This window comes from Peromyscus eremicus, chromosome 23 (assembly GCF_949786415.1).
Source record: "Peromyscus eremicus chromosome 23, PerEre_H2_v1, whole genome shotgun sequence".
Lineage (NCBI taxonomy): Eukaryota > Metazoa > Chordata > Mammalia > Rodentia > Cricetidae > Peromyscus > Peromyscus eremicus.
This window is the reverse complement of record NC_081438.1, coordinates 33,405,374-33,473,407: the sequence shown is the minus strand read 5'-3', so window position 1 is coordinate 33,473,407 and position 68,034 is coordinate 33,405,374. Positions and strand designations below refer to the sequence as shown.

Below are 68,034 nucleotides of genomic sequence, written 5' to 3'. Positions count from 1 at the left end.
GCCTCGAGAGGGCCTGGAACCTATTCCAACGGGCCCTGACTGTCTCTGCCCCAGGGTTTTTATAGAGACACCAAGGGGTGGAGCAAAAGACCTCCTCCCCCAGCACAGCCAAGTGCAGACCATCCCAGACACCTGCACTCAGGCCTGTGGTCTAATTATCCTCTATGCGGACCTGCTGGGTAAAGCCACAAGGAACCTGAGAATGGGCTCCCACAGGTCCCCCTTTCTTAATATATAAAAAAATAACTTAATGGCTTACAGCAATTTCCATAGCTGTTACACCTCCCAATATGGGAGTAGAGGATGATAAAGATGGCATTTCTCTTTTGAATTAGGTCCAAGTTGACTACAGCAGTCTTAGCTGCCTCAAGCCCTTTCTAAACCAAAAACTCTTAAGGCGACTACAAAGAATCCCTTAGCTTCATCATTACCATTAACAGGTTAACATAAATATTGCTATACATAGTCACAATTCTCTCAATCTTATAACTCAAAGCAAACTCTTAACAGAACCATTTGAATTAGCATATATGGTGCTATATATAGTTAACAATTTTCTCCGTCTTACAACTTTAACTCAATCATTTGAATTTTCTTGCTAACAGAACATAGGGAAAAACTTCAATGTATTCACATCAAACTTAAATATTTCCTTAACTCCATAAAACCAGGGTGCATTAATATCAATAGGTTTCTGCAAACATAATTCAATCTCATAACTCCTCCTTTCCTTTACAATTTTTTAAACAAAATCTCAAACCTAGTTAGAGGAACCCAAACTTATACAATTCCTACAAACCCATATTGAAAAGCAACATTTTCAATCTAACTATTAACACTTTGAAAACTTTTAGCAAAACATCCAAAAGCAGTTTCTTAATAATACTCTTTACATACTTTAAAAGTAGTCTCTTAGTATACTCCATTTGCATTTCTTACTAACAAAACATGACATTAATCCACTCAAACAACTTTTGAAATTAGACTAAGGAATATTAACTCTCCCCCTTTTCTTTATATTTAAGCAAAATCTCAAGCCTAATTAGAAAACCCAAACTTTTCCATTTAAACAGTTCCATTTGTAACACAAAACCAGTTCTGTAAGTAATTCCATTTTTACATAAACAGTTCCATAAAACAAGTCATGAATCACCAGTTAATAAAGCATACATGCATACACAAAACTGCATCTTGATTCCAGGTAGAAATAATTTTCTTCATTTAAACAGTTCCATTTTTAACCCAATTCCAGCAAACAGTTCTAGGTCATTACTATGAATAAACTCAAAATTGTCCCATTTCAATGAAATCTCTACTGTTCATTTCATTTCTTAAGTCCCAAAATTCAAATGATAAATACTGGTACGAGCCTTCCAAATATGAAGAAATCCATAACCAAAATCTTTTTGTAGTTTTATCTCATTTTAAGTTCAAAAAGTTCAAACAAGAAATAAATTCTGGTATTAGGCTTTCACTTCAAAATATGAAGAGACGTTTTTCAACCAAAACTTTTTGCAGTTAACAATTTTTGTTCAAACAAGCACCTCTGAACTTATTCTCAAGCCAGGGACCTTTTTAGGTACAGTAGTATTCTAAACTGCACCGTTTTTGATGTTAGCTCAGGTTTTTCTGTGTTGCGTTGATTTTCCACAGATCTCAGCTGCAGATGCCTTGTTGTGCTGGTTCTGGCATCTGCCATTCTTAGCTTCTTAGCGGCTTCTGGAACTTTTGAAAACCGCTCAGACTGCCTGCTTTGCAGTCTGCTAGGACACTAAGTTCTGTATCTCAGGTTTTTTCACCATATACCTTAAAAATAGACTCACTCTTAACATTTTTTGCCTTGCAAAGCATTTAGACTCACATTCAACATTTACATTGTACAAACTCACATATAAGGTATTAACATCTACTTATTTATACTCCTTAAGGAAACTATAGAACGACTTTAGCAAATATATTTCTTATTACTTCTTATGTATTTCTTATGTTCATTTCATCTTATTTCTTATTTAAACTTACATTTACAACTAGCATCTTTATTTCTTACAAGCTTATTACTACATGTCTTAAGACTACCTTAGATACTTCTTGCAAGCTTATATATATTCTTAAAGGAACTCTATAGATCTATTCTACAAACTTATATAGGGCTACCATTAGCATATATTTAACTTAGCAAACACCTAAAAATTTCTTAACACAGATCTAACAAGAGAATTTTTATAAACTTACATATCTTATTTTCATCTTTTTCTATTTTTTACTCTTAATTATTATCACTATCTCTATTAGAAAGATTCTCTTAACTAGACAGGAAGTACATACATCATTTCTAAAGTTTAGAGTTTATAGTCAGCTTTGTTATAAAGCACTGGGATTTAGTGAGTGTTGTTGTTATAGAATTGTGATAGTTGTTGCTAGGGGACTGTAACCTTCCCAGGATGACGCCACACTCCAAAGTTGCCAGTTCTCTCAGCCGTTCCGGACCGGCAGAGATGCACTGTCAGCGGTAGACAGTTTTTAACTAGAGGCTGTTTCTTCACCCAAATTCATAATAGTTCCCCTAAGTGCTTCAATTCAGACAAACATTTCTATTACAGCAGTACTTTTGGTTTGTTCTACTGAAAAACTTCACGCTGAGTGTGAAATTACCGTATTTAGCTGCTGTAAAGCTCTTTGCCAAACACTGCACAACTATTAGGTGATATAAAGTATTTTTCTAAAGGAGCTAGTAAAACCAAAAGCGGCACAGCTCCAAACTCTTTCCTCACTGTTTGCATTAACCAGTGACAAAACCTCAGAAACACTAATTGAGCCACTTTCATTCTGGTTCCTTTATAGGAACGTCATTGGAGCTGACCCTTCCTTAGTTCCACGCTCCTTACCAAACGCTCCGGTAAACACCGAGCTTCATTCTCCTCTTGTGAAAAAACACAAACATGTCCTCAACCTCATATTGACACAGGATTGGGACCCTTCCATAATCCCGAGCAGGGATCTTTCCATTTCGCATTACCCTCAGCTAAAGGACCAGGGAGATTGGAGTGAGCTCTAATATGTCCCACAAAGCATGGCAGCTTTCTTTTGTGAATAGCATCTTGAATTTATTGAAACATTGACTTGGTTGTTGTTAGTTCCAATATTTTCACCAAAACTTACTATTCAAAGGAGTCAAGAACATAGATGTTCTTTCATGAAACATATCCTTCATTAGCTTACTTTGAGAAAAGCATTTTCAGAACTTAGCATCCCCATTTCATTAGCCTTAACTCCTGATGGTATTAGTAGCTGTGATATTTAGCATTGATTTCTTATAAGGAACTTTCAGGTGAAGCAACTGATTTTTTGTCTTTTTTTTTTTCTTTCTTCCAGAGCTGAGGACTGAACCCAGGGCCTTGCGCTTGCTAGGCAAGTGCTCTACCACTGAGCTAAATCCTCAACCCCCTGTTTTTTTAAGACAGATTTTTCTGAAGTTTGTTTCCCACCTATAAAGCAGTCATTTCTTTTTGAATGCCTGTTTCCTTGTCTCCTTATTAGATTTGCAAAGGAATTACTCATTGCAGGCAGTTTGTTCAAAAGGCAAAGAACTTTATTTTCCCATAAGTTTCTTCATATCTAAAACAATGTTCAGTGTATAAACTGCTTTCTCTTGCTTTCTTAAGGATTTTAAAGTGGCTTGTTTGCTCTTAAAGGTAGCTTTTTGTCATTCAACTATCGTAAAAATTTGCACAGCTATTAGGTAAATAAGGCATTTTACCAAGGAGCCCCAAACCTCGAAGCACCTAGTTCCATATCCTTTCAATTTTTCATTGGAACTGATACTTAAACTCTTAGACAATTTTCCTCCTTATTCTTTTAAAAGCTGTATTTTAAGTTTACCATGAACGTATTTTTGAGCTGACACAAGTGTTTCAGGGCAATGTCGCCATCTTTAGCAGAAAAACTACCTTTCCCAGAATGCATTTCCCTTATATCAGTCCATAATATCAGTCCCTTATATCAGTCCTTTATATCATTTCCCTTATATCAGTCATTTCCCATAGTTCTTTTCAGGTCTGAGAGTCAACTAGTTCTCTTTTACTAGACTTGCTTACAAATTCTTGCCCAGGAGTATGAACAAAGTTTTTTGCTTTTGCAACGGGAGGTTTGAACAAGCATTTTACATTTTCAATTATGGGACATTGGGAGGTTTCTGATCTCTCCTCAGCTGGCTTTAACAGGTGTGTCTCCTTCATTTGACACTGGCCCCCAAATCAGAACTGCACCTGCCTCGTAAGCGCGCATTGAGGTGGACAATTCTGATAGCAACGTTCCTTGGGGCTTGTGTTTGCCTTAGCCAGTCAGTGAAAAACAAGATCATTTACAACAGCTTTTCCATAGCTCTTTCAGAGAGATTTTTCTCCCACTGATCTATCTCATTTTGCTTGTTCCTTCCCCCCCAGATGCAGAGCTTCAGGTTATCTGTCTATGTCTCTGTACCTCTGCTAGCTGCTTTTGGAGGTAGGGGCTTTTTTTTCTCCCCCCTAATCTGCCTCAAATTCTAGCAGCTTTTCACAGGTCATGCATTTTCTGGGGAGGAATCGGTCCCTTCTGTTTCTTCAGAGTCTTTCTCCCAGACTGTTCCCAGTTTGGTCTCAATTTGTCCCTTCTATCCTAGAAACAGTTTCCGACACTACAGTGGCGGCTTTCCTTGCTACTGAAGGTAGGGGCTTTTTGTCTGTTTCTGTTTTCAGGGTCTGTGTGGTTTGCCTACAGACTGAAAATCTAACAAGAAATTTTTTTGCCATTTCTAAACCCCCATTAGGACAGGTGTTTTGCCTCATCAGGCCTTCAACTGGCCCAGTCCCCCAGTGGGTTGCATTTGCTTGTCTGGGTGCTCAAGGACAGAGCTTATGCCAGAGGTAATCACCCCTTAGGGCCACACTCCATCTCACAGGAGTCAGTTGAAACAAAGCTTTTCTCAAAGAGGTTCTTTCTCTGACAGAAAAGAAAGCTTTACTCCTGGATAGTTCTGTTCTGCCCTGGCTGGGTTCTTTCCCCAGACAGCATTCTGACTCAGCAGCACAACTGCTTCAGACACAGTTCAGCTTTACTGTTTTCCCAGAAAGGTCCTTTCTCTGATAGGAAAGCTTTTTCTCATTTCTTTTTGCAGCTGTGGACCTATCAACCCGGGACTTGTAGGAAAGTGGGCAACTGTTCCCACCAGCTTTAGTTTTGTTTGTTCATTAGCAATCTTCCCCTGGGTCCTGCACCTTCCTGCCTCAGCTCTGTGCTCCAGGAAGTCTACAACTGCAGGAACCCTAGTATCCCTGAAATGCACTCCAACTCAGAGACGCTGGTCAGTCGCTTCTGGGTTTTTGGTCAGAAGCAAGGATACAATGCTTCAGGGGATCTTTGCGTTAGGAAGGTTAGGAGCACCTTTTCAAAGACGCTCACTCAGACAAAACCCTTGATGCCTCAGCTCGGCTGGCTGTACCTGAAAAGCTTGGCTTTTTTGCTTTTCCCAGTAAAGTTTCCCGCCCTTTTGGGCTCTCTGTAGCTCTTTACCCACACTCTCCCAAGCATTTCCCTCAGGGTACTCTGACCCAATGTCTTTTACTGGCTTGAAGAGACAGCTTAGAAGAGGTTCTTAGGAACTTGTCTCTGCCTCCTGCATTGCAGGGAGGATTTTTAAAGCTTGAAAGAGAACTTAGAGGTTTTGCTGTCTTCAGAGGTTTGTTGTTTTCCCTTAGAGCTAATCACAGGTGGTCCCCATACTAATATCTTCAGGTGATTCTAATTTTTGCCCTTTTGAGAGAGAAAGTTAAAAGGCTTTAGTTTTTAAGTTTAAGAGAGCTTTTGAGAAAGATTAAGGCTTTTAAGAGAGATTTTTCCCCCCAAAATTTTCCAAGAAAAGCTTTTAGTAAGAGAAAGTTTTTTTTTCCCCCAAGAGAGAAAGACCAACTTTTCCCAAAACTTCCCAACTTTAAATTTTTTGGCTTTTTACACCCCCATTATTGCCTCAGGGAGAAGTTACCTTCTCCTGCCACTTGGACTTAGCATTTCAGCTGTCCCCAGGTCAAGAGCTTCCATAGGAAACTTTTTCTTCCCCATAAGCTCAAAGGGCTTTTTTATTACCCGTAAAGCCCAAAGAAAGATTTTTTCCTCCCAGTTTGCATTCATAGGCCCCAAAGTTAGAAAATCGAAGAGTTTTTCTGTCTACTTGCCTTACTTATTTTTTCCTACTCAATCTTACACTTCTAAGTTTTTCCTACACTATATTACTACCCTATGCCTTATACTTATTTTTCACAGATAGAAATATAGAAAGTGATAGAAGATAGAAAATTTTGACAGAAGAGAATTGCACTGCAGCATCAGACATCCTTCTAGTCTGCTTTCCTTTTCTCTCGAGGATAAAACCCCTGCCTCTCAATATATATAAAAAATATATATTTTCCATAACACCGGCATGCCTTATCCACTGGCAGGGCTGAACTCAGCACTTTCGCCAAAAACTCTGCAATAAAACTATTATTTTCCTTTATCTTTAGTCCCTATTACTTTGTCTTTAGTCCTTGTTCATTTGTCTTTAGTCCCCCCTTCTTTTAGTCCCCCTTTTTTTCTTTAGTCCCCCTTTTTTTTCTTTTTTCTTAAGTCCCTGTCCATGGTGCCATTCTGTGGGGCATTTACCCAACCACCCCCCACAGTTCCCCAGAGTTTTCTTGAGTGCGAGCAGCAGGAAATATTAGATAGAAGGATTTATTGCGGAGAATCTTGCAGAGATAAACAGATAGAAAGTAAAGGATAGCCTCGAGAGGGCCTGGAACCTATTCCAACGGGCCCTGACTGTCTCTGCCCCAGGGTTTTTATAGAGACACCAAGGGGTGGAGCAAAAGACCTCCTCCCCCAGCACAGCCAAGTGCAGACCATCCCAGACACCTGCACTCAGGCCTGTGGTCTAATTATTCTCTATGTGGACCTGCTGGCTAAAGCCACGAGAAACCTGAAACGGGCTCCCACATGTTGTTTAGTATTTTTTCTGATCATTAACAATAACAACTTGTAACCAACCATTCTAGACAATGACAATTATCCAAAACACACTGAGAGACAAAAAAACCTACCTGCCCTACCTCTTTGGAATGTGGGCATTTTGTTCTCAAAATTGCTTCTTGCTTTTTGGGGGTGATGACATCTTTAGGGTATCTTGAAAACAAGTTTTGGATTAATTGTCAAGTCCTGGGAGAGGTAGCTGTGTCATATGTTGCCCAGTCTCTGCATAATGCAAAAGTACAGGGCTTATATCAAATCCTTGCTTGAATAATCTGTGAAGCTGGATCACCTCAGCTTGCCATCTCAAAATTGTCCTGAGCAGTTTGTAGTCCAAAGCTGATCTTCGGGTATGTTTGTCAGCTTAGTGTTATTATTATTATTGTCCATCTGGAATCGTCATTGTGGAAGCCAAAAATCTTTTTGGAGACTTCAAATTTGCTGTTAGGTGTGGTAATGATTCCCTGCAGAGAACTGATAGAGACATCAATAAAAAAAAATGTATAGGCAGTTGAATGAAGCCTTTTTTCTAGAATAAGTTAGTACTCTATATGCCCAACAATATAACAAAAGTTTAAAATATGTATGTTAATCTTATAAATTTTGATATAAAATTCATACCTTAAGAAAAGTTCAAAGAATAAAAATAGAACTAAGAAATTATGAGATTAGTGATAATAGAATAGTCCCTTAATTTTGGATTCATTCTGTCCTGTATCAGATGGCACTTCTGACATGATACAGAGATTTTGCATTTTCCTTTTAACAAATGTGCTTCGGTTTAGAAAAGGTGAGAGACATTCTCCAACTCCAAAGCCAGCTTTAATTTTCAATTCAACTGGGACTACATAAAGACCATTTGTATTATGTGACTGTAGAGAAGAGCTGAAACAAAAATTTAGGAAGACTTATAAAAATGTATATGTGATATACAAATAGGCCAATTTACTATTTTTCTTGGGACATTTTTTTTCTGGATGATTTGTCCTTTTTCTTCAGATGTCTCATTTGTCCAGTGTTCTTCAGATTCCTTAGCCTTTATTCTCCTGAAAGACAATAAAACAAAACAAAACAAAACAAACAAAAAAACCTTCTCCAAGCCTAACTTTGGGGAGGTTCCCTTTTGGCAAGTTACATCTGATTAAATGAAAAGCATTTGTTAGTGGTATAAGTTAATTTTTAATTGGATGGTCTTGCTGGCATTTAATGGCTTGATTACCCTCTTGAATGCTTCACTTGCATTCTCAAAAGCCAAAGTTTCAGTTATCTGTATAGCTTCTGAATTTGATATTATTCTATTTACTGCTGAAGACAGACTTTGTAAAAAATCTGTGAAGGATTCTTTGGGGCCCTGCATAACTTTTGTAAATGTTTCAATTTTTCTTCCCTGCTTCCTCAATTCTGTCCCATGCATTCATGGCTGCCATGCAGCATAGAAATAGGATATGGTTATCATATGAGCATTATCTTTATATATCATCATAATTGTCTTCTCCAAGAAGCTGATCCTGCGAAATTTCCACACCTCCACTCCTACATTGTTGTTCTGTAGTTTGAACCTCCTCTTTCTACCATGTTCTCCACTGTAACTGTAGTCTGCCCTCTAGGATGGCTGTAAATAATTCTTTGTAATCCTGAGGGATAATTCTATTACAAGTTGACCACGAGTTTAGCATCTGCTTTACAAATGGAGAATGCATGCCATATGATACTATAGCTTCTTTAAATCTCCTTAAATCAATCATTTCCACTGGAGTCCAGTTAGCTCATACACATTTCCCATTTGGCAGTTCCTGTAATGTTACTGGACAGATTAAATTTGGTTGTTTGAAAACAGGCTCTTTCTCTGTAACCATATAATTCAATCCTGAGATAGGTTCACATTTAAGTTCTTTTGTTTGAGTCTGACTTTCTCTATAATTCATTTTTACAGGTTTTTCTAAATCTTTTGTCTTTGCAATCAAATTGGCCTACCTTTTTAATGCTAAAATAAAAATGATCAAACAAATAATATTCATAATTTATGTTATATACATTCCATCAACACTAATTATCCTCTCATTTAACTGTTCCACTTTCAGAATGACCAATGTTTTATCAAACGGAGATTAAATTTCATCCATTGTAAAAATGTTTTCCATTTTTTAATATGGGAAAAATTCTCTTTTAACTAATTTCTCCTTTTAAGATATCTTTATTGACTTACCAAGACTGTTGACTGCATAGAACAGTAGAAATCTGAGGGAATTTCAAAGCAGCTACCTAGTGTAATGGCAGTCTGAGATGGGAATCCAGAGAGAGCTTACCACCCACCAGGAGAAAAAAGCCAGAGTGTGGTATTGTGTTTCCCAAAATATTGTGTACTTTAATAATCTTATCTGGGGTCAGTGAACAGAAAAGCCACTAGTTATGCAGTGATAGCACACATCTTTAATCCTACCATTCCAGAGGCAGAAATCCATGAGTTCAAGGATACAGACAGGCATGGTGACTCATCACGCCTTTAATCACAGAAAGCAAGCCTTTAATCCCAGTGAGTGGTGGTAGAAAGCAGAAAGGTATATAAGGCGTGAGAACCAGAAACTAGAAGCATTTGGCTGGTTAAGCTTTCAGGCTTTGGAGCAACACAGTTCAGCTGAGATTCATTCTGGATGAGGACTCAGAGGCTTCCAGTCTGAGGAAACAGGAACAGCTGAGGAATTGGCAAGGTGAGATAGCTGTGGCTTGTTCTGTCTCTCTGATCTACCAGCATTGACCCCAATAACTGGCCTCAGGTTTGATTTTATTAATAAGAACTTTTAAGATTCATGCTACAAAAGAGACTCCTCCAGCCCAGGTGGGGTGGAGATCTCTCTGAGTGCATCCATGGCCTGAGCCATGCAGCTCAGGCCTCAGCCAGGGACCTGTAAGGCCACAAGTAGGTTTTTATTGAATCCTTGCTGCAATCATTGGAGCACCAATTGTAGAAAAATTGCTAAATGGTCTCATTAAACAAAAAAGCAAGAGCCAGAAATTGGGGTTAAAGCCTGAGAGAGATCAGAGGAATAGGAAAAGCCACAGCTAACCTCACCTCACCAACTCTGCAGCTTCCAACGTGAGCTACTTCCTGTCTACTCATACCTTAATGCCTTTCTTTTCCATTCTTTTATTTGCTCTCTGAGCCCAGCTATATCACTTCCTCTTCCTGTCCAACTCTGTCAAGACCTCTATGGATAATGCTGGGATTAAAGGCGTGTATCACCATACCTGGCTATGTTCCCAGTGTGGCCTTTAACTCATAGTAATCCAGACAGATCCCTGCTTCCCAAATGATAGGATTAAAGGTGTGTGTTATCATTTCCAGACTTCTACGCTAATATAGTGGCTAGCATTTTCCTCTGATCCTCAGGTAAATTTTACTGGGATATACAATATACTGGGGGAAACAATGTATCACCACATTCTCACATAAGCTTGAAACAGAGAAATGCAAGCTGAACCTTTCCTTGGTCTTATATATACTATGAACCTCTGAATAAAAAAGACTAGGTTTGTGTGAAAATCAGATCATGAAGTCTAAGCAGTTCTGGCTTCCATGTTCCCCATCTTGGACATCGGTCTTTTCAGCCACATCAGGTCCAACAATAATGACCTTATCCACACTGATAACTTCATAAAATTACACATTTTTAATAAAAATTTACAGGTATCAAAGTTTAGAGGCTTAACATAGCCATCTTGGAGACACAAATATAGACTCACTTATACCTTTGCCAAGATAATAAAACTGCAGACCCCTGTTACACTCAGTAAATGTAATTGTTTTCAAAACTCACTCTTTTGTTCTGAAGATTAACATTGAAGTGTGTGGCAGTACTCAGATTAGAAGCTAGCTGCTATGTTCAATTTAGCCACTTATGTTCTATGAAGTAATGGAGTGGAACCAATATGTAGTTATGTTTAACATGCTTGGTATATTTGCACAAGTGAAATGAAATTTACAATTATAGCACTTTCTGCTTCTAAGATTAACTTCATTTAAAGTATTATGAATAAACATTTTACACATAATGCATGGAGTATACAAGCTTGCATTTATTATTTATTTATTTATTTATTTATTTATTTATTTATTTATTCATTTATTTATTTGCCTAGGGAAAATGGAAGGGGTGCATTCAATACATCACATTAAAGAAAACATAAATAGTCCTTGAATCGTTACTCTGGATGGTAGGGAGGAATTGGGATTTTATATTACCTGAACATTTCAACATTGAATAAACACACAATAGGTCTGAGTTCAAAATGTAAATAGAAAACATAATCTGACCATTGGTTGAGCCATTATTTTGTAATTCATGAATTCAGCCTATCAGTTTCCCAGAGTTGGTACAGACAACTATTGAGGTATAGAGAGACATGGAAGAAATATTGGTACACAGATATGCAAGATTTGTAGAAAAGGTGATTTTAGATTATCCAGGGAATTGGCAAGTTAGGCTGGCATAGGGAATGACCAGTTTTAAAGAGAAGGATGTCCTACTGATTTTTACTGAGTCACACCTGGTTGGGACATTTTCAAGGATGTTTTCTGGCTCATCTCCCTTGAAATCCTCCCTTGCATGGTCTTTGCATCATCCTGAGCCACTGTCTCATGTAACTTTTGTGACAGAGAGCTCTTGCCAAATCTATTCAAGACGACTCTTCCCTTGGGTCTTGATGTTCTTTCTTCTGGAAATCGTGGGGCCTGGGATTCAAGAAGATTCCCAAATGTATTTTGAAGCTTGTTTTTACCTTGAGTGCAATGTCTCAGATGGGAAATCTCAGGAAAGAAAATTGTCCAAAATTCTCCATGGAATGTAGAAGAGGCTTGTCAAAAATATATGTGATTAGAGTAATGATTTTAATCACCAAAAATATTACCAACTCTTCTGCTCACAAAAACATGATCTCTATATGTAGCAGCTGAGCACATTGGGATCTGTGTGGTAGACACTACTATTTCATGATGTTCTCTTGGATTTTTCTTTTCTTGCTCCTGAAGACTCTTGTTCCTTTGTGTTCCTTTAATGATTTTCAGTGCAATTTAAAGCCACTAAGTCCTTTACACACTGATGGAAATGTGACGATTGCCGCACTTTTTTCACTTTTTAATTATTATTGCGACAAAATATATGCTTTAAGATGTGAAGATAAACCAACGATACAGTAAGTGCTTTATAATTATTCCTTTTCAGAATTCAGATTTTATTGTCCTCAAGTAAGTTTGGTTTCACATGAATTTAACTTTAATTTCCCATGTTGTCATTCTCTTTCTTCTATTCCCAAAACTTTTTCAGGTATGTCTTTTTTCTTCTCTCAAAAAAAGAAGAGTTTGTTTTTAATTCATATTATTTTACACATTCAATAAGCTGAATCTCTCTACATTCCTCTGCCTTACCTTTAGCTTTACAGGTGATGGATATTTTCATGGATTTCTCTGCAGACAGAATATTTTTAAAAAGCTGACATATTGTTTTGGGGATTTTTCAAAGTGTAGTTTTTCTCCTTGGGGAGGAAATAATGCCATACATTGCAGTGACTACAGAGTCTTTGTGTGATGGTAGAGTGACAGGGACTGCCTGTTCTAGCTACTGCTGTTTTGGAAGTCAGAATATGAGAATTTGCTTTGGGGACTTCATCTGTTAAAATGATTTCAAAATGACTTACAATTTGTATCTATAATTTTGATTAGTAATCTTTTAGATTCTGCTACTTTTACACGATTCTATTTCATTCCAGTGTTTCTAATTATTTACAACTGGTACGTGTGTGTTCTGTAAGACACATAGATGTTGTTGGTGACCTCTGAGGGTTGTTTCTTAGTTTGATGCCTGTAGGATTAGAGGTTATTAGCAGACAAAATTATAGAATTGAGAGGACTCTGCTGGAGAGATATGTCTATGTAGGAGTCTTTTTGAAAGATGTAAGATTTATTTTATTCCATGCAGACATTTCTGTATCTGTAGAATCCACCTATTAAGTTCTCCTTGCATTCCATTTAGAACAAAACCTCTGAAATGAAAATGCACAAGCAAGGTACAGAATAAGAGTCAGCACATAGACAATTAGGAGTAAAGACATTTAGGTCCTTGAAATACAATTGTGTTTTTGCTGAAACCTGGATGTAGTGCCGTTATCAGCCCTGGAATATAGAACAGGAAACATAACCAGGGAGGAAAAGTTTGTAGACATATATATGTTTTGACAGCTTAGTCTCAAATAGACATATCAAATATGGTGACAGAAATCCATTCCCATGAATGTGCCTATGTGACTATATGTGGAAAGTGGGTTTGTTTTGTCTTTTCCCCTTTTACTTGATTCTCCTCTCATTTTGATTGGATCCACACAAGTATTTTCTTTCTGATAATCATAACAAAAAGTAAACACTATATATATCTTCACATTCTCACCAGGAATAGTAGTCACTTGAGTTTTTTATCTTAGTCATTCTGACTTGTGTAAGTTAGAAGACCAATGTTCTTTTGATTTACCTTTGGCTGATGGCTAAGGCTGTTGAACTTTTCTTTAAGTGATTCTCAGCCTTTTGAGATTCCTCTGTTGAGAATCTCTGTTTAAGTCTCTACCCCATTTTTGAATTGGATTATTTGGTCTCTCACTGTTTAGTTTCCTGAGTTTTAATAAATTTTGGATATCAGCGCTTTGATATGCAGTTATTTTCCCTTTTGTAGGCTGCTGTTTTGTCCTTTTGACAGTGTCCTTTGCCTTAGAGAGATTTCCATTTTTACGAAGGATATTTTCCCTGTAGTTTGGACTTCATAATGTTTCTAATTTACTGCTTTCTTCCTAATAAACATCTTATTTATATATTTAACATAATATTTCACATTAAAGGACATAATATTTGCTTTGTGGTTATTCTAAAAATTTTCATAATGTTATGTTCATTTCAAATAGTTTTATATATCTTTTTTGTGAAAATAAAAATATGAATTTCAAAACTGATCAAAAGTTTTCCATCCTAGTCTTGATTATTCATTTTTCTCATGAATACATACTGTCTACCAATATGACCACATCAATTCCTCTAGTCCATTTACCCTCATTAATAATATAAACTGCATGTCATTTAATGATCCCTGAAATATCAATGGTTTTACCACCCATTAATTTTTCCATTCATTCATATTATCCCTTTAACTGAATTTCTAACATATTCTGTCTTTTTTGATTTTTCAAGGAAATGATGTGAAATGGGAAACATTCAGAAATGCATAGTGGACATTTTTGTACTTAGTCTCTTTATGCTCATGTATCTCTGTATCTTGAGACATCATTACTCTACTCAAAATACTGGCAACAATCAATGTGTAATATTTTTTTTTTTAGTTTTGCCTGTATCTGATGATCAGTGATGTTGAAACTTTTTTTTGTTTTTTAATTTTTATTTTGCAATACATTTCAGTTCTACATATCAGCCACAGATTCCCTTGTTCTTCCCCCTCCCACCCCCCTCACCTTCCCCCCAGCACGCCCCCCATTCCAATCTCCTCCAGGGCAAAGCCTTCCCCACAGACTGAGATCAACCTGGTGGACTCAGTCAAGGTAGGTCCAGTCCCCTCCTCCCAGGCCGAGCCAAGGGACCCTGCATAGGCCCCAGGTTTCAAACAGCCAACTCATGCAATGAGCACAGGACCCGGTGCCACTGCCTGGATGCCTCCCAAACAGATCAGGCCAATCAACTGTCTCACCCACTCAGAGGGCCTGATCCAGTTGGTGACCCCTCAGCCATTGGTTCATATTTCATGTGTTTCCGTTCGTTTGGCTATTTGTCTCTGTGCTTTATCCAACCTTGGTCTCAACAATTCTCGCTCATATAAACCCTCCTCATTCTCACTAATTGGACTCTCAGAGATCCACCCGGGGCCTAGTCATGGATCTCTGCATCCAGATCCCTCAGTAGTTGGATGAGGTTTCTAGCACGACAATTAGGGTGTTTGGCCATCCCATCACCAGAGTAGGTCAGTTCGGACTGTCTCTCGACCATTGCCAGCAGTCTGTTGTGGGGGTATCTTTGTGGATTTCTGTGGGCCTCTCTAGCACTTTGCTTCTTCCTATTCTCATGTCACCAGGGAGGTTACCTTGAAAACAGGACCCTAAGAAAGACACAGAGATCGCCCAATGACAGAGAAATGGAATGAGATCTACATGAACAGCCTGGACATGAGTGGGGGTAGTGAAGGGCGAGGGTCGAGGGAAAGAGAGCTTGGGGGAGCGGGAGATCCCAGCTGGATCAACAACAGAGAGGGAGAACAAGGAATAGGAGACCATGGTAAATGATGTTGAAACTTTTTAAAGTAGATACTATTTGTATGTATTATTCTTTGGTACAGAATCTGTTCATGGAATTACCCATTTGTTGGTGGAGGCTTTATTTTCTTGATTTACAACTTCTTAAATTAATTGAAACTTTTGGACATTAGTCCAATGTCTAAAGAAAAAATGAAACTTGTTTTCTCCCATTACGTGGTGTTCTGAAGATTTTTTTTTTAGCTGTACAGAATACTTTTCTGTTTAGTTTTGTTAGTTGCATCTTCATTTTGTATGGTTACATCTTTGGATATCTGAGGATATTTTGTGTAACATCGTCATTCTCTTCAGTAATTTCTTGCCTACATTAAGGCTTGACAATTATTAGGTGTGTACTCTTCTATCATATTCAGTGATTCATGTTTTAAGCTAAGGACTGTGATCATTTTGAAATGATTCTTATGCAATGTGGAGGGTAGTGTTCCCTTTTCACTCTCTTGCATGCTGAAACCCAGACTGTCAGCTGCCTTTGTTGTGTAAGCTGCTTGTTCTCAACTGCACCATTAGGCTGTAAAGGTAATGACAACTATCTCTAAGTGCCAGCTTACCCTGGAATAATGGTTATCATAAAAAATCTAACCAAAAGAACTTGAAAGTCTTTTGGCAAAGAGAAATCATTTGATGTTGGTGGGCATTAAAATGTATAGAGATATTATAGAAATCATTCTGGAGGCTCATCAAACTTTTACAATAGAAATAAAACGACATATGAAACAGAATTCTATTTCTGGTCTCATACCAAAAACTCTGTGCTCAGTTCTGAAGATTTTCTACCACTGATAAATGTTCTTATCATTTTTGTTTTTAATTTTTGTAATTTAAATACATTTTTCAATTTTATTTTTATTTATTGTTTTCAGTATGTTTACATTTATTTAAATGTTATATAACTAGATGCAAATTTCTACAAAATATTAACCATTTCTTCATGATGAGAATATTCGCTTTTATAGCTCTTCTCATGCATGTGTGTGTGTGTGTGTTTCTCTGTGTGTGTGTTTGTTGAATTTGTGCATAATATATTATAGCATGAATACTTTTGAACTAGCTTTAAAATTCTATCAATATATATCATTTTTTTATTTACATGTTTTTTAATTTTTATTGTGGATATTAAGTTTTATTTTATCTCTGTTGTCAGTGTAGTTATTATTGCATGCATTACTAATCAATGAATACTTTTTTAAAGCTTTAAGCCTTTACATGTATACATATAATCCTTTGATTACATAATGTAGGCTATCAAGATAAATCCCAGGGTTAGAAATTTCAGTGCCACATATCTTGATATATATTATGGAATCTAGAAGACATAGGTTGTAATGACAGTAATTAGAGTAATTGAATGGACTTGGTAGTGGGATGATAGCAAGTAGGCAAAACCCAAAAGTTTCCTTCTTCCATGTCCATATATAGGCTTCCATCATATATAATCCTCATGAAAGATGTGTCATCCTTCCTATAGATCTAGATTAAGGAAGTGTGTGAAGTACCTGGATTAAAAGAATGTCTCCCAACTACTAAGATCCATATAATATGTAGTTAGGTACATATGCAAGAATAGCCATTACAAGTACACCCTTTGACAAGTGGACACACAATCATACATCCTTTTGATGTCATTAATAACCAAATGAACAGAGCATGAGACATAGGAGATTTAACAAATAAATTTACTATGTATTGTGAGAATATTTTTACAATGGGAGGTGCTCAGGTAATGTCTATCCCTTCTCTTTAGGTTCTCAATGACAACAAATTTCATTCTATCAAAGTTCACTATTGGGAACCCACGATTTCATAGGGCTTACTTACAGAAAATAAGTAAGGTCTTTCTGATGACAATGAGATGACCCAGAGCTGGTCACACTGAAAATTCTTTACTCAGTATGTATGAAGATAATTTATCACTTCATAAATAGTATCCACCCCTCACCTTTTAAAAATATTGCCAAGTCAGCTTCTTATTTTTTCAAGTTGTATTAACTATTAAGATGTCCCTCTGAGGTCATTTTCTTCATTTGAATGTGTGAAAGTGACTATTGTTTAACTTGAGATATTGAACAAAATCACCATGTTGGATCTTAAAACACATATTTATTCTTTTATTTGTTTTAATGATGCTTTATTGTTGGGAAATTTTGTTATTGTTGGGTCAAGTGTAGCATAATAATATAATAATGGGGTACCAAACAACAAAGCCTATTAAACCAGAAGCAAACTTTATTCCAGAAAAAAATCAAAGAAAAAAAAGAAATTATCTGCAGGGGAAAAAAGTTTATTAGCTATCTGAGACCACAGCCAGAGTTTGGGATTATGAAGTTGTGGTAACGGGGGAGGGTTTCATCCCCCTTTTTATAGCAAAAGTAAACATCAGGCATGGGGTTCATGATAGAAGTCAAGTAGAAACATCAAATGTAGTTGGAGTTTTCTCCAGACCTGCCCAGGCTGCAGCTGCTCAGACCCAAATATACACAGAGAGGCTTACATTAATTAAAGCTGTTTGGCCTAATGGCTCAGGCTCCTTGCTAGCTAGATCTTAGATCATATATTAACACATTTCTATAAATCTATACCTTGCCACATGGCTTGTGGCTTATGGGTACCTTTACATCTTGGTTCTCTCATGGTAGCGGCAGGCAGCATCTCTCTGACTCAGCTTTTTTGTACCCAGAATTCTCCTCTCCCTTTGTCCCGCCTATACTTCCTGCCTGGCTACTGACTAATCAGCACTTTATTTATTAAACAATCAGAGCAATACATGCAAAGCATACAAAAGGATATCCACAGCAATCAAGCATGAGATGCATGCTAGAAGTCACATAGAAACAACTATTAGAAGTTAACTTTTGTCTATGCATTTGTTAAATATAAGGGACAAAGAGTTTAAAAGTTAACCATTGGCTATTGACAGGGGAGCAGGCTATAAGCAGAGCCATTGTTAGAAGTTAAACTTTTGAGCTGATGACTGTCTGCTTTTATTTTGTAGGTTTACAATTTTATATTTATATATTGCTGGACACTTCACTTAGAACCATTAAAATATTTATTTCTGTATATGCATTCATATGTGTATGCACATATATGTATGTATATATATATATATGTCACATTTAAAATCACACGTTTAACTTATTGGTACATAAATGATGGCTGTTTTCCAATATGAGTAACATATCCTTATTTAGAAACAATAATATCATAAAGGTAATTGATAACCTTAAAAGTAATGAACCATATTGTATAACTAGAACTGGGATAAACATCAAGGAGATACATTTTGACCAGAATTGTATGATTCCATATCTTTTTGATGTAAAGCACACATTAAATTTACATGTAGAATCTCCATTTAGTTATTCAAAGAAGTGTGCAGGGACATAATCATTTCTATTTATTTTACCTATGTAGTCAGGTTGTTTAAATACATATTTTATGTGAATTTTTTAAAGTTGAGTATTATTATGAAGAAAATAACCTAGGGCCAAGTCAACTATTATTCCTTCCTTGAGCATTTACTCATAAACATTTTGTTATTAAATACATGATGTGAAAAACAAATCATAATTTCATGTGGACAGTCTATATATAAAAATATAAAAGACAAATTCTAAAAAAACCCAAGATTTTATGATTATTAGTTGTTGAGATTAGATTTTTATCTCTTTCATTGTAAAAGGAAAATCTCACACAGAGGGATCTTTAGTCAACATGCTGTCAGTTTGGGCAGAAACAAAAGCAGACATTCCGATAACAAATGAACATGAGGGGCAAACGACATTTTACCTCAGTTAGAGGAAAATTGACTTGGACTTACGTAAATATGGTGATATTTTATTTTGTACTAAAATGTTATTTGTATGTTAATAAATAAAGTTGCCCGGGGGTCAGAGGTATTAGCAAGCCATAGGAAAGCCGGGCGGTGGTGGCATACGCTTGTAATCCCAGCACTTAGTAGGCAGAGCTAGGTAGATCTCTGTGTGTTCAGAGATACAGCCAGCATTGGAGACACACACCTTTAATCTCAGTACCAACCATAGAAGACCTGGAGGTCTATACAGAAAGACAGTGAAGAGGCGGTCATGTGATTAGGTTTACAACCAATGAGAAGGCAGAACTGAAAGTCTTTATAAAGACTTTAACACAGGAAGTAGCTCTCTTTCGGAGAGGTAGGAATACCGCAGGAGGAAGGGTAAGGTTTCAGCTCTTAGCGCTGACCTCCTGGCTTTCTTCTTTGTATTGGTACTGTGTTTCTTATTTAATAAGATGGTTGGTTACATCTACACATAAATAATTTTAAATTTGTATTGATAAAAAAAACCAACACCAGTGTAAAATATTTTGAGATTAAAAGCTGTTGTTTTGATTAAAGTAGATTGAATATTCTATCCTTTTGTCCTATCATTTCTATATCATATCCCCCTTCCTTCCTTAAGAAAGAGATCTCTGAATTTAACTCTGTCACTTAGCTTTTTTGATACCATGTCCAATAACAGCTTGTAACCAACCCCACTTATATGAAAACAAACATCCAAAATCAATCTTTTGGAAAAGTGATAAAAAGTAAGTTAGATATAAAACCTTAGACTCACAAATATAGATTAGGTAGGATATCTTCTTTAATTTTGCCAAATACAAATAGACTAGATATTGTAAATAGACTAGATATTGTAACTGTACTTCTTGCTTGACAATTGTTTTGTTATATGAAAATTTTACTGTGTTAAAGTTAACCCCCCCCTTTTTAAAAAATGGGGGGGAAGTGCTGGGGAGGTCTTTCTGTATGTAGTGAATGTGTTGCTCTGACTGACTGATAAATAAAATTTTGATTGACCAGTAGCCAGGCAGCAAGTATAGGTGGGACAAGGAGAGAGAACTCTGGGAAGTGTAAGGCAAAGTCAGGAGAGCCTGCCAGCGGCTGCAATGAGAAACATGATGTAAAGTACTGGTAAGTCACAAGCCACCTGGCAACTTGTAGATTGATAGAAATGGGTTAATACATAAGAACTGGATAGCAAGGATCCTGCCACAGCAAAACGTTTTGTAAGTAATATAAGTTTCTGTGTGATTATGTGGGTCTGAGCAGCTGCAGGAGCTGGGTGGGCTGGAGAAAACTCCAGCTACAAAAGAGAAAGTAACTATCGCAGGGTGTATGGGGGAAATGAGGAAGAGCAGTACACCAGTGAACTGAATGGGTAATGACAAAATGGGATGGGGTGACTTCAGTTGGGATAGCAGGGAGGTAAATACAGAAGGAGAAGAAAGAGGGCTAATGACAAAAAATTGTGATAATTTAAAAAGGAATCATACTATTAACACTCTATACAAAAATACCTAAAATGCATGTAAGTCTATGAATAAATATATATAAATAATACATATGGTAATTTCCCATCTAACTTGATGCTCCTCTGAAGAGCAATAGAGCACCTAAAAAATGTTAACACCTGACATGGGAAACAAATTTCTGAGTTTTTGTGCAAGAATCTTCTAAAATACTAGAATTTATGTTCCTGATGCCAGAAAGAACATCTGCATTAGAAATAACACCCAGAGACCCTGAGTTAAAACTATTCTGAAAATCTCCCTAAAGTTTTGCTCCAGTATAAGAGAAGTTGTTATGTAAAGTTCAAAGGGAGAAATGGTAAGTAAGGAATTCTGACTGCAGAAGAAATAGTCTCCTCTAGGGAAGAACACACAGCTTTAAAGAAAGAATTGGAAAAAGAACACATTTAAAATGGAAGGATGTAGGTAGAATGAGGCAGAAGGGTACTCCAGGGATGTCTAAATGATTAGAAAATGGGAGAAGAATCAATAAAATCCAACCTCCTGCAGAAGTATTCTAAGTGAACCCATTATTTTATAAGTTAATTAAAACACAAAATTATGTTAACTCAGATGCAGCCTGAGTCATAGTCATTGTTCTGCATCCCAATTTCCTTGATCTCTCTCATATCAATGTCCATTTGTTCAAATTTCAACATTTTCTCCCCAATCTAATGAAAATGCAAGGTGTTTCGATTTCTATCATACTGATATGAATTATAAGTTAAACATACATGTGACAGATAACAGAAATAGATCATAATTTCTAGTAATAACATGAAATACCAAGTATCTGACAATAAAATAAAAATGAGAAAAAAATTCCTCATTCCAATAGGAGAATTATATGGTTTGTTCTGAGTTACCCAGGAGACTGTTTCCTGTAAAAAATTTGAAGCAGTTCACTTACCTATTACATAGTGCTTTGTTCTGTTAATGCTAGAAAACTAAACCAAAAATTAGTGTTTTAACACATGAGAAACATATTCTCCTGTAGACAAATTGCTAAATGATCTTATTAAATAAAAAACACAGACAGAAATTGGGGTTCAAGCCGAAGAGAGTTCAGAGGAATAGGAAAAGCCACAGCTAACTCTGAAGCCTCCAATGCGAGCTACTTCCTGTCTCCCCAAAACTTTATGCCTTTTTGTTCTGTTCTCTCATTTTCTTTCTCATCCCAGCTACATCACTTCTTGTTCCTGCCCAACTCTGTCACTTTCTGTCTGTCTGTACAGACCTCCAGTCCACTATGGTTAGTGCTGGGAATAAAGGCGTATATCACCATGCCTGGCTCTGTTCCAAGTGTGGCCTTGAACTCACAGAAATCCAGACAGATCCTTGCTTCCCAAGTGATAGGATTAAAAGTGTGTGCTACCATTGTCTCACTTCTATGCCAATATAGTGGATAGCTTTCTCCTCAGATCCTCAGGTAAATTTTATTGTGAGACACAATGTATTGGGGGACACAATACATCACCACATTTCTCCTTTTGTTTTCTAATAAAAATAAAATAATTATAACTAATACAAGAAAAAATATATAATAAATACAATAACTATGTAAATATATACAATCAATAAATATAGTAACAGTGCCTAGTTCATTTGCATTGACAAATTCAGAGAAAATACTTCATTATCTATCCTGTTTTAGTGAGTCCAAAATGTACCTAATTCACTTTCTATCCTAACTTATAATACCAATGGAAAACTATCTTGTGATGTATTTCAAACTTACACATTTTACACCTCATAGTGAGTTTCTTTTCTGAAATTGTTAACAAGGAAAACTGTAACTACAATTATCTACTCTTCAACTCCCTCAGAGACCTGAGAAGGAAATAGTACCTAGTAAAACAGGAAATGAAGACAAGTGACTTCCAACAAATGTGAGTTATGACAGAAACAGCCAGCTTCCTAGACAGTCACCTGAGGTTTCTCTGCAATACTGTGGCATCATATTTGTCTAACAGGCTTAGAATATATGACAGACTCGTTTGTGAAACAAGATGTACACAATGCCTACATCTTGACCCCACATTCAGTGCGAGTGTTCCATGTACCAGATAAACTTGAATTCTGCCAGTGTCCTGTCATGATTCAGGATTTTAAATTCTTATAATTGCTGGTATTTTTGGAATTTGGCTTACCGTTCTTCTCAAATTGTGGATGGCTTCATCTCCTTTATTAAATGCCAGTCTACCATTAAGAGGCCACACTCCATCAGCCTAGTTACACTTTCAAGGATAACTATTCCATCTACTCACACCCGGAGCCAGCAGCCCACTGCCTGTTCAGCTACCTTTGAAGGAAGGGACACTGTACCTTTTCTTGATTGCAAAGCCACTTCAGTGATGGTGCCATATTGCCCTGGCCTCAGAGGACACCTGTTGCCAAAGCTGCAACCCCACTTGTCTTGGTAAGGATTGGCAGTCCTTTGTTTTGTGCCCTGCTTGTTCATATTGGACAGCATAATGCCAGCAATCAATGTGAGGGCACTTTCTTGCTTAGTGGTTATCTTTTGCCACAGTGAAAGTAAACTCCATGTGGAGGTTCTTCAATGCCCATATCTTCTCTAAAGTAGATTGGTGCTACCAGTAGCAGACATGTCTCATTAACATAAAAAAACAAAAAATATCTATGATACAAAAACATTTTATATACCATATTCTGTAGATTTCTGAAGGGTTTGAAAATGACCTGTCTATGTAATATACATCTCTGCTTGACCATGAAAACGTACCAAATACGACAACAAATTGTAAGGTCTAAATGCTAACTTTCACTTTTTTATATCCTAATCATTGGTAATAATAACTATCAAGTATTATCAAATTGCATTATATTGTTAAATGAACTGTATAGGTACAATATCCTGAACAAGATTAGAAATATATGTACAATATATGAATCTCAAATTGGCATCAATATACATAACTTATATAGGATATACAAAAATCCAATCCAATGTAAAATATTTAAAACTAGTAGTGGCTTTCAAAAAAAGATTGAATAATCTGTCTTTTTATTTTATCATATCTATATAAATCAATCTCAAATTTGAAGAAATGTACATAATATGTATATAATATACAAAAATCCAATCCAGTGTGATAGATTTAAAACTAGTAGTTGCCTTTTAAAAGTAGATTCAATAATCTACCTTTTTATCTATATCATATCTATATCCTCTCTTTTTTCTTTTCAAAGTAGATACAATAATCTATACTTTATTCTATCATATATCTATATTATTTCTATATCTTTTTCAAAGTAGATTCACTGGTCTACCTCTTATCTATATCCTCTTTTTTCTTTTTCTTTTTCTTTTTTTTTAAAAAAAAGAACCTTAAATCTAATCTCTGTTGTTTAGTCTTTTTCCTGACCATTAACAATAAAAACTTGTAACCAACCATTCTAGGCAATGACAATTATTGAAAACACATTGAGAGATCAAAAACTACCTGCCCCACTGCTTTGGAATGTGGACATCATATTCTCAGATTTGCTTCCTGCTGTTTAGGGGTGATGACATCTTTAGGGGATCCTGAAAAAAAATGGGTTAATTGTCAAGTCTTGGGAGAGGTAACTGTATCATATTTTGTCCAGTCTCTGCATAATGCAAAAGTGCAGGGCTTATCTCCAATCCTTGCTCTAGTAATCTGTGAGGCTGGATCATCTCAGCTAGCCATCTCAAAATTGTCCTGAGCAGTTTGTAGTCCAAAGCTGATATTTGGTGATCTTTGCAGCTTAGTGGTATTATTACTGTCCATATAGAATCGTCATTGTTGGGCCTGAAAAAGCTTTTTGGATGCTTCAAATTTGCTGTTTGATGTGATCCTGATTCCCTGCAGAAAACTGATAGAGACTTCAATACAAAAATATGTATAGGCGGCTAAATGAAGTCTTTTTTTCTAGAATTAGTTAGTATTCTATATGACCATTAATATCATAATAAAACTTTAAAATATATATGTTAATCTTATAAATTTTGATATAAAATTCATACCTTAATAAAAGTTTAAGAATAAAAATAGAACCAAAGAATTAGGAGATTAGTGACAATAGAATAGTCTCTTAATTTTGGTTTCCTTCTGTCCCATATCAGATGGCTCTTCTGACATGATACAGAGATTTTGCATTTTCCTTTTAGCGAAGGTGCTTGGGTTTACAGAAGGAGAGAGCTGTTCTCCAACTCCAAAGCTAGCTTTAAGTTTTAATTGAACTGGGACTACATAAAGACCATTTGTGTTATGTGACTGTAGAGAAGAGCAGAAACAACATTTAGGAAGACTTATGAAAATTTGTATATATCATATACAAATATGCCAATTTACTCTTTTTATTTGGCCATTTTTTTCTAGATGATTTGTCTTTTTCCTCAGATATCTCATTTGTCCAATTTTCTTCAGATTCTTTAGCCTTTATTCTCCTGAAAGACAAAATCAAAAACCCTTCTCCAATCCTAACTTTGGGGAGGTTCTCTTTTGGCAAGTTATATATGATTAAATTAAAAGCCTTTGTTAGTGGTATAAGTTAATTTTAAATTGGATGCCCATGCTGGCTTTTAATGGACTGATTATCTTCTTGCATGCTTCACTTGCATTCTCAAAAGCCATAGTTTTAATTATTATCTGTCTAGCTTCTGAATTTGATATCATTCTATTTACAGCTGAAGACAGACTTTGCAAGAAATCTGTGAAGGATTCTTTGGGGCCCTGTATAACTTTTGTAAATGTTTCAATTTTTCTTCTCTGCTTCCTCAATTCTGTCCCATGCATTTATGGCTGCTGTGCAGCATAGAATTAGGATATGGTTATCATATAAATATTGTCTTTGTATATCAGCATAATTGTCTTCTTCAAGAAGCTGATCCTGAGAAATTACCACAACTCCACTCCTACATTGTTGTTCTGTTGTTTTAGCCTCCTCTTTCCACCCTGTTCTCCACTGTAATTGCAGTCTAGCTTCTAGGATAGCTGTTCCTAATTCTTTCCAATCTTGAGGGATAATTCTATTACAAATTGACCATGAGTTTGTCATCTGCTTTACAAATGGAAAATGCATATCATATGATACTATAGCTTCTTTAAATCTCCTTAAATCTATTTTTTTCTACTGGAGTCCAGTTAGCTTATACACACCCTTGAGCATTTGGCAGTTCCTGCAATGTTAGTGGATAGATTAAGTTTGATTGTTTGAAAACAGGCTGTTTCTCTGTAACGGTATAATTCAATCCTGAGATAGGTTCACCTTTAAATTTTCTTGTCTGGGTCTTACTTTCCCTATAATTCATTTTAACAGGTTTTTCTAAAGCTTTTATCTTTTTATTCAAATTGGCCAGCCTTTTTATTGCTAAAATAAAAATGATTAAATAAATAATATTCATAATTGATGTTACATTTATTCCATCAACATTAATTATCCTCTCATTTAATTGTTCCACTTTCAGAATGACCAATGTTTTATCAAACAGACACTAAATTCCTTCCATTGTAAAAATGTTTTCCATTTTATAATGTGGGAAAAAAATTCTCTTTTAATTAATTTTTCCCTTTAAGATATGTTAATTGACTTACCAATTCTGTTGACTGCATAGAAGAGTAGAAGTCTGAGGGAAATTCAAAGCAGTTACCTAATATGGTGGCAGTCTCAGATGGGAATCTAGAGAAAGCACACCACCCACCAGGAGCAAAAAGCCAAAGAGACTCCTCTGGCCAAGGTAGGGTGGAGATCCATCTGCGTGCAGTTATGGCCTGAGACATGCAGCTCTGGCCTGAGCCAGGGGACTGTAAGGCCACAAGAGGCTTTTTATTGAATTCTTGCCTCAATCATTGGAGCACCTATTGTAGACAAATTGCTAAATGGTCTTATTAAATAAAAAAACCAAGAGCCAGATATTGGGATTAAAGTCTGAGAGAGAACAGAGGAATAGGAAAAGCCATAGCTAACCTCACCTTACCAACTCTGCAGCTTCCAAAGCAAGCTATTTCCTGACTACCCACACCTGTATACCTTTCTGTCCTGGGTTTTTTTTTTTTTTTTTGGTTTTTTTTTTTTTTGGTTTTTCGAGACAGGGTTTCTCTGTGTAGTTTTGCGCCTTTCCTGGAACTCGCTTTGGAGACCAGGCTGGCCTCGAACTCACAGCTGTCCTGGTTTTTATTTGCTCTTGGAGCCCAGCTACATCTCTTCCTCTTCCTGCCAAGTTCTGTGTGCTACCGTTGCCTGACTTCTATGATACTAGCTTTTTCCTCTGATCCTCAGGTAAATTTTACTGGGAGTTACAGTGATTGGGGGACACAATACATCACCAATTTCTCCCATAAATCTGAAACACAGAAATTCAAGCTGAAGGTTTCCTTGATCCTGCTTATATTCTGAACCTCTGAATAAGATAGACTAGGTTTCTGTGAGAGTCAGATCACAAAGTCTCAGCAGTTCTTGCTTCCATGTTCCCTGTCTTGGACATTGGTCTTTCCAGCCACATCTGGTCCAATAATAATGACCTTAACTACTGATAACCTATAAAGTTACACATTTTTAATTAAAAGTCACAGGTATCAAAGTTTAGAGGCTTAACATAGCCCTCTGGGAGACACAAATATAGACTCACTTATAACCTAGGTCAAGATAGTAAAACTGTAGATGCCTGTGACATTCAGTAAATATTGTTTTCAGAACTCTCTCTTTTATTCTGAAGATGAATATTGAAGTGTGTGGCAGTACTCAGGTTAGAAGCTAGCTGCTATATTCAACTTAGCAACTTAGGTTCTATGAAGTAATAGAGTGGAATCAATGTGTAGTTATGACTAACATGTTTGGTATATTTGCACAGGTGAAATAAAATTTACAATTATAGCACTTTCTGCTCCTAAGTTTGACTTAATTTAAAGTATTATGAATAAACACTTTATACATGATGCATGGAGTATATAAGCTTTTATTTATCTATTTATCTATTTATTTATTTATTTACCTAGGAAAAATGGAAGGGGTACATTCAACACACCACACTAAAGAAAACATAAATAGTCTCTGAATCATTTCTCTGGATGTAGGGAGGGTTTGGGATTTTATATTACCTGAACATTTCAACATTGAATAAACACACAATAGCACAGTAGGTCTGAGTTCAAAATGTAAATAGAAAACTTAATCTGACCATTGATTGAGCTATTAATTTGTAATTCATGAATTCAGCCTATCAGTTTCCCAGATAACTAACAGTTTTACAGATAACTATTGAGGTATAGAGAGACATGGAAGAAATATTGATATGCAGACATGTAAGATTTGTAAAAAAGTGATTTTAGATTCATCCAGAACATTGGCAAGTTATATTGCCAAAGGGAATAATCAGTTTTAAAGATCAAGCTGTCTTGCTTATTTTCATTGAGCCCTGCCTGTTTGGGACATTTCCAGGATGTTTTCTGTCTCATCTCCCCTGGCATCCTCCCTTGCATGGTCTTTGCATCATCCTGAGTCACTGTCTCATGTAACTTTTGTGACATAGAGCTCTTGCCAAATCTATTCAAGACGACTCTTCCCTTGGGTCTTGATGTTCTTTCTTCTGGAAATCGTGGGGCCTGGGATTCAAGAAGATTCCCAAATGTATTTTGAAGCTTGTTTTTATCTTGAGTGCAGTGTCTCAGATGGGAAATCTCAGGAAAGAAAATTGTCCAAAATTCTCCATCGAGTTTAGAAGAGGCTTGTCAAAAATATATGTGATTAGAATAATGATTTTAATCACCAAAAATATTACCAACTCTTCTGCTCACAAAAACATGATCTCTATATGTAGCAGCTGAGCACATTGGGATCTGTGTCCCCATGCTTACAGTGTGGTAGACACTACTATTTCATGATGTTCTCTTGGATTTTTCTTCTCTTGCTCCTGGAGACTCTTGTTCCTTTTTATACCTTTAATGATTTTCAGTGCAATTTAAAGCCACTAAATCCTTTACACACTGATGGAAATGTGACATTTGCCGCACTTTTTTCACTTTTTAGTTATCAATGCAAGAAAATATATGCTTTTAGATGCGAAGATAAACTTATGATAAAGTAAGTTTTTTTGAAATTTACTCTTTTTCGAATTCAGATTTCATTGTCTTCAAGTAAGTTTGGTTTCACATGAATTTAACTTTAATTTCTCATGTTGTCATTCCCTTTCTTCTATTCAAAAAACTTTTTTCAGGTATGCCTTTTTTCTTCTCTCATAGAAAGAAAAGTTTGTTTTAATTCATGTTATTTTACACACTTGATAAGGTGAATCTCTCTACATTCCTCTGCCTTGCTTTTACCTTTTCAGGTGTGGGACATTTTCATGACTTTCTCTGCAGACAGAATATTTTTAAAAAGCTGACATGTTGTTTTGGGGATTTTTCAAAGTGTAGTTTTTCTCCTTGGGGATGAAATAATGCCATACATTGCAGTGACTACAGAGTCTTTGTGTGATGGTAGAGAGAGGGACTGCCTGTGCTAACTACTGCTGTTTTGGAAGTCAGAATATGAGAATTTGCTTTGTGGACTTTATCTGCTAAAATGACTTACAATATGTATGTATAATTTTGATTAGTAATCCTTTAGATTCTGTTACTTTTACACGATTCTATTTCTTTCCAGTGTTTCTAATTATTTACAACCGGTATATGTCTGTTCTGTAGGCACATAAATGTTGGTGACCTCTGAGGGTTGTTTCTTAGTTTGTTGCCTGCAGGATTAGAGGGGATTTGCAGACAAAGTCATAGACTCTGTCCTATGGAGAGGACTCTGCTGGAGAGAAATGTCTTCTTTGCGAAGGATATAAGATTTATTTTATTCCATGCAGACATTTTTGTGGCTTTAGAATCCTCCTATTAAGTTCTCAAATGGAGGGAGATAGCTTGCATTCCATTTAGAACAAAACCCTGTGAAATGAAAATGTGCAAGCAAGGTACAGGAGGAGAGTCAGCAGATAGACAATTAGGAGTAAAGATACATTTAGGTCCTTGAAATACAATTGTGTTTTTGCTGAAACCTGGATGTAGTGCTAAGTTATCAGGCCTGGAATATAGAACAGGTAACATGATCAAGGAGGAAAAGTTGATAGACATAAGAATTTTTTGACAGCTTAGTCTGAAATAGACACAGCAAATATGGTGGCAGAACTCCATTCCCATGAATGTGCCTATGTGACTATATGTGGAAAGTGGGTTTGTTTTGTCTTTTCCCCTCTTACTTCATTCTCCTCACATTTTGATTGGATCCACACAAGTATTTTCTTTCTGATAATCATAACAAAAAGTACATTGAATGTGTGACCAGGAATATATTCTATTGCTATTATATTTTTTATGTCTTAATCTCTAATTTTATTTTACCTTCATGAGGTCTTAATTTAAAAGACAATTATAATATATATACATATATATATGTATATATATATATATATATCCCCACATTCTCACTATGTTTAGTTGTTACTTGAGTTTATGATTTTAGCCATTCTGACATGTGTAAGTTAGAAGACCAATGTTCTTTTCATTTGCCTTTGGCTGATGGCTAAGGTGTTGAACATTTCTTTAAGTGACTCTCAGCCTTTTGAGATTCCTCTGTTGAGAATTTCTGTTTAGGTCCCTTTCCCTTTTTTGAATTGGATTATTTGGTCTCTCACTGTTTAGTTTCCTGAGTTTTAATATATTTTGGATATCAGCCCTTTGATATGCAGTTTGTGAAGGTATTTTCCCATTTTGTAGGCTGCTGTTTTGTCCTTTTGACAGAGTCCTTTGCATTAGAGAAGGTTTTTAATTTCATGGAGAATATATTCCTTGTAGTTTGGACTTGATAATGTTTCTAATTAGCTGTTTTCTTCCTAATAAACACCTTATTCATACATTTAACATAATATTTCACAATATAGGACATAATGTTTGCTTTGTGGTTGTTCTAAAAATTTTCACAATGTTATGTTCATTTCAAATAGCTTTTATATTTCTATTTGTGAAATAAAAATATGAATTTCTAAATTGATCAAAAGCTTTCCGCCCTTATCTTGATTATTCATTTTTCTCATGTATGCCCACTGTCTAAAAATATGACCACATCAATTCTTCTAGTCCATGCACCCTCATTAATAATATAAACTGCATGTCATTTAAAGATCCCTGAAATATCAATGGTTTTACCACCCATTAATTTTTCAAGTCATTCATATCATTCTTTTAACTGAATTTCTAACATATTCTATCTTTTTTTTGATTTTTCAATATAAATGATATGAAATGGGAACTACTCAATAATCCATAGTGGATATTTTTGTACTTAGTCTCTTTGTATCTCAGTATCTTGAAACATCATTACGCTACTCAAAATACTCGAAATAATCAATGCGAAATTTTTTTTTAGTTTTTGCATATATCTGATGATCAGTGATGTTAAAAACTTTTTAAAGTAGGTACTAGTTGTATGTATTTTTCTTTGGCACAGAATCTGTTCACGTTAATGAAGCATGTTTTCTCCCTTTACATGATTTCCTGATGATAGGGTTTTTTCTTCTGTACAAAATATTTTTCTGTTTAGTTTTGTTAGTTGCATCTTCACTTTGTATGGTTACATCTTTTGATATCTGTGGCTATTTTGTGTAACATTGTCATTCTCTTCAGTAAGTTCTTGCCTACATTAATGTCTCGACAATTATTAGGTGTGTATTCTCCTATCACATTCAATGTTTCATGTTTTAAGCTAAGGATTGTGATCATTTTGAAATGATTCCTATACAATATGGAGGAAAATGTTCCCTTTTCACTCTCTTATATGTTGATATGTTGATACCCAGCCTCTCAGCTGCCTTTATTGTGTAAGCTGTTTGTCCTCAACTGCTCATTTTCCTCCTTGCTTAAAAAATATTTGGCTGTACTATTAGTGTGTAAAGGTAATTACAACTACCTATAAGTACCAGCTTACCCTGGAATAATGGCTATCATAAAAAAATCTAACCATAAGAATTTGAAAGTTTGCCAGCAAAGAGAAATCATTTGATGTTTGTGGGCCTTACAATGTATACAGATGTTGTGAAAATCATTTTGGAGGCTCATCAAACTTTTAAAATAGAAATAAAATGACAGAATTTCACTTCTGGTCTCATTCCAGAAAACTCTGCACTCAGTCTTGGAGACTTTCTACCACTGTGAATAATGTTTTAATCATTTTTTGTTTTTAATTATTGTTATTTTTCATAATTTAAATACATTTTTCAATTTTATTTTTATTTATTATTTTCAGTATAAATTTATATTCATTTAAATATGTTTATATAACTAGATACACATTTCTACAAAATATTAACCATTTCTTCATGATGAGAACATTCTATTTTCCAGCTCTTCTCATGCATGTGTGTGTGTGTTTGTGTATGTGTGTATTTGTTGAATTTGTATAATATATTATAGCATGAATACTTTTGAACCAGCTTTAAAATTCTATCAATATATTATTTTTTTCTATTTACATGTTTTTTTATTTATTGTGCATATTAGGTTTTATTTTATCTCTGTTGCCAGTGTAGCTATTATTTTGTGCATTACTAATCAATGAATACATTTTTTAGCTTTACTGGTTTACATGTATACATAGAGTCCTTTGATTACATGATGTAGGCTATCAAGATAAATCACAGGGGCAGAAATTTCAAATCCAGATATCTTGATATGGAATCTAGAAGACTTAGGTTCTAATGATAGTAATTACAGTGATTGAATGGTCTTGGTAGTGGGATGATAGCAAGCAGGCAAAAACCAAAAGTTTCCTACTTCCATGTCCATATGTAGGCTTCCATCATATATGATCCTCAATAAAGACATGTCATCCTGCCTATGGATCTAGATTAGGGAAGTGTGTAAAATACCTGGATTAAAAGAATGTCTCCCTACCACTAAGATCCATATAATATATAGTTAGGTAGATAAACAAGAATAGACATTACAAGTACACCCTTTGCCAAATGGACACACAATCATACATCCTTTTGATGTGATTAATAACCAAATAGACAGAGCATGAGACATAGGAGATTTAACAAATAAATTTACTATGTATTGTGAGAATATTCTTACAATGGGAGGTGCTCAAGTAATGTTTATCCCTTCTCTTTAAGTTCTCAATGACAACAAGTTTCATTCTCATCAAAATTCACTATTGGGAACTCACAATTTCATAGGGCTTACTTACAGAAAATAAGTAAGGTCTTTCTGATGACAGTGTGATGACCTAGAGCTGGTTACACTGAAAATTCTTTACTCAGTATGTATGAAGATAATTTATCATTTTATAAATAGTATCCCCCTTCCATTGTTTAAAAATATTGTCAAGCCAGCTTCTTATTTTGTCAGTTTGTATTAACTATTAAGATGTCCCTCTGAGGTAATTTTCTTCTTCAAAGGAATGAAGATGACTGTTGTTTAAGTTGAGTGATTGAACAAAATCACCATGTAGGATCTTCAGAAACACATTTATTCTTTTATTTGTTATAATGATGCTTTATTGGTGAGAAATATTGTTATTGTTAGGTCCAGTGCAGCATAATAATAGAATAATGGGGGACAGACCACAAAAGTCTATTAAACCAGAAGAAAACTTTATTCCAGAAAAGAAAATTAAAAAAATCACTGCAGGAGCTTATCAGCTTATCAGCTACCTGAGACCACAGCCAGAGTTTAGGATTATGAAGCTGTGGTAAAGGGGGAGGGTTTCAACCCCCTTTTAATAGCAAAAGTAAACATCAGGCACAGAGTTCATGATAAGAGTCAAGTAGAAACATCAAGTATGAGATGCATACTAAAAGTCACATAGAAACAACTATAAGAAGTTAACTTTTGGTCCATGCTTTTGTTGGCTATAATGGGCAAAGGGTTTAAAAGTTACCATTGGCTGTTGACAGAGGAGGTGGCTACAAGCAGAGAGCCATTGTTAGAAGTTAACCTTTTGAGGTGATGACTATCTGCTTTTATTTTTTTAGATTTACAAATTTGTATTTCTATATTTGTGGACACTTCACTTAGAATCATTAAAATATTTATTTCTGTATATGCATTCATATATATAATGTATATATGTATATATATACATATATGTCACATTTAAAAGCACAGATACAACTGACTTGTACATAAATGATGACTATTTTCTAATATGAGCAACATATCCTGGTTTAGGAGCAATAATATCATAAAGGTAATTGATAACCTTAAGGGACATGAACCACATTGTAGAACTAGATTTGGGATAAGCATCAAGGAGATATCATTTTGACCAGAACTGTGTGATACCATATCTCTTTGACTTAAAGTACACATTAAATTTACATGTTGAATCTCAGGTTAGTTTTTCCAAAGAAGTGTTCAGGAACATAGTCATTTCTATTTATTTTACCTATGTGGTCAGGTTGATTAAATACATATTTTATTTAAGTTTTTTTTAAGTTGAGTATTACTATGAACAAAATAACCTAGAGCCAAGTCAACTATTATTCTTTTCTGGAGCATTTACTTATAACTATTTTGTGATTAAATACATGATATAAAAAACAAAACATAATTTCATGTGGACAGTTTATGCACAAAAATATAACAAATATAAACTGACTAAACCTAAGAATAATAGGGATAGAAGAAGGAGAAGAATACAAACTCAAAGGCACAGAAAATATATTCAACAAAATCATAGAAGAAAACTTTCCCAACTTAAAGAAGGAAATGCCTATAGATATACAAAGGTTACAGAACACCAAATAGACTGGATCCAAAAAAAAGTCCCCTTTGCCACATAACAATCAAACTACTAAATGTACAGAATAAAGAAAAAATACTAAGAGCTGGAAAGGAGAAAGGCCAAGTAACATATAAAGGCAGACCCATAGGAAAAACACCTGACTTCTCAATGGAGACTCTAAAAGCCAGAAGGTCCTGGACAGAAGTTATGCAGACCCTAAGAGAACATGGATGCCAACCTAGACTATTACACCCAGCAAAACTCTCAATCAACATAGATGGAGTAAACAAAATATTCCATGATAAAACCAGATTCAAACAATATCTTTCCACAAATCCAGCCCTACAGAAAGCACTAGAAGAAAAAATCCAACCTAAGGAATTTAGATGCACCCATGAAAACACAGGCAAAAGATAGTCCCATACCAACAAATACCAAAGAAGAGAAACATACAACACTACTACCAAAAATAACAGGAATTAACAATCACTAGTCATTAATATCCATTAATATCAATGGTCTCAGTTCACATATATAAAGACACAGGCTAACAGAATGGATACAAAAACAAGATCCATCCTTCTGCTGCATACAAGAAACACACCTCAACTTCAAAGACAGACACTACCTCAGAATAAAAGTATGGGAAAAGACTTTTCAATAAAATGGATTTAAGAAGCAAGCTGGTGTAGCTATCCTAATATCTAATAAAATAGAATTCAAACTAAAATCAATCAAAAGAGATCAGGAAGGACATTATATATTTATCATGGTGAAAATCCGACAAGATGAAGTCTCAATTCTGAATATTTATGCCCCAAATACAAGGGCACCTACATTTGTAAAAGAAACATTCCTAAAGCTTAAAATGCACATCAAACCTCATACATTAGTAGTGAGAGACTTCAATACCCCACTTTCACCAATGGACAGGTGTGCCAGAGAGAAACTTAACAGAGAAATAAGGGACCTAACAGACAGTATGACTCAAATGGACTTAATAGATATCTATAGAATATTCTACCCTAACACAAAAGAATATACCTTCTTCCTAGCACCCCATGGAACCTTCTCCAAAATCGACAACATGTTTGGTCACAAATCAAATCTCAACACATACAAAAAATTGAAATACCCAACATCCCTTTATGATAAATGTTCTAGAGATATCAGGAATACAAGGAGCATAACAACACATAATAAAGACAATTTACAACAAGCCGACAGCCATCATCAAAGTAGATGGAGAGAAACTCAAAGTGATTCCACTAAAATCAGGAACAAGACAAGGCAGCCCACTCTCCCCATACTTATTCAACATAGTACTTGAAGTTCTAGATAGAGCAATAAGACAACAAAAGGAGATTAAGGGGAAACAAATTGGAAAGGAAGAAGTCAAACTTTCCTATTTGCAGACGATATGACAGTATACATAAGTGACCCAAAAAGTTCTAGCAGGAAACTCCTACAGCTGATAAACTCCTTCAGTAAGGAGGCATGATACAAGATTAACTCAAAAAACTTAATAGCTCTCCTATATACAAATGACAAACAGGCTGAGAAAGAAATAGAGAAATATTACCCTTTACAATAGCCACAAATAATATAAAACACCTTGGGGTAAATCTAACAAAACAAGTGAAAGACCTGTATGATAAGAACTTTAAGTCTCTGAAGAGAGAAATTGAAGATATCAGAAAATGGAAAGATCTCCCATGCTCATGGGTAGGTAGATTAACATAGTAAAAATGGCAATCTTACCAAAAGCAATCTACAGATTCAATGCAATCCCCATCATAATCTCAACACAATTCTTCACACATTGGAAAGAAAAATACTTAACTTTATATAGAAAAACAAAAAACCTAGCATAGCTAAAAGATTCCTGTATAATAAAGCAACTTCTGGAGGCATCATAATCTCTGACCTCAAGCTCTACTATAGAGCTATAGTAATAAAAACAGCTTGGTACTAGCATAAAAACCAACATGTGGACCAATGGAATCGAATTCAAGACCCTGACATTAATCCATACACCTATGAACATATGATTTTCAACAAAGAAGCCAAAACTGTACCATGGAAAAAAGAAGGCATCTTCAACAAATGGTGCTAGCAAAGCTGGATGTCATCATGCAGAAGATTGCAAATAGATCCATATCTGTCAACATGCACAAAACTCAAGTCCAAGTGGATCAAAGACCTCAACATAAAGCCAGTTACATTGAACTTGATATCAGAGAAAGTAGGAAGTAGTCTTGAACGCATTGGCACAGGAGACCACTTCCTAAATATAACACCAGTTGCACAGACACTGAGAGCAACAATTAATAAATGGGATCTGAAACTGAGAAGATTTTGTAGAGCAAGGGACATGGTCAATAATGTGTCAAACAAAATGACAGCCTACAGAATGGGAAAAGATCTTCACACCAACCCCATATCTGACAGAAGGCTGATCTCCAAAACATATAAAGAACTCAAAAAGCTAGACTTCAAAATACTGAACAATCCAATTAAAAAATTGTCTACAGAGCTTAACAGAATTCTTAACGGAAATCTCAAATGGCTGAAAGACATTTAAGGAATTGCTCAACATCCTTAGTCATCAGCGAAATGCAAATCAAAACAACTCTGAGATACCATCTTACACCTGTCAGAATGGTTAAGATCAAAAACACTGAAGACAGCTTATGTTGGAGAGGATGTGCAGCAAGGGGAACACTCCTCTACTGTTGGTGGGAATACAAACTTCTACAGCCACTCTGGAAATCAGTATGGTGATTTCTCAGACAATCTGAAATGTCTTCCTCAAGAACCAGCTATAACACTCTTGGGCATATACCCAAGGAATGCTCAATCATACCACAAGGACACATGCTCAACTGTGTTCACATCAGCATTATTCATAATTGAAAGCACCTGGAAACAACCTAGATGCCCCTCAACTGAAGAATGGATCAAGAAAATGTGGCACATATGCACAATGGAGTACTACTCAGCAGTAAAAAACAATATCATGAAATTTGCAGGCAAATGGATGGAACTAGAAAATATCATACTGAGTGAGGTAACCTGGACTCAGAAAGACAAACACAGTATTACTCACTCATAAGTGGATACTAGATGTGAGGGAAGGGATGGCCAGACTGCAACCCATAGATCCAGAGAGGCTAGGTAACAGGGAAAGACCCTAGGAGGGACACATGGATGGCCTAGCAAAGGAGGAGTGGATGAAGTCTACATGAGCAGACTGGGTGTAGGGGTGTGGCGGAGTGCTGTGGGATGGTCTGTATGTCAAATGTGTTGCTGATTGGTCAGTAAATAAATCACTGATTGGCCATTGGCTAGGCAGGAAGTATAGGCGGGACAAGGAAAAGAATTCTGGGAAGTGGAAGGCTGAGAAGGGGACACTGCCAGCCGCCATCAGGACAAGGAAGATGTAAGGTACCAGTAAGCCATGAGCCATGTGGCAAAGTAAAGATTAATAGAAATGGGCTAAATATAAGAGTAAGAGCTAGACAATAACAGGCCTGAGCTAATGGCCAAGCAGTTTAAATAATGTAAGAGTCTGTGTGTTTATTTTATAAGTGGGCTCTGGGACTGGCGGGACTTGGTGGCGGGAGCTGGAGAGAAATTCTCCAGCAACAAATGGCGTCCAACGTGGTGGCAAGAGTTTCCACCTAAAAACTTAGAAAAAAGATTCTAAAACGGACCTAAAAACAGCTTCCTAATTGTCTCTCTCAAATAAGCGGCAGCTGCCGGTTTGAGCTACTGGCGGGTTCCTAGCGTGTGCTCTCGACCTGCAGTATGCTGGGAATGAGGCCTCTGCAAATAGCACATTAAACTGTGTGGTGGATTTAGCCTTTGCTAGTACAAAACAAAAAAAGAGGTTTCTGGGCTACACGCTACTTTGGTAAAACTGTAGACCCACTATTTCTGAGAGTTACGGCTCCCAGAGCTGGTGGAAAGCGGACCACCGCCATGTTGGGAAGCTGAAATGGGCGGAGCCAGCAGCCACTGTGCCGTTTCAGGCTTAGAAGGCTGCAGTTTAAAAGGAATAGGCTCAAGCTAATATAAAAAAATAAGCCACGTAAAGATGACTACCACACAGAGAATCTGGATTATGTTCTCTTTGATATTCGTAACTGCAGAAAAACATTTGATTGTAAAAGCTGTTGAGTTATGCCAAAATGTATATTTTAAAGGTACCTTGACTTCAAAATTTGGATATAAGGATATGTTGCTTTGGAAAAGAGTCTCTGCTCTTGTTTCCACAGAAAGCCAGAGACTATGGATTTGTTCCAGATTAAGATACATCAGGTTTGACCAGCCAAGACCCCCTGAAAGGTCTCCAATGACACCATGGCCCAGATGATTCAACATCCAGAATGGTTTCAAGTCAACTGGCTCAGATATACAGCCTCACGGACTACTCCATGATCCTAAAATTTTCTTTCTGTCTCCAGAAGATACAGCGCCCCCCTCCAGCAGGAAGTAGTAAGAGAAGCTATGCCCAAATTCCCAAATATACCAAGCTGGCTTTAGAGATGGAATTGGCTCACTCCCCCTCTAAACCCAGACATATTGCTCAAAAAAAAAAATGGTTAAGAGATTCTTATGTCCCAAATCAGAAGAGCCCTCTGATGTGGGACAGAGAAAAAACAATATTTTTATTTAAATCAGGTTGATTATAAATACAATCTCTTTCTAAAACAAAAAGGGGGATAGTTTAGATATGATAGGATGAAAGGGTAGATTAATGAACCTACTTTTAAAGAATAACAACTTGTTTAAAATGTTTTACATTGCTATAGATTTTAGTTTATTGATACAAATTTAAACTTAATTTTGTTATACTGTATATATATTTCTATTCTTGTTTGAGATATTATGTTTATGTAACTCATTTAAAATTATAATGGATAATTAAAAAATAGATTAATAATTAGTCATCTATGATAATCATATTTGTAGCCATGTTAGTTAAGTCTTCTAGGTATACATAGTTATATTTCAGATAGATAGGTAGTCTTCAAACACTTCAAAGACCTACAGAATATGGCATTTAAAATGTTTTAAAAATTTAGACTTTCTGGACAGTGAGACATGTCTGCTCCTGACAGCACCGATTTACTTCAGAGAGGAGGATGGGCATCGAAGACACTCCATACGGAGTTTATCTTCACCTTGACAAAAATAGCCATTTGGGCAAGAAACTGTTCTTGCCTGGACTGCCTGATCAACTGGACATGCAGGACCCATACAAAGGTGACCACTGAACTTTGCTTGACAAAATGGTCCTTCAGGTTCCTGCTTTGCAGAGAAAACTGCCAGACATTCTACAGGACACAGAGAAAAGTGAATAAGAGACTCTAGGCCTGTGGGCTGAAGACAGATGCCCCAACTTTACAAGAGAACTTTGAATGACTGTCCAGGCTGCCAGCTGTCTCTGTCTACCCTACAAGACTCCTAAAAGTTGCTTATATCCTTCTCCATTTCTCAGGTAGTAGTATATCCTTCTGAGGCCTTTGATGTGGTTAAAGACTAGATACTTACAATTTTCCTTAGTTATAATAAAAGATAAGTTAGATATAAAACCTTAAACTTACAAATATAAGATAGATAGGATCTCTTCTTTAATATTGTAACTGTAATTCTTGCTTGATAATTGTTTTGTTATATGTAATTTTACTATGTTAAAGTTAAAACCTTCCTTTTTAAGAAAAGAAAAGGGGAAGTGCTGTGGGATGGTCTGTATGTCAAATGTGTTGCTGATTGGTCAGTAAATAAATCACTGATTGGCCATTGGCTAGGCAGGAAGTATAGGCGGGACAAGGAAAAGAATTCTGGGAAGTGGAAGGCTGAGAAGGGGACACTGCCAGCCGCCATCAGGACAAGGAAGATGTAAGGTACCAGTAAGCCATGAGCCATGTGGCAAAGTAAAGATTAATAGAAATGGGCTAAATATAAGAGTAAGAGCTAGACAATAACAGGCCTGAGCTAATGGCCAAGCAGTTTAAATAATGTAAGAGTCTGTGTGTTTATTTTATAAGTGGGCTCTGGGACTGGCGGGACTTGGTGGCGGGAGCTGGAGAGAAATTCTCCAGCAACAGCGGAGAGCAAGGAGTTGGGGATGAGAGCATAGGGAAATGGGAGGGTCAAGCTGGAACAGGGACAGAATGGGAGGGCAGGGAGGGACATACCATGATAGATGAGGCCATCAAGGGAATAGGAAGAGGCAGGGTGCCAGCGAGGCTCTCAGGAATCTACAGAGATGATCCTACCTTGAACTACGGCAGTGGTCAAGAGGGTGGCTGGACTGGTCTACTCTGGTGACCAGTCTAGTGAATACCATAACTGTCATCACAGAGCCTTTGTCCAGTGACTAATGGAGGCAGATGCAGAGATCCACGGCCAGGCACCAGGCTGAGCTCCAGGAATCCTATTGGTGAGAGAGAGGAGGGATTCTGCAGGCAGGGGACTTTGAGATCATGATGGGAAGACATGCAGAGAAGACCGGCCACACTAGTTGAAGTCCATGAACTATAGACTAGTGGCTGTGGAGCCCCCATGGGACTGAGCTAGGCCCTCTGGATAAGAAAGACAGTTGTTTGGCTTGAATTGTTTGGGGTGCACCCTGGCAGGGGATCAGGATCCATCCCTGGTGCATGGGCAGGCTTTTGGGAGTCTGGTGCCTGTGGTGTGATGCCTTCTGCAGCCTTGGTGCAATGGGGAGGGGTTTGGACCTCCCTAGGCTTAGTGTGCTGTGCTGTGCTGACTCCCCATAGGAGACCTTGATTTGTGGGATGTGGGTTGTCTTGGGAGTGAGGGCTGGGGGATGGGAGGAGGAAATAGATGGGTTCTGTGGGTGGTATATAGAGTGAGTAGAAAATTTCTTAATAAAGAAAAATAAAAAATAAAACACTGATTGGCCAGTTGCCAGGCAGGAAGTATAGGCAGCATGAGCAGACCAGGAGAATGTTGGGAAGAGAAAGGGCAGAGTCAGGATTCACCAGCCAGACACAGAGGAAGCAAGATGACAAGGAAGAACTGATTAAAGGTACCAAGCTAGGTGACTAAACATAAATAAGAATTATGGGTTAATTTAAGTGTAAGAGCTAGTCAGTAATAAACTGGAGCTAATGGCTAAGCAGTTATATTTTAAAAAAATGGGCATGAATATAGCTACTCAAAGAGGGAGGCACTTTCCTGTCCATGAGGATATTACATCCAAGAGATGAAAGGAAAACCTGCTAATTGAGAATCTCACTTCAGTTAAATTACACAGATGCTAACATGATGTAACTGAAGCACCTTAAAAATATAATTATCCACTATGCAATGCTTCAGAGTATGCTTTATCTTCATGCCTTTAATGTACATGTTCAAGAAAAAGCCAAAAAAATAATCATTCCTGGGTAATTTGGAAAACAGGAGCATGTTTGGGTTTGAAAGATGTTTCAGAAAGCATCTTCTATTTAGAAGGACTCATCAGAGGTATTTTGTGAGTAACTATACAGAAAATCCCTCTTTAAACCTGCAAGTTCTTCAAAGCCTCCTGGGTTTAAAATAAATAATGAATTTTGTGGTATTATGAAAAAAAATATAAAAGACAAATTCTAAAAAAACAATATTTGATGATTATTGCTGGTTGAGATTAGATTTTTATATTTTTCACTGTAAAAGGAAAACCTCACAGAAGTATCTTTATTCAACATGTTGTTTGGGCAGAAACAAAAGCAGACATTCACATAACAAACATGACGGGCAAAGGACATTTTACCTCAGTTAGAGGAAAACTGACTTGGACTTACCAGTCAGAATTAGCAGTGAGACCCAGTAGAGCCTACAATAGAAGCACTTTCCTGGCTACAGTTTCTCTCTCACATGGCAATTCTTCCTTAGAGTCTCTGTAGAGGTTTGTGATTTTAATTAGGATCTTTTTAGAAGCTAGTAATTATATCATCTAACAACATATTAATGTTAAAACAAACTGAAGGAAAAACAATAATAACAAAATACACACCACAGAGGTCAGATATTTTGTCCATGGTCATATATAATATATGAGTGTGGATCCTATTGGACTCAATGGGACAATGACATATAATGGTGGTCACCATTTTGGATTGTCCTAAGAAGTCACATTGAGTATGCTTGCTTTATGATATCATTAGGCAAACTTAGCCTCCAAGTCAAATGGTTGCTTCCATCTTGATGAGGATCCTCAAGTCATGTGTGCAATAAAGCACGTCATATATTCTGTTCAATTTGAACTCAGCTCCAGGATAATGTAATTACGCCTATCATCAGGGCATTCAAGGTTGTTATGTAATCCACTTTGTGTGGGAGGTAAGAACATAGTGAAGCGATAAAGAAAAAGGCAGGCAAATGTTAGAAATAGCAAAAAACCTGCCACAAAGTATCCCAGGTGATTCAAGTTATGACTGTAGGCTGTTAAACTATAGGAAGTTCACTCAGTCATTCTGCTCTTCATTGTATGGCTCTCAGAAAGGAGAGGAAGATGGCATGGGATAGAGGGAAGGTTGTTCAAAGAGATGTGTTTGGGTGCTGGACTCCTAAACCCTCTCAGGTTCAGATCCAAGGTTGCTTTGGAATTGATACTTTCAACATAGGCAGACATCCCCACAAGCATTGTTGGTCCTTCATCAAAACAAGTGAAAGGATGCAGTCTCCCCATCTATGTACAGACAGAGTGGCTGTGGTGTTGGGCGACTTGAGGTTTTTATAGTATAGAACAGGGTAGCCTTTAAGGATGGAAGTCTCCATCAGCTGATTATATCACTAAAGTTTAAAAAAATAGGGGGTTTTATTTGTGTTTCCCCATACTAGAGATTCCAAGGTTAATATCAGTACAGGTCAAGGTTCCTGCCAGGAAATTTTAGACACACCCAAGTCTTTTAGATAATTAAATCATCACTTACTATATACTATGGCAGTCAAAAAAATCCCCATGATAACAAAAATTATTGTTTTTAGATATATAACTTTGAAGGTATAAAAGCCATTGGTACCATATCATCTACAATGTAGTCCAGCATCATACTGTTAGGATATGAATCCATGCCATGAATATTGACAATCCTTCTCTGCAGATTCAAGTTGAGGAGCTACCAGTTTTCTTTGGCCTTCATATTTGCCATTGAGGAGATCAACAGGAACACTCACATTTTACCCAACACATCTCTAGGATTTGAGCTCTATAATGTCGAAAGCAATCTAGAGGATATTATGAAGGAAGCTTTATTTTGCCTCACAGGAATGGGAATAAACATTCCCAATTACACATGTAGAAGAAAGAACAAGGCTGCTGCTGCTTTAATTACAGGAACAGCATGGGAAATGTCTGTACAAGTTGGGAGACTGCTGAATCTTTACAAATATCCACAGGTGAGGAACATGGCTGGGAGGGAATAAGAAACTCATATTAAAATGCAGACGTTTGGTGTGTTTTCAATGTAAAAAGGTGAAGCTGTGACATTCATCTATCAAAGAGATCAAATCAGGTATTTGGTTATATGTCCTCTATGGTGATATTTTATTTGTATTAAAATGTTATTTGTACGTTAATAAATAAAGTTGCCCATAGGTCAGAGCTATTAGCAAGTCATAGGAAAGCAGGGTAGTGGTGGCGTACGCTTGTAATCCCAACACTTGGTACGCAGAGCTAAGTAGGTCTCTGTGTGTTCAGGGATACAGCCATTATTGGATACAAATGCCTTTAATCTCAATACCAATCATGGAAAACCTGGAAGTCTATACAGACAGGCCGGGACGAGGCGGTCATGTGGTTGGGTTTACAACCGATGAGAAGGCAGAACAGAAATTCTATATAAGGACTTTAACAGAGAAAGTAGCCCTAGTTCGGAGAGGTAGTACCACCGTAGGAGGAAGGGTAAGGATTTAGCTCTTAGCTCTGACCTCTTGGCTTTCTTCTTTGCATTGGTTCTGTGTTTCTTATTTAAAAAGACTGTTGGTTACATCTACAGTCCTCATATACTTTTCTCGAGATAGAGAAGAGGACGATACTGGAGCCTATACAGGGTGTTCAGAAAACTCTGTGTCTTGTAAGAAATTCTCTATAAATATCTTCAGAAACAAGATGCGAGTTTAAAATACCATGAGCAGAAGGTAGTCTATACCAATACAAAGTGTCACCTCATGTTTAAAACTGTGTTCTATGTCAATGTTTTCACTTATGTTTCCTATTTCCTTCAGATTACTTTTGGGCCATTTGACGACATCCCAAGTGACAGAGGCCAGTTTTCTTCTCTCTACCAGACAGCACAAAAGGACATGTCTCTGTCACATGGCATTGTCATTTTGATGGTTCATTTCAACTGGACCTGGGTGGGACTGATTCTCATAGATGACCACAATGGGGCTGAGTTTCTATCACACTTGAGAAGAGAGATGGACAGGAACAGAGTGTGTGTAGCTTTTGTAGAAATGGTTCTGGACAGCCAGGTTTATTCGGGCTATGAATCCAGAACAATTCATCAAAATATCCTGAAATCATCTGCAAATGTTGTTTTCCTTTATGATGTTACTCAATATTTACATGGTCTAATATTATATATAGGAATACATTCAATTACTTGGAAAGTCTGGATCATTAAGTCCCAATGGGATGTAACTACTGATGTTCCATATTTCATATTTGATCCATTACATGGGAGTCTCATTTTTGCACAACACCATGCTGAGATTTCTGATTTTAGGAAGTTTATCCAGACATACAAGCCTTCCAAATATCCAGAAGACTATATCCTTGCTCTTTTGTGGAACATATATTTCAATTGCTCTTTTTCTGGACCCAATTGTAAAATATTAGGTAACTGTCAACCCAATGCTTCCTTGGAAATGTTGCCTGGAAATGCTTTGGAAATGGATATGACTGAAGAGAGTTATAATGTATATAATTCTGTATATGCTCTGGCTCACAGTCTCCATGAAATGACTCTGAAACAAGTGGAAATTCACCCTCATGGAAGTGGGGAGGTAAATACCTATCCTTGGGAGGTAATTTCTCTTCTTGTATATATTATCAAACATACTGTGACATATTGAGGTTTCCTAAAAGCACACAATACATGATTGCACACTGTGGCAAGTTTTACCAAAAATCATCTGAGAGACTGTATGTAATTCTTTGTCTAGATGTCTTTGCAGACACATATGTCATTGTTCAGACTGAATGGGTGGCAATAAAGTTTAAATGTGTGTATGTCATTATCTGCTTTGTGTTACAGGTATCCTCAGAATCTTCTCATGATTCTATATTCAATTGAAACCCCATTATCTCTAAGTATATTGCAGAACAGAAATAGGAGAACTATATCTTTAATGGTCAAATTCTATTAGATCCTTAAAGTTCAAATTATGAAGCTATGATTTAGATTCCTAAGTGACCATTTTATTTCATTTTGGACATTAACACCCCAATTTACAAACTGAAACTTTGAGTAGATTACTGTTGTGGAAATTTGCTTAAATCAACATTCATTGATAGTAGGAGAAATTGCTAAAGGTCTTATTAATAAAAAACTCAGAGCCAGATATTGGGGTAAATACCAAGAGATCAGAAAAGCAGGAAGAAGTCAGTAATGTTCTTACCAGTTGGTTATCCTCAGCCAAAGAGACCTACTTACTTTATACCCACACCTATATGTATTTCTGTTCTTCATCTCACTTCCTCTCTCTGCCTAGCTACATCATTTCCTGTCTCTCTGTACAGACCTCCAGACCTCTATGGTTAGTCCTGGGTTTAAAGGCGTGTGTCACCATGCCTTCCTCTGTTCACCAAGGTGGCTTTGAACTCACAGAGATCCAGACGGAACTCTGCTTCACTAGTGACAGGATTAAAGGGATGTGCACCATTGCCTGAACTCTATGTTTAGTATAGTAGCTGGCTTTTTCCTCTGATCCCCAGATAAATTTCATTAGGGTGCACAATATAGTAGAGGACACAATACATCACCACAATTGATTAAATCATTTTGTTTGCTTGCTTATTACTGTGTGTTTGTGTGTGTGTGAATTCTTTCCTTTGAAATTAAGTAACAAAAACATTATGATGTATTCATTTTTAATATTCATCCATTAAAGTGTTTATAGTTTGATATAACTTACAATTCATATCAGAGATTTAGGACAATGAGACCCATTGCTTCATTGGGTTCTGTTGATCTTTCTGGGAATAAATTCATCATCAAATTCTGTATCTCTTTTAGCTTCACCCTTATCTCAAGAATATCCATTTCAAAAATGGTGCTGGAAAACTTATGGTTTTGGATTCACAAAGGAAATTAGAAGCAGAATATGACATTTTCAACCTCTGGAATTTTCCAGATGGTCTCAGACAAAAGATGAAAGTTGGAACATTTTCTCCAAAAGCTCCACAGGGCCAACAACTCTTCCTGTCTGATCATATGATAAAGTGGGCTATAGGATTTACAGAGGTGGGCTGGATCTTATCTCATTGCTTTGATCTCTATGTCAATAAACATTTGTTTATGGTTGTAATGGTAGTTGGATCCTTACAGAAGGCTCATTTGTATGCACAAAACTACTGTCATATGAGGAAGTTTTTATTGCATTATTCTGAGTAACGTGATTATTTATTTTTCTGTGCTTTTTTCTTTGTGCATGTATTTCCAGTAATAAATACAGTGTCTGTTTATTAAGATTTCATCCTTGTCCTGAAAGCACTTGACAAGTGTAGCAATTTGTCTTGCAGGTTAGAAAATATCAGGTCATGGTCATTTAATTTCAGGCTCATGGCAGTGCATAATAATATGAAGGGCACATGTGCATGGGTCAATTACATGTCTAACTGATAGAAAAAAAGTCAGCAATTTGTCAAACAACAACAACAACAAAAAAAAACCAAGCTGACATAACTTAAGAATATAGACTTTATTGGGTCACATTTGGCATGAGCAGTTTATAATGATTCAGGCAATCATGTTGGCAAGGATCTTAGAAAGTGAGTCATGTTGTATCTTCAGTCAGGAAATAGATTGATGTGAACACTGCTCTTCACATCCCTTTTTGTTTTTATTTCAGTCTTTAACAACAGCCAATGAAATAGTGATACCTAATTGTGGAATAAGTATTCTCACTTCAAGTACCCTAATGTATATCATCACTCACACAGATTCACAAAGACTAGTGTATATGGTAATTCTAAAACTTGTCAGATTGACAAATGTAAATTAAGCATCACCATTGGAAAACAAAGCTGCTCACTCCAGCTGTGTACACTCAGGAAGTACACAATAGTATCCACATGCCATTACAGTTGCCCATTTAGACAAGAACTCAGTGACCAAACTTCTTATTTTGCCCTAGCTTTTATATGTTCACAATTGTTCAGATTTCTATTATCGTTTGATCATTATTTAAACATTGATCTTCATGGGTATACTATATTGAAATTAGAAAGAAGTGGTGCATCAAAACAAGAATCTGCTAAAATAATTATAAAAACTTGCCGACTCAGTGTTCAATATTAAAAAAAACTTTATTGTTTTAAAACTATACACTCCTGAATATTTTCTCTTCTATATTTAATTCCCAGCTTCCTCGTTCTGTGTGCAGCAAGAGCTGTGTTCCTGGATTCAGAAAATCACCCCAGGAAGGCAAGCCTGCCTGCTGCTATGATTGCACTAGTTGTCCAGACAACAAGATTTCCAATGAGACAGGTAAGTGTCAGTCTAACTGGGGTATTCCCTCCCACCTCTTCATAGTGTTCTGAAATGTCTAAGCAGAGGGACAAGTTCTGGGAAGGAAGAGCAGAGATAAGTCCAGTTATTCTTTAAGTTAGAAGTAAAAATATTTTGGTTCATTTTTAATCATCAGTTTAAATGGTGCTCAGGCCATTGAAATTAATACCTGATTTAATTATTTGATACACTATAGCCATTGTTACTTTCAGAGAACAACTTTACTCTGAATAGAGTAGTCTGCCTGATTCACCATGACCTTTAACACACACAGACACACAGACACACACACACACACACACACACTATAAATTCCTGACTTTTCATGTATTTCAAAGCATATTTAGTTTATAGTTAACACACATTTAATAGTTTGATCCTTATGACCCTTACATGCATAATTTCAGTCATGGTTCTATGTTTATCAGAGGTTATCAGAAAGGTCAAATTTGATTTAACTGTGAACATATTTTTAAATGTTTTATTTTAGATTTTCATTCATTTTGTTTTATCTCTGAGTGTTTTGCTTGCATATATGTATGTGTCCATGTACTTGCTTAGTGCATACCAAAGTTGGAAGAAGGATTCATATCTCCTGGTGGTGGAGGCATGGATAGCATTGACCACCATGTAGGTACTTAAAACTGAAACTAGGTCCCCCTTAAGAGTAAAAGATCAATGCTAAATATTTCAAAAGAGTAAATTTTCTGCCTCAAATCCTATAAAAAGAAGTGTATCTGTATTGAAAAAAATCACACTTATATCTTTATAAAATATTTGTCATGATTTGTGTACCCTGTGCTTTCACTAAAGAATATATGTGGTTGTGCATATGAAGCATTCTTGCTCTGTTTAGAAACCAATAGAAGTAAACACACAGAACACTGTAGAGACATAGTGCCTTGAGAGTGTGAGCATAGCAGGAGGGCACCTCTAGAAGAAACAAATAAAATGCTGATAATGGAATAAAAGAGTCTATAGACACTAGCAAAAAGATGAATTCAGTAGGTCTTTAATTAGAATTTTCAACAACAATTAAATTGCAAATTCCACTTTGAAAAAATATTGAATGTTTTTAATTAAAGTATGGAATAGAATTATTTTAATGAAAATAGGTAGTAAGTACATTGACACTTATATGTTTTGAATTCAAGATGAAACTCACAAATTAGAAAAGATGAAGTATCACAAAATTATACCATTACCAACTAAGACTAAAACAAGAGTTTTTTTTTTTAAATTTTTATTTTGCAATACAATTAAGTTCTACATACAGGCACAGATTCCCTTGTTCTCCCCCCTCCCGCCCCCCTCACCTTCCCCCCAGTACGCCCCCCATTCCAATCTCCTCCAGGGCAAAGCCTTCCCCACAGACTGAGATCAACCTGGTGGACTCAGTCCAGGTAGGTCCAGTCCTCTCCTCCCAGGCCGAGCCAAGGGACCCTGCATAGGCCCCAGGTTTCAAACAGCCTACTCATGCAATGAGCACAGGACCCGGTCCCACTGCCTGGATGCCTCCCAAACAGATCAGGCCAATCAACCCACTCAGAGGGCCTGATCCAGTTGGTGACCCTTCCGCCATTGGTTCATATTTCATGTGTTTCTGTTTGTTTGGCTATTTGTCTCTGTGCTTTATCCGACCTTGGTCTCAACAATTCTCTCTCATATAAACCCTCCTCATTCTCGCTAATTGGACTCCCAGAGATCCACCTGGGGCCTAGTCATGGATCTCTGCATCCAGATCCCTCAGTAGTTGGATGAGGTTTCTAGCACGACAATTAGGGTGTTTGGCCATCCCATCACCAGAGTAGGTCAATTCGGACTGTCTCTCGACCATTGCCAGCAGTCTGTTGTGGGTGTATCTTTGTGGATTTCTGTGGGCCTCTCTAGCACTTTGCTTCTTCCTCTTCTCATGTGGTCTTCATTTGTTTTATATCTATCTGTTAAGTAGATCTTTTCTCCCTGGGAATGATTAAAGATTTTCATAAAGGGAGTTTTTCCATCATTCAAGAACCTAATAATTCTCATTCTCACAAGCACTATCAGAGAATAAACACACTGGAGAATTCAATAAACTCTATGGAAATATTTTAATTTTGATATTGATTATTAAAACAAAACTACTAGAAAGAAATTTCAAGGCATGTAAAGATGTACTTAACTAACATGACAAAGTCACCCAAAGGAATTCAGAGGGAGAGGGTTCTATGATCAAGTCAGGTTTACATAATTTAATTCAATAATTTATGTCAATATAAATTAAAAAATATTATCACTTAACTGAAAATACATTCAAGTATAGCAATGAGAAGGATAGACTTGTTCTTTTCATGTCCAACAAAGAATATGGGGAGTATTGATCTGGAATGATTCATTAGAGATCATTTGTTAATTATTACAATTGAGAACAGATTTACATGAGTCTGAAACATGAAATGGAAATGTGGGCAAATGCCAGAGAGCTGGTGCTGAGAAGTGGCTTGAGATAAAATGGGAACCTGAGCAGAGACTCACAATACCTTTAATTCCTGAGTAGATATGGATCATTGTGTGAGGTGTCCAGAAAGTCATTATGCAAACGCAGAGCAGAACCACTGTCTCCAGAAAGCATTGACTTTTCTGTCCTATGAAGACCCTTTGGGGATGGCACTCATTTACTTGGCTTTGGGCTTCTCTTCACTAACAGCTGGTGTTCTTGGTGTCTTTGTGAAGTACCACCACACTCCCATTGTCAAGGCCAACAATCAGGCTCTCTCTTACATCCTTCTCATCACTCTGATCTTCTGTTTTCTCTGTCCATTGTTCTTCATTGGCCATCCCACCACAGCCAGCTGTATCATGCAGCAGAGTACATTTGCAGTTCTGTTCACAGTGGCTCTCTCCACAGTCTTGGCCAAAACTATTACTGTGGTTCTGGCTTTCAAGGTCACAGTTCCAGGGAGACTGATGAGGTGGATAATGATGTCAAGGGCTCCTAACCTCATCATTCCCATCTGCACCCTCATCCAGCTTGTGCTCTGTGGAGTTTGGCTGAGCACCTCTCCTCCCTTTATTGACTCAGATGCTCACTCTGAACATGGACACATAATTATTATATGCAACAAGGGCTCCACTGTTGCCTTCCATTCTGTCCTGGCTTACCTCTGCTCCATGGCACTTGGGAGCTACACTATGGCTTACCTGTCCAGGAACCTGCCTGACACATTCAATGAAGCCAAGTTCATCACTTTCAGCATGTTGGTGTTCTTCAGTGTGTGGGTCACCTTCCTCCCTGTCTACCACAGCACCAAGGGGAAACTCATGGTGGCCGTGGAAGTCTTCTCCATCTTGACTTCCAGTGCAGGTCTCCTAGGATGCATCTTTCTCCCCAAGTGCTATATTATTTTGTTCAGACCACAAAGGAATGTGCTTCATCATTTCAGGAACTAAGCATATTCTAGAGAAAAAGTGGATCTTACAGCTTAGTCCATGTTTTTCTTAATTATATACAAATCTTCAAGTCTGATTAGCATGAATCCAGTCGTCAGAGATCATACAGAAATTTAAAATTTTATATTTATTGCTTTCATTTAATATTGAAATCCTTCTTTATTCTCTAATTTTCTAATATTTTTTACATATTTCTCTAAATTCGAAATCCTATTTCCATAAAATTCATTATCTCTCTCATTAATATTAAAGAAAAGATAAATGGTACATGTATGTATTCTTCACCTCTTCAACATTGAGTAACTTTGCCTTTATAGCACCAAATGTTTTTATATGTATCCATGTGTCTTTGATACTCTTGGTATGTTTCCAGGATTTGTGTTTACACTTCATGTATGTTTTTGCTATGAAGGGAGGCACATTTTATAAAACATGAAGATATTATTCTGCCAAATAATTACATAATGAGATGCATACTAGAATAGAATAAAGATGCCGGGCAGTGGTGGTGCATGCCTATAATCCCAGCACTAGGGATGCAGAGGCAGGCCGATCTCTGTGAGTTCGAGGCCAGCCTGGGCTACAGAATGAGTTCCAGGAAAGGCTCAAAGCTACACAGAGAAACCCTGTCTCGAAAAAGCAAACAAAAAAGAATAGAATAAAGACCAGTCTATTACTTAATTATAACTCAAATCAGAAAACAGTTAATCAGATAATTCCCCAAAAAGTCAGTTTCATGACAGCACTGTTAAATCTGTGAGGAATGTGAAAATCCCTCCTGTAATGCCTTCTATAGAACCTGTGCTATCATTGATTGTAGATGTCCAAATGTTTTGTGTACTCAGTCATTTGTAATTATTCAATTTTGATAAATTGCTCTTTATTCTTTCAACAGAAACTGTACTATGTAACTCCTGCATATTTTTGAATATTTGTTTCCCCATATTTTATCAATATTTCATATGACATGTATAATTCTGACACATTTTATTTCCTGTATAATCTGCATTTGTATACATATTTAAGACCTTATGTGCTGTTTCCCTTGTGTCTTTTCATTCATTGTAATCAGTCTTTATATAGTTCACAGGTATAAAATTTCAAGAATAAGTTAGAGTGTTAATTATATCTACAATTTTAATTAAATTAAAAACCAGCCAGATTCTATCTTTGAGAATAGATTCACCATGCTCATTTTTAAAAATATATTCTCTCTATTTAGAAAACAAAGAGGAAAAACCCAACCAGAACAAAACAAACACAGATTATCAACACAAAGCAACGTATGTAGAATACATGGAAATTTAGACACACTTTCAAACACAAACATATGTTTACATACAGGTGTACAGCCTGCAATATAAGTAACTGCAATAGTGGCATAGATCTTGGGAAAGTAACCAACAAACTTCGGATTTGAATTTTGGTCCAATCCATGAAATGGAAACCATACCTGACACTATTTTCATGTTTCAAAGCACCTAAAGATATATAGCTCAAGGGCCTAGGGAAAACCAAATACTACAGTTTTAATAAATAACATAGCATTGACTCATAATGACATTCTGGAATATATCAGTGCCTTCTTCAACTATTGTCAAAGAAGGTTCCTCGAGCAGCAGATGAGCGCCAATGTAGAGACCCACAGCCAGACACAATGCTGAGAATATTAGACCTTGGAATTCTCTGGCCTAAATTGTGTGCCTCCATCTAATCTCTCCCCTCAGGGCACAGGGAACACTATGGCAGATGAGAGAGAAAGAGTGTTGGAGGCAGAAGGGATAGAGGACACCAAAAGAACAAGACTCTCTACATCAACAAGATGGAAGCACACATGAACTCACAGTGAATGTGACAACATACATAAGGCCTACACTGGTCCTTAACTATTAAGAATCCAGAGCTAAAACTAGAAGTTTTCACATTCCTCCATTCCTAACCAAGTAGCTATTTCCAATTTCTAGTCAATTGCAAATAAAAGTCAAGTTTTTTTTTCTAAGAGAGTCTCAGTAAGGCAACAAAATCTTCTTTCAGTATAGGCTGCAAAACTAACACTAGATATCCAGGCAGGAAGTGTAGGCAGGAATAGCAGAGAGGAGAATTGAGAGAACAGGAAGGCAGAGAGGAAAAGACTCCAGCCTGCCATCCAGGGAGCATGATGTAAAGGCAGCAGGTAAAGCCATGGGACATGTGGCGACATATAGATTAACAAAAATGGGCTGAGTATAAGAGTAAGAGCTAGACAATAGGAAGCCTGAGCTAATGGCTGATTAGTTGAAAATATATAAGCTTCTGTATGTTTATTTTTATAAGTGAGCTACGAGACTGCTGTGGCTTGGCAGGACCCAGAGAGAAAAACTCTAGATACAGAGTCCTATTCTTAAAGTTTTTGGATTGTATTACACTGGAATATAGTTGACTAACCCAGGGTATAACTCTTGAAAAAAAATTCTCATTTCTTCTCCTCATGGACATGTCAAATGCCAGATATTCCTCAGCTAGTGGTAGGTCTTCGTAGCTACCTCCAATCTCAATTGAGGGATTTGGTCCTCTCTGTGCTTGAACTAGGTTTGTGCATCTTGTCACACTTAATGTGAGTTCATATATTCAACTGACTTGTCGCAGGCTGGGAATTGTTTTCTAGTAGTAATCAACCATGGTTCTTACTTACAATCTTTCCACTCCTTTACACTGATTCGTGAGGCTGTTGAAGAGGTGATATGATGTTCCAAAGGGCTGAATATTATACAGTCTTATTTCATGTACCTTGGCCAATTTTTTGTCTCTGTGTTAGTCACCATCTGCTCCAAATAGGAACATCTTTTTGTGTTAGCTAACTTTGAAACACTCTTTTTAAAATTTATAAAATAAAACTTGTTTCATTGGAAATTAAATACTTGATTGTGATTTTGATCCAAATGTAAAAAGGAATGTTTAGGTCAGCATCCTAAAGACAATGATTAATAATGTTGCACTCACCTTAGTAGTCTTAAGAAAATGACAATAAGACCTCCCACCTGGATAAGAGGTGAGTGTCTGGGCTCATTCTCAGAGAGGCCTGCTCCTAGGTTCCATCCCTGGGTACCAGCCATTCCAGGAAAGACCTTCCCAACTTGGCCCCAGGTTCTGGCCATCGGGCAGGATTCACTCCAACCCCCACTGGGAAGGTTTCCCTTCTCCAAGACCCCTGGCAGACACTGCAATCTCGATGCCATGCCCCTACGCCCATCTGCCTGAGCCACCAGCCACTTCCTGACACTTAGAGACCAGCCCTCAGTGCCCATCAGACCTCCCATCTGGAAAAGAGAGACTCTAGCCACTTACTGAGACTTAGAGACCAGCCCCCAGCTCCCATCCCGCCCTGGAATTCCCATTGGACAAGAGAGCTTCCATTTGGACCAGAGAGAGGCTTCCTGAATCTGTCAGCTCTGTCTGGACAAAGAGCGCTGATAAGACCAAGAACGAATCCACAGGAGATGGGCAGATGTCAAGGCAGAAGACATACAGCAAAATGAAGAGCAATACAGCATCACCAGAAACTAGCCCTCCTCCAACAGCTAGACCTGAACATCACAAAATGGAAGAAGCAGAAGAAAGCAACCTTATGAATAACATCATGAAGATGTTAGAGGCTTATATAGAAGAAATCAAAAATAAAATTGAGGAAAAGGCAAACAAAAAATGAGAATGCTATAAAAAACTAGAGGAAAGGACAAATAAAGCAGATGAAAACAATAAATCCCTGAAAGAAAATCATGAAAAAGCAATGAAACAGAATAAGGAAACTGTCCAAGACCTGAAAAAGGAAATAGAAAAAATGAAGAAGACACAAACAGAGGGAATGCTGGAAATAGAATATCTGAGGAAATGAACAGGAACTTCAGATGCAAATATAACCAACAGAATGCAAGAGAATGAAGAGCAGATCTCCGGTGTTGAAGATATGGTAAAAGAAATAGATTCATCAGTCAAAGAAAACAGTAAAACCAACAAAGTCATGACCCAAAATTTCCAAGAAATTTGGGACACCATGAAAAGAACAAACCTATGAATAATAGGAATAGAGGAAGGAGAAGAATACCAACTCAAAGGCACAGAAAATATATTCAACAAGATCATAGAAGAAAACTTTCCCAACTTAAAGAAGGCAATGCCTATGATGATACAAGAAGCCTATAGAACACCAAACAGACTAGACCCCCCAAAAAGTCCCCTTGCCACATAATAATTAAACAACTAAATGTAGAGTAAAGAAAGAATATTAAGAGCAGTAAAGGAAAAAGGCCAAGTGACATATAAAGGCAAACCAATCAGAATAACACCCAATTTGTCAATGGAGACTCTGAAAGCCAGAAGGACCTGGACAGATGTAATGCAGACACTAAGAGACCAAGAATGCCAGCTAAGACTAAAATATCAAGCAAAACTTTCAGTCATCATAGACTGAGTAAACAAGACATTCTAAGACAAAGCCAGATTTAAACAATACTTATCCACAAACCCAGCCCTACAGAAAGCACTAGAAGGAAAATTGCAACCTAAGGTAGTCAGATACACCCTTGAAAACACAGGCAATAGATAACACCACAGCAGTAAACCCCAAAGAAGAGAAGTACAAACACACTACCACCAAAAAATAACAGGAATGAACAATCACTGGTCATTAATATCCCTTAATATCAATGGATTTATTTCACCTATAAAAAGACACAGGCTTATAGAATGGATATGAAAATAGGACCCATCTTTCTGCTGAAACACACCTCAAATTAAAAGATAGACACTACCTAAGAATAAAAGGCTGGGAAAAGACTTTCCAATCAAATGGACTTAAGAAGCAAATGGGTGTAGCCAACCTAATATCTAGCAAAATAGACTTCAAACTAAAATCAATCAAAAGAGATCAAGAAGGGCATTACATACTCATCACAGGAAAGATCCACCAAGATGAAGTTTCAATTCTGAACATTATGCCCCAAACACAAGGGCAACCACATATGTAAAAGAAACATTACTAAAGCTTAAACAACCTACAAAACCCCACACACTAATAGTGGGAGAATTCAACACCCCAATTTCACTACTGGACAGATCTCCCAAATTGAAACTTAACAGAGAAATAAAGGAATTAACTGATGTTATGACTCAAATGGACTTAATCAATATTTACAGAGCATTCCATCCTAACAAAAAAGAATATACCTTCTTCTCAGCACCCCATGGAACCTTCTCTAAAATCAACCACATACTTGGCCACAAAGCAAATCTCAACAGATACAAAACAATTGGAATAACCTCCTGCATTCTATCAGACCATGGTGGTTTAAATTTAGATTTCAACAACAACAAAAACTACAGAAAACCTACAATCTCATGGAAACTGAATAATGCTCAACTGAATCACCAATGGGTTAAGGAAGAAATAAAGAAAGAAATTAAAGACTTCCTAGAGATCAATGAAAATGAAGACACCACATACCCAAACATATTGAACACTATGAAAGCAGTGCTAAGATGGAAATTTGTAGCACTAAATGCCCACATAAAGAAGTTGGAGAAATCTCACACTAGTGACTTAACCTGAAAGCTCTAGAACAAGAAGAAGCAAAGTCTCCCAGGAAGAATACATGCCAGGAAATTATCAAATTGAGAGCTGAAATCAATAAAACAGAAACAAAGAGAACAATACAAAAAAATTAATGAAACAAAGAGTTGGTTCTTTGAGAAAATCAACAAGATAGACAAGGCCTTATCCAAACTAACCAAAAGTCAGAGAGAGAGCACCCAAATTAACAAAATCAGAAATGAAAAGGGGGACATAACAACAGACAATGAGGAAATCAAGAGAATCATTAGGTCATATTTCAAAAATCTCTACTCCATAAAACTGGAAAATCTAAAAGAAATGAATAATTTTCTGGATAGGTACCACATACCTAAGTTAAATCAAGACCAGATAAACAATTTAAATAGTCCAATAACCCCTAAGGAAATAGAATCAGTCATTAAAAGTCTCCCAACCAAAAAAAGCCCAGGACCAGATGGTTTCAGTGCAGAATTCTACCAGATCTTCAAAGCAGAGTTAATACCAATACTCTTTAAATTGTTCCACACAGAAGAAACATTACCAAACTCCTTCTATGAGGCTACAATTACCCTGATTCCTAAACCAAACAAGGATACAACAAAGTAAGTCAACTACAGACCGATCTCCCTCATGAACATTGATGCAAAAATACTCAATAAAATACTGGCAAACAGATTCCAAGAACACATCAAAATAATTATCCGCCATGATCAAGTAGGCTTCATCCCAGGGATGCAAGGGTGGTTCAACATATGAAAGTCCATCAATGTAATATACCATATAAACAAACTCAAAGAAAAATCCACATGATCATCTCACTAGATGCAGAAAAGGCATTTGACAAAATCCAACACCCTTTCATGATAAAGGTCTTGGAGTGATCAGGAATACAGGGTACATACCTAAACATAATAAAGGCAATTTACCCCAAGCCAACAGCCAATATCAAAGTAAGTGGAGAGAAACGCAAAGCGATTCCACTAAAATCAGGGAACGAGGCAAGGCTGTCCATTCTCCCCATACTTATTCAATGTAGTACTTGAAGTTCTAGCCAGAGAAATAAGACAACGTAAGGAGATTAAGGAGATACAAATGGGAAAGGAAGAAGTCAAGCTTTCCCTATTTGTAGGTGACATGATAGTATCCTTGAGTGACCACAAAGATTCAACCAAGGAACTGATGCAGCTTATAAACACCTTCAGCAACATAGCAGGGTACAAGATCAACTCAAAAAAATCAGTAGCCCTCCTATATACAATTGACAAACAGGCTCTGAAGAAAATCAGAGATATATCACCCTTTACAATAGCCACAAATGATATAAAATACCTTGGGGTAACACTAACCAAGCAAGTGAAAGACCTATATGACAAGAACTTTAAGCCCCTGAAAAAAGAAATTGAAGAAGGTGTCAGAAAATGGAAAGATCTCCCATGCTCATGGATAGGCAGGATTAACATAGTAAAAATGGCAATCTTACCAAAAGCAATCTACAGATTCAATACAATCCCCATCAAAATACCAACACAATTCTTCAGAGACCTGGAAAGAATAATACTTAAGTTCATATGGAAAAACAAAACAACCCAGGATAGCCAAAAGTATCTTGTACAATAAAACAACCTCTGGAGGCATCACGATCCCTGACCTCAAGCTCTACTATAGAGCTATAGTAATAAAAACAGCTTGGTACTGGCATAAAAACCAACATGTGGACCAATGAAATCTAATTGAAGACCCCGACATTAATCTGCACACCTATGAACATATGATTTTTGACAAAGAAGCCAAAAGTGTACAATGGAAAAAAGAAAGCCTCTTCAACAAATGATGCTGGCATAACTGGATGTCAACATGTAGAAGGCTGCAAATAGAACCATATCTGTCACCGTGCACAAAACTTAAGTCCAAGTAGATCAAAGGCCTCAACAAAAATCCAGGTACTCTGTCCTGCTAGAAGAGAAAATAGGAAGTAGTCTTGAACACATTGGCATAGGAGATCACTTCCTAAATATAACACCAGTAGCACAGACACTGAGAGAAACAATCAATCAATGGGACCTCTTGAAACTGAGAAGCTTTTGTAGAGGAAAGGATATGGTCAATAAGGCAAAGCGACAGCCTACAGAATGGGAAAAGGTTTTCACCAACCCCACATCTGACAGAGGACTGATATCCAGAATATATAAAGAACTCAAGAAATTAGATATCAAAAAGCCCAACAGTCCAATTAAGAAATGGGCTATAGAACTAAACAGAGAATTCTCAACAGAAGAATCTCAAATGGTTGAAAGACATTTAAGGAATTGCTCAACATCCCTAATCATCAGGGAAATGCAAATCAAAATGACTCTGAGATACCACCTGTCAGAATGGCTAAGTCAAAAACACTGAAGACAGCTTATGCTGGAGAGGATGTGGAGCTAGAGGAGCTCTCCTCCACTGCTGGTGGGAATGCAAGCTTGTACAACCACTTTGGAAATCAATATGGCGCTTTCTTAGAAAACTGGGAATCAATCTCCCCCAAGATCCAGCTATACCACTTTTTGGCATATATCCAAGGAATGCTCAATCATACCACAAGGGCACTTGCTCAGCTATGTTCATATCATCATTGTTTGTAATAGCCAGAACCTGGAAACAACCTAGATGCCCCTCAACTGAAGAATGGATAAATAAAATATGGTACATATACACAATGGAATACTACTCAGCAGAGAAAAACAATGATATCATGAGATTTGCAGGCAAATGTATGGATCTAGAAAAGATCATCCTGAGTGAGGTAATCCAGACTCATAAGGACAAACATGGTATGTATTCACTCATAGGAGGATACTAGATGTAAAACAAAGATGACTAGACTGCTTCTCACAACTCCAAGGAGGCTACCTAGAAAACAGGACCCCAAGAAAGACACAGGGATTGCCCAATGACAGAAAAATGGATGAGATCTACATGAACAACCTGGACGTGAGTAGTGGGGTAACGAAGGGCAAGGGTCGAGGGAAAAATAGCTTAGGGGAGTGGGAGATCCCAGCTGGATCAAGAACAGAGAGGGAGAACAAGGAATAAGAGACCATGATAAATGAAGACCACATGAGAATAGGAAGAAGCAAAGGGCTACAGAGGTCCACAGAAATCCACAGAAATACCTCCACAATTGACTATTGGCTATGGTCGAGAGAAAGCCCGAACTGACCTACTCAGGTGATAGGATGGCCAAACACCCTAATTGTCATTCTGGAAACCCCATCCAATGACTGAGGGAACTGGATGCAGAGATCCATGGCCAGGCCCCAGGTGGAGCTCCAGGAGTCCAATTGATGAGAAAGAGGAGGGTTTGTATGAGCGAGAATGGTTGAGACCAAGATTGGAAAAAGCACAGGATAAATAGCCAAACGAATGGAAACACATGAACTATGAACAAATAGCTGAGGAGCCCCCAACTGGATCAGGCCCTCTGGATAAGTGAGACAGTTGATTAGCTTAATCTGTTTGGGAGGCATCCAGGTACTGGGACTGGGACCTGTCCTCAGTGCATGATCTGGCTGTTTGGAACCTGGGGCTTATACAAGGACACTTGGCTCAGCCTGGGAAGAGGGGACTGGACCTGCATGGACTGAATCTACCAGGTTGAACTCAATCCTCAGGGGAGTCTTTGCCCTGGAGGAGATGGGAATGTGGGGTTGGCTGGGGGGAAGGCAGGAATGAGGGGGTTGGAGGGAGGAGAACAAGGGAATCCTTGGCTGACATGTAAAATTAAATTAAATTATATAAAAAAAGAAAATGACAATAGAGAACAAGAGGTCTCAGTGTGAGATGGATGTGTAGACAGTATTTCCATGATACAAGATGAACAGAAATTGTCAGAGTAACAAAGGAGAGAATTCTTTCCTTGCTGTGCATGAAAGGGCAGGCACTAGAATCCATAAAGAGGTGTCATGACCCATATAAACAGGGAAAGAGAAAGGCAATGTAGGGATCTGGAGGAAACTGTCCAGACTTCCAACATGGAAACCAGGTTAATTGCAGAATGAAGGACCCATATAGGATAATGCATTTGGGCAAAGAGCTCTGTTTCTGAAAGACTGACATTCATTTTCAAAGGAGAGACATGTGATGCTGGTGTTAACCTAGTGGGATAATTTTGTTTTACAGTATTTATTTCTTTATGGTACACTAGACCTGTGAACACAAGGACTCCATTCATTTATAATTCATAGAATACTATAATCAGGGGACCACTGGAAGATGATCCTGATCAGTCAAAAACAAATAAGGCTGGGTGTCCCACTGAGTGAGCTTGTGTATGTCACATGGCCACAATAGGCAGTCATGGACAGTAGTGTAGCTTGAGTTTTCCTGCCTGGCCCACAGTCAGGACAAATCTCTGTCACCTGCCAGTCCCACAGCCACTCAGACCCAACCAAGCAAACACAGAGACTTATATTGCTTACAAACTGTATGGCCGTGGCAGGCTTCTTGCTAACTGTTCTTACAGCTTAAATTAAGCCATTTCCATTAATCTATGCCTTCCCACATGGCTCGTGGCTTACCGGCATCTTCACATGCTGGTTGTCATGGTGGCGGCTGGCAGTGTCTCTCTGACTCAGCCTTCCACTTCCCAGCTTTATTCTCCTCCTTGTCCCGCCTACACTTCCTGCCTAGCTAATGGCCAATCAGTGTTCTATTTATTGAGTAATTAGCAACACATTTGCCATACAGAACATCCCACAGCACAGTAGCCTGTTCAGACGCAGATATTCTGATTAAGGTCAAGGAGAAAGAGGCTTGAGTGGTTATAATTTTATGTCTCTCCCTCTGTGATGAGAAGTGAGCCTATTCTTTTTAGCAATTTTGACAGTATAGGTATACTAAGCCCATGGTCAAAAATTTTTGTATTATCCACATTTTTTCTTTCTGTACTTGGTCTACTCCTGTGGGACTAAGAATTCTAGGCTACAAGCTTTCCCCTACAGATGTGCACAATGCTCAATAGGCTGTGAAAGCAGTGAGGTGCTCATACGGATGCTCAAAGACTCCATTTGTCTTAGATTTCTGCCTTCCATCTTTGCAAAAATTTAGTGTTTTCTCTAGTGAGTATTGTGATGCATAACTCACAAACTCTTAATGTTATTGAAGCCAGAATTAGCACCTTTTATGTAAATAAGTATTGTTGAATCCTTCCTTGCTGCTGCTGAAAATACCTGGATGAGCCCGTCCACATCTAGCAAACAGCACATAGCTACCTGAAAGTATCCTGAGAACAGAGGACACTATTAGACATGACCTATACCACCAAACAAACCCAGACCAGGTTAGCAGATTCCAGTATTAGTGGTTATTGATGAGAAAACTTCTCCAGTTGTTTATTTTCTCTTTTTATGCACTGTTACTTCATTTTCAGTTTGTTTTCACCATTGATGCTAGCAAGGCTTAGAGGTTCCCAAAAGCCATCTAAGCACCAGGTACAAGTCCTGATCTTACTATAAGGAGTAGCCTTACAAAAATACGAAGCTAAACAACTGTCACATACATGCAGAGAGCCTAGGTTTGTCCCATGCCTGCCTCTTAACTGTTGGTACAGCATCCATGACCTCCAAGGGCTCAGTTCATCTTTCTCTGTATTTTATCCCATCATGAACCTCCTGGCTCAGGCTCATTCAACCCCTCTACCCTTTCTTCATAAGTGGATGGAAAGGGGATTAGATGGGAAGCAGGGAGGGGACATGAAAGGGGGGAACAAGAGGAGAGGAGGAAAGGGAACTGCAGTCAATATGTAAAATAAATGTAAAAATGTTATTTAAATAAGTTTAAAAAGAGATAATGTTTTCACTTTATTTCATATTTTGAAATATGGGGGTGCTATCCACCACCCCTACTTCCCCAGAGTGCTCTTGAGTGAGAGCTGCAGGAAATATTAGATAGAATGATATAGAGTGTGATGATAATCAGATAAAAAAATATAGGATGGCCTCCAGAAAGCCTGTAACCTATTCTAACAGGCCATGACTGTCTCTGTCCTAGGATATTCATAAAAATTCCAAGGGGTGGAGCAAAAGACCCCCCCCCAGCACAGCCAAGTGCAGACCACCTCAGACACCTGCACTCAGGCCTATGGTCCAATCATCCTCTCTATGCAGACCTGCCATGTAAAGTCACTAGGAACCTGAAAATGGGCTTCCACAGTTCCCCTTTCTTAATATGTAAACAATAACTCAGTTTTAAGAACTCACAGCAGTCACCATATCTGTTACACCTCCCAGTATGGAAGTAGAGGATGATAAAAATGGCATTTCTTTTTGATTGGGTTCAAGTTGAATACAGCGGTCTTTAACTGCATCCACCCTTTCTAAACCAAAAATACTTGATAAGTTGCAAACTTAAAGCATCCCTTAGCTTCATCATTACCTTTAATAGGTTAACATAAATATTGCTATACATAGGTACAATTATCTCAATCTTACAACTTAAAGCAAACTCTTAACAGAACGATTTTTATTTCTTTCTAACATAGGAAAATCTTATGTATACACAATCTTAAATATTTCCTTAACTTCAAAGCAGGGTGCATTAATATCACTAGGTTAACATAATAATTTCTACAAACATATATTCTACTTTAATTCACTCATAAATCCCCCTTTCTTTATAAATTTCTTTAAAATAAATTTTGAACCTATTCAGAAAAAACCCAAACTTATACAATTTCTACAAATCTCTATTTAAAAGCAATATTCTCAATCTAACCATTAACACTTCGAAAACCTTTAGCAAAACATCCAAAATCAGTTTCTTAATGAAAATTTACAATTTAACGTAATCTCTTAGTATACCCATTTACATTTCTTACTAACAGAACATAACATTAATCCACTCAAATAACAAGAAAATATCTTTTAAATTAAATAGACTAAGGAATATTGCTTCTCCCATTTCTTTATATTTTTTTAAACAAAACCTCAAGCCTAGTTAGAAAACCCAAACTTTTCTGTTTAAACAGTTCCATTTGTAACACAAAGCCAGTTCCATAAGTCATTTCATTTTTATATAAACAGTTCCATAAAACAATTCCATTTTTCACACAATTCATGAATCAGCAGTTAATAAAGCATATATACATACACAAACCTACATCTTGAGTCTAGGTATAAACAATTCTTCATTTAAACAGTTCCATTTTTAACACAAATAATTTCAGAAAACAATTTCTAGGTCATCACTATAAGTAAATTCAAAATTGTCCCATTGCAATGAAATCACTACTGTTCATTTCATTTAAGTCTCAAAATTCAAATAATAAATTCTGGTATCAGCCTTCCAAATATAAAGGAATCCATAACCAAAACCTTTTGTAGATTTATCTCATTTATTTTAAGTTCAAAAAGTTCAAAAAAAATTCTGGTACTAGACTTCCATTTCCAAATATGAAGAAACGTTTTCCAACCAAAATCTTTTTCTAGAAATCTCTGCAGTTTTCATTCTCAGGCCAAAGACAGTTTTAGTTATGCAAATATTTTAAACTGCACCGATTTTGCTGCTAGTTCAGGTTTTTCTGTGTTGCATTCATTTTCCAATGAGTCTTTTTTTTTTTTTGTTTTTTTTTTTTTTTTTTCGAGACAGGGTTTCTCTGTGTAGCTTTGCGCCTTTCCTGGATCTCGCTCTGTAGCCCAGGCTGGCCTCGAACTCACAGAGATCCACCTGGCTCTGCCTCCCGAGTGCTGGGATTAAAGGCGTGCGCCACCACCGCCCGGCCATTTTCCAATGAGTCTTAGTTGTGGATACCTGTCTGTGGTTCTTGTACTGGTTCTGGCATCTGCAATTCTTAGCTTCTTAGCAGCTTCTGGAGCTTTTGAAAACACTCTGACTTCCTGCTTTTCAATCTACACTACCTTCTGTGTCTCTGGTTCCTTCACCATATACATTAAGCATAGACTCACACTCAACATTTACACATTTTGCAAACTCACATATAACGTATTCTTTCTTTCTTTCTTTCTTTCTTTCTTTCTTTCTTTCTTTCTTTCTTTCTTTCTTTTTTAATTAAAATTTTTTTCCTTTATTAAGAAATTTTCTACTCACTCCTCATGCTATCTACAGACCCCCCTCCTCTCTCCTCCCACCCCAACACTCTTTCCCAAGCCACCCCACATCCCCACATCCCCCAAATCGAGGTCTCCCATGGGGAGTCAGCAGAGCCCAGCTCACTGAGCCTAGGCAGGTCTAAGCCCCTTCCCACTGAACCAAGGCTAAGGAAGGTGTCACACCACAGCCACCGGATTCCCAGAAGCCTAACCATGCACCAAGGACAGATCCCGATCCGCCTGCCTGGATGCCCTCCAAACAGTTCAAGCCAAACAACCATCTTCCATGTCCAGAGGGCCTAGTCCAGTCCCATGGGGGCTCCACAGCCACCAGTCCACAGTTGATGGATTTCCACTAGTGTGGTCCGTCATCTCTGTACATCCTCCCATCATGATCTCCACGTCCCTCGCCTGCAGTATCTCCCCTCTTTCTTAAATTGGATTCCCGGAACTCAGCCTGGTGCCTGGCCGTGGATCTCTGTATCTGCCTCCATCTGTCATTGGACAAAGGCTCTATGATGACAGTTAGGTTATTTGCTAGGCTGGTCACCAGAGTAGACCAGTCCAGGCCCCCTCTGGACCACTGCCAGCAGACCAAGGTGGGGTCAAACTTGTGGATTCCTGAGAGCCTCCCCAGCACCCTGCCTCTTCCTATTCCCATGATATCCTCATATGTAATGGTATCTTTCTCCCTGCCCTCCCACTCTGTCCCTGTTCCAGCTTGACCCTCCCATTTCCCTATGCTCTCATCCCCCACTCCTCACCCTCTGCCACCCCCCCCCCACACTCAGTCCACTCATGTAGATCTCATCCACTTCTCCTTCACGGGGTCATCCATGTGTCCCTCCTAGGGTCTTTTCCTGTTAGTTAGCCTCTCTGGAGTTGTGAATTACAGTCTGGCCATGCCTTCCCTCTCATTTAGTATCCACTTATGAGTTGAGTACATACTATGTTTGTCCTTGTGAGTCTGGGTTACCTCACTCAAGATGACATTTTCTAGATCCATCCATTTGCCTGCAAATGTCATGATATCATTGTTTTTTACCGCTGAGTAGTACTCCATTGTATATATGTACCACATTTTCTTTATCCATTCTTCAGTTGAGGGGCATCTAGGTTGTTTCCAGGTGCTTTCTATTATGAATAATGCTGATATGAACATAGTTGAGCATGTGTCCTTGTGGTAAGATTGAGCATTCCTTGGGTATATGCCCAAGAGTGGTATAACTGGGTCTTGAGGAAGAATTATTCCCAACTTTCTGAGAAACCGCCATACTAATTTCCAGAGTGGCTATACAAGTTTGCGTTACCACCAACAGTGGAGGAGTGTTCCCCTTGCTGCACATCCTTTCAAACATAAGCTGTCTTCAGTGTTTTTGATCTTAGCCATTCTGACAGGTGTAAGATGGTATCTCAGAGTTGTTTTGATTTGCATTTCCCTGATGACTATGGATGTTGAGCAATTCCTTAAATGTCTTTCAGCCATTTGAGATTCTTCTGTTGAGAATTCTCTGTTAAGCTCTGTAGCCCATTTTTTAAATGGATTGTTCAGTATTTTGATGTCTAGCTTTTTGAGTTCTTTATATATTTTGGAGATCAGGCTTCTGTCAGATGTGGGGTTGGTGAAGATATTTTCCCATTCTGTAGGCTGTCGTTTGGTCTTATTGACCATGTCTTTTGCTCTACAAAAGCTTCTCAATTTCAGGATGTCCCATTTGTTAATTGTCACTCTCAGTGTCTGTGCTACTGGTGTTATATTCAGGAAGTGGTCTCCTGTGCCAATTTGTTCCAGACTACTTCCTACTTTCTCTTCTATCAAGTTCAGTGTAACTGGACTTATGTTGAGGTTTTTGATCCACTTGGACTTAAGTTTTGTGCATGGCGACAGATATGGATCTATTTGCAATCTTCTGTGTGTTGACATCGAGTTATGCCAACACCATTTGTTAAAGATGCTTTCTTTTTTCCATTGTACTCTTTTGGGTTCTTTGTCAAAAATCATATGTTCATAGGTGTGTGGATTAATGTCAGGGTCTTCAATTCGATTCCATTGGTCCACATGTCAGTTTTTCTACCAGTACCAAGCTGTTTTTATTACTATAGCTCTATAGTAGAGCTTCAGGTCAGGGATCATGATGCCTCCATAGGTTACTTTATTATACAGGATTCTTTTAGCTATCCTAGGTTTTTTGTTTTTCCATATAAAGTTAAGTATTGTTCTTCCAAAGTCTGTGAAAAATTGTGTTGGGATTTTGATGGGGATTGAATTGAATCTGTATATTGCTTTTGGTAAGATTGCCATTTTTACTATATTGATTCTACCTATCCATGAGCGTGGAAGATCTTTCCATTTTCTGATATCTTCTTCAATTTCTTTCTTCAGAGACTTAAAGTTCTTATCATATAGGTCTTTCACTTGCTTAGTTAGAGTTACCCCAAGGTATGTTATATTACTTGTGGCTATTGTAAAGGGTGATGTTTCTCTGATTTCTTCTCGGCCCCTTTTTCATTTGTATATAGGAGGGCTACTGATTTTTTGAGTCATTCTTGTATCCTGCCACTTTACTGAAGGAGTTTATCAACTGTAGGAGTTCCTTGGTAGAATTTTTGGGGTCACATATGTATACTATCATATCGTCTGCAAATAATAAAAGTTTGACCTCTTCCTTTCCAATTTGTAGCCCCTTGATCTCCTTTTGTTGTCTTATTGCTCTAGCTAGAA

General features: G+C 37.2%; 1 protein-coding gene across 1 annotated transcript; it reads left to right on the top strand.

Annotated features, from left to right (window-relative positions):
* The first annotated feature begins 26,352 nt into the window (after window positions 1–26,352).
* LOC131897932 (vomeronasal type-2 receptor 116-like) lies at window positions 26,353–51,638 on the top strand. The gene is made up of 7 exons (XM_059248965.1): window positions 26,353–26,434; window positions 28,814–28,829; window positions 43,578–43,872; window positions 44,701–45,504; window positions 46,716–46,943; window positions 48,065–48,188; window positions 50,746–51,638. The coding sequence occupies exons 1-7, from the start codon at window positions 26,353–26,355 to the stop codon at window positions 51,636–51,638; spliced, it is 2,442 nt and encodes an 813-aa protein (XP_059104948.1).
* The last annotated feature ends 16,396 nt before the right edge of the window (window positions 51,639–68,034 follow it).

What these genes read in the sequence shown, in the direction of transcription:
- LOC131897932 (XM_059248965.1), top strand. Translation starts at nt 26,353, where the DNA reads ATGGTGGCAGTCTCAGATGGGAATCTAGAGAAAGCACACCACCCACCA. An exon ending in ATCTTTACAAATATCCACAG is followed by an intron (nt 43,873 to 44,700) that starts GTGAGGAACATG and finishes TATTTCCTTCAG; the next exon opens with ATTACTTTTGGGCCATTTGA. An exon ending in CAAGATTTCCAATGAGACAG is followed by an intron (nt 48,189 to 50,745) that starts GTAAGTGTCAGT and finishes ATTCCTGAGTAG; the next exon opens with ATATGGATCATTGTGTGAGG.